The sequence below is a fragment of the Rhodamnia argentea genome, chromosome 11 (genome assembly GCF_020921035.1).
Source record: "Rhodamnia argentea isolate NSW1041297 chromosome 11, ASM2092103v1, whole genome shotgun sequence".
Taxonomy (NCBI): Eukaryota; Viridiplantae; Streptophyta; class Magnoliopsida; order Myrtales; family Myrtaceae; genus Rhodamnia; species Rhodamnia argentea.
Window position 1 is genome coordinate 9080002 of NC_063160.1, and position 72089 is coordinate 9152090.

The 72089-nt window shown below is 39.4% G+C and overlaps 3 protein-coding genes, 1 long non-coding RNA gene and 1 pseudogene across 9 annotated transcripts; 3 read left to right on the forward strand and 2 right to left on the reverse strand.

Annotated features, from left to right (window-relative positions):
- Positions 1-17607: 17607 nt before the first annotated feature.
- LOC115746954 lies at positions 17608-20907 on the reverse strand (annotated as a pseudogene).
- Positions 20908-28252: 7345 nt separating this feature from the next.
- LOC115746950 (phosphoglycerate mutase-like protein 4) lies at positions 28253-37867 on the reverse strand. Of its 4 annotated transcripts, none has more exons than XM_048272178.1 (8): positions 37603-37867; positions 31063-31183; positions 30379-30429; positions 30197-30307; positions 29866-29997; positions 29353-29428; positions 28782-29005; positions 28253-28492 (listed from the first exon to the last, which is right to left on the reverse strand). In XM_048272178.1, the coding sequence occupies exons 1-7, from the start codon at positions 37818-37820 to the stop codon at positions 28785-28787; spliced, it is 930 nt and encodes a 309-aa protein (XP_048128135.1). In that variant the 5' UTR covers positions 37821-37867; the 3' UTR covers positions 28253-28492; positions 28782-28784. The 4 variants fall into 4 exon arrangements, with proteins under 4 accessions (XP_048128135.1, XP_030538798.1, XP_030538796.1 ...); XM_030682938.2 differs by lacking the exon at positions 37603-37867 and adding an exon at positions 31598-31936; XM_030682936.1 differs by lacking the exons at positions 28253-28492; positions 28782-29005; positions 29353-29428; ... (2 more) ...; positions 30379-30429; positions 31063-31183 and adding exons at positions 34530-35099; positions 35453-35528; positions 35935-36066; ... (1 more) ...; positions 36631-36681; positions 37326-37416 and having other exon boundaries at positions 37603-37838.
- LOC115746956 lies at positions 29898-36239 on the forward strand. Its single transcript, XR_007196825.1, has 3 exons — positions 29898-30059; positions 31564-31568; positions 36147-36239. It is a non-coding gene; the product is annotated as an uncharacterized LOC115746956 (long non-coding RNA).
- A 1141-nt stretch (positions 37868-39008) lies between the features above and the next one.
- Positions 39009-42005, forward strand: LOC115746951 (patatin-like protein 2). Its single transcript, XM_048272180.1, has 6 exons — positions 39009-39166; positions 39424-39593; positions 40494-40686; positions 40816-40977; positions 41254-41556; positions 41679-42005. The coding sequence occupies exons 1-6, from the start codon at positions 39044-39046 to the stop codon at positions 41925-41927; spliced, it is 1200 nt and encodes a 399-aa protein (XP_048128137.1). The 5' UTR covers positions 39009-39043; the 3' UTR covers positions 41928-42005.
- A 21231-nt stretch (positions 42006-63236) lies between these two features.
- On the forward strand, positions 63237-69255 carry LOC115746948 (patatin-like protein 2). 3 transcript variants are annotated; one of them, XM_048272177.1, is made up of 6 exons: positions 63237-63409; positions 63683-63864; positions 67561-67753; positions 67879-68040; positions 68494-68787; positions 68902-69255. In XM_048272177.1, exons 1-6 carry the CDS (start codon positions 63296-63298, stop codon positions 69121-69123), a joined length of 1167 nt encoding a protein of 388 aa, XP_048128134.1. In that variant the 5' UTR covers positions 63237-63295; the 3' UTR covers positions 69124-69255. The 3 variants fall into 3 exon arrangements, with proteins under 3 accessions (XP_048128134.1, XP_030538793.1, XP_030538792.1); XM_030682933.2 differs by lacking the exon at positions 63683-63864 and adding an exon at positions 66513-66694; XM_030682932.2 differs by lacking the exons at positions 63237-63409; positions 63683-63864 and adding exons at positions 65942-66239; positions 66513-66694.
- The last annotated feature ends 2834 nt before the right edge of the window (positions 69256-72089 follow it).

Here is a 72089-nt window from a genome sequence, read left to right on the forward strand (position 1 = left end):
TTTCAGTGAAAATTGACCTGAAAAATTATATTGAAATTTTGTGCAAACATGTAGGATTAAATTGGTGAATTTGAAAAATTTAAGACAGAATTGGCATATGTACAACGGGTTGAAGACCGATTAGGTAATTTTCATGGTGGTAATGGATAGTGACGGTAGCCAAGGAAGAATGTGTCAGAAAACTCCCCATTGTATTTTGGTGATTCCAAAACTATACTTGGTTTAATATTCCCCTTGATAAATGTAGTTGCCTATAGATGTTCGTATATGGAGAATAACGTTAATCGAAAAACCTGAATTCAAACACAAATGAGTAATCTGAATGTAGATAAATGATCCGAGCCCAAGAAATGACGTTGTGTCCTTAAATCAAATTTGTCCCCTCAATCGGTACCCAAGGTTGTTGGACAATTGCCTCCCAGGATAGAACGGATCGCCTTTCCTCTAAAGCAGTACTTCTTCGGAGGAAACCTTCAAATACACTTTGTAGATAATTGCACAATTGATGAATAATGAAGTATGAATGATGAAAATGGTAATTTTTTCTAATGCGACGGTCAATGCTCTATTTATAGATAATGATGCGAAGAGTCACGAACGAAAGGTTAAGAACGAAGAGTCACTAATCCAAATAGTTCTCTTTCAAATGAATGAAGAGTTACGAAACCGAATGGACATCTTCCAATAGAATAAAGTGTCTCGAAATCGAAAAGACATTTTCTAATAGAATGAAGAGTCACGAAGTCGAATAGACATCTTCCAATAGAATGAAGAGTCACGAAAATCGAATAGACATCTTCCAAAAGAACATGTTTGTTCAAAGAAAACAATCGGACAAACATGTTTATTCGGATTTTGCTCCATCCTGCATTTCTCATTTATCTTCTTATGGGATTTGGAGACCAAAGTCCCAACAATCCCCCACATGAATGATAAGTTCAGTTATCATGACTCTTTGTAAATGCATGAGATGCAGTGTGTGATTATTCAATGAGAGATGATTGCATCGGGATAAGTAGTCTAAGACTTTGAATTTTCCCTAATGAGACCTATCGAACTTACTCGGTCAATCAGTAGACTTGATGTCCTTGAGCCGTCGACCTTTGGTGTAAGCCTAGACAATAGAAATCACACAATTATCTCTCGAACAAAATTGGTTCTCATTGTTGTGTTCGTTTTAGCCATGAACACCGCCTGGTTTCATAAGTGCTTTAGAGAATTCGGCTTTTCAAATCTCACAAAAGCGGCCCTCACTTCACACTCACATAGATGAATTTTGAATATGTGGTATATCGCATACCCGATTCAGAATCATTAAAAGCTTACGCTTAACCTCCATATATTAGTATTGTCTTCATACGGGAATGAGTAAGAGTTAACAGTACTCTACACCACTTGCATAACTTGGTTGTCCCTTTGAACCTAGATCTTGGGATCTCCAATCAACTAGGTAGGGTTTCCGCTATGATGGCATATTTTATAGGCTTTAAACCCATTCCCCTTGATGTTTTCACTACCATATCTCTAGTTAGGCCTTTTGTTAATGGATCCACAATATTATCTTTTGACTTCACATAGTCAATTGTGATAATTCCACTAGAGAGTAGTTGTCTTACGATATCGTGTCTTTGATGTATATGTCAAGACTTACGGTTAAACATGACATTCATTGCCCCGCCTATTGCCGCTTGACTATCACAATGAATACACACACCTTTCACTGGTTTAGGCCAATTAGGAATGTCTTCTAAGAAATTTCGAAGCCACTCTGCTTCTTCACCGGTCTTATCTAAAGCAATAAATTCTGCTTCCATAGTAGACCTCGCAATACAAGTTTGTTTGGACGATTTCCAAGACACTGCTCCCCCACCAAGTGTAAACACATACCCACTTGTGGATTTTGTGTCTCTTGTGCCGGTTGTCCAATTTGCATCACAGTATCCTTCAAGTACCGCAGGATACTCTGTGTAATGTAAAGCATAATTTTCAGTATGCTTCAAATAGCCCAATATACGTTTCATAGCTCTCTAATGATTTTCATTTGGACTAATTGTAAATCGACTTAGCTTGCTCACAGCACAAGCTATGTCCAGCCTAGTACTGTTCATGATATACATTAATCTACCTAGTATACTAGCATACTCATTTTGAGTCTTACTTTCACCAGTATTCTTTGAAAGATGTAGATTAACATCTATCGGATTCTTTCTCGGTACAATATCTAGATTCTTGCACTTTTCAAGAATTTTTCTATATAATGAGACTGTGATAGTGCTAATCCTTCAAATGTTTTATGGATTTTAGTTCCCAAAATAACATATGCCACTCCCATGTCTTTCATGTCAAATTTACTTGTGAGCATATGTTTGGTTGCCTTAACGACCTTACTATTGCTCCCTATTATAAGCATATCGTCTACATACAAGCATAAAATGACAAAGCCCTTAAGAGTGTTCTTAACATATACACATTTGTCACACTCATTAATTTTAAAACCATTCGACAACATGACTTGGTCGAATTTAGCATGCCATTGTTTTGGTGCTTGTTTTAAGCCATAAAGAGACTTGACAAGTCGACATACTTTCTTTTCTTGTCCTGGAACAATGAACCCTTCAGGTTGTTCCAAATATATTTCTTCTTCTAGATCCCCATTTAAGAAAGTCGTTTTTACGTCCATTTGATGGATTTCAAGCCTATACACCGCCGCTATGGCAATTAGCATCCTTATAGATATAATTCTTGTAACAAGTGAATAGATGTCAAAATAATCAAGACCTTCTCGTTGCTTATAGCCTTTTACTAGAAGTCTAGCCTTATATTTATCAATAGTACCATCCGCTTTCATTTTCTTCTTGAAAATCCACTTACATTGTAGATGTTTATTACCAGGAGGGAGGTCAACCAATTCCCAAGTATGGATTGACAAGATGGATTCAACTTCACTATTGATAGCTTCTTTCCAAAACGGGGCTTCTAGGGATGTCACAGCCTCTTTAAAGGTCCGAGGCTCATTCTCTAACAAATATGTTAGAAAATCATGTCCAAAAGACGCAAAAGTCCTTTGTCTTTTACTACGTCTAAGTTCATCCTCCATAGAACTGTTTGTAGATGTAGTATTTTAAGGCCTCTTATCATTATCAATTAGCTCATATACTGTGTTATATGGAAATATATTCTCAAAGAACGAAGTGTCCCTTGACTCAATGATCATATTAACATGTATATCTAGGACCTCAGATTTATGAACAAGAAATCGATATGCACTACTATTAAGAGCATATCCAATAAAGACACAATCAACAGTTTTCGGTCCTATTTTAACCTTTTTAGGCTTAGGAATCGCAACCTTAGTAAGCACCCCTACACTTTGAGATATTTCAAATTAGGCATTCTGTCTTTCCATTTCTCATAAGGAGTTCGTTGTGTCTTTTTGTGGGGTACTCTATTTAAGATAAAATTCGCCATCAAAATAGCTTCCCCCTACAAATTCTGTGGTAAACCGGAACTATTCAACAATGCATTCATTATTTCCTTTAAGGACTGATTTTTCCTTTCCGCCATTCCATTTGCTTGGGGCGCATAAGGAGGGGTGATTTGGTGAATGATACTAGACTCGGGACAAGTTTCCTCAAAAGAAAATTCATATTCACCTCCTCTATCACTTCTGATCATTTTAATTTTTTTATTTAACTGAGTTTCAACTTCGGACTTATGAGTTCTAAAAGTATTCACAGCCTCATCTTTGCTACTAAGCAAATAAACAAAACAATATCTCGAATAGTCATCTATAAATGTGATAAAATATTTCTTACCACCCTTTGATGGTATTGTTTTCATATCACATATGTCAATATGTATTAAATCTAAATGTTGTGTGATTCTATTATCTACAAAATGAAAGGAAGACTTAGAAAACTTAATTCAACACACACTTGGCACTTTTCACTTGGATAGTCAAACTTTGGCAATAACCCCATATTCATTAATTTCTTTATTGACTTATAATTAACATGTCCTAATCTAGCATGACATATATTAGGAGACTCAAGCACATAAACAGAAACAACTTTATTCATATCATTGGATACAACAGTCATTACATTCATCTTGAAAAGACCATCACTAAGATAACCATTTCCTACATACATCTCATTTTTGGAGATTACAAACTTATTAGATGCAAATACCAACTTGAAACCATTTTTGCTAAGGAGAGATCCGGACACTAAATTCTTGCGTATGTCCGGCACATGTAGCACATTGTTTAGTGTCATTATTTTTCCAAATGTCATCTTCAGAGCAACCTTTCTAACACCTTCAATCTTAGAGGTCGATGAATTACCCATGTAGAGTTTTTCATCACCTCCCACAAGCGTGTATGATGAGAACATCGACTTGTTGGCGCAGATATGGCGAGTTGCTCCAATATTAATTCACCATTCATTGGGGTTTCCCACCATGTTGCATTTGGATATCATAGCAGTAAGATTGATATCATCAACGCCATTGAAAATCTGTTCCACCACATTCGCCCGAGTCTTCTGTCTTTTCTTAGCTCTACAATCTTTAGCACGATGTCTAGACTTTCTACAATTGCAGCATTTGCCAATGAACTTTTTCAGGCCTTGGGTGGATCCCTCTCCGTACTTTTTCCACTTCTTGTTGGGTTTCTAACCTTGTTGACGCCTAAATTTTGATTAATCTATTTTTTGCATAAAAATTATAAAAAAATCATCTCACATATTTATTTTTAGCGTACATTGCATTGGCATATAATCGGGCAAGCAGAACACTTAATTTAGCATGCGTCTAGACTAGGCACGGGATGGAAAAATACACCGAGAAGATTTGAAACTTCAGGGACTATATTGCAAATACTTAAAACTTCTGGGATCGTATTGCAAATACTTGAAATTTCGGGGACTGCATTGCAAATACCAAGAGAAGATGAAGAAGGGAAGATAATGAAGGGAAGATGATGAAGGGAAGGTGATGAAGAGAAGATGATGAAGGGAAGATGATGAAGGGAAGATGATGAAGGGAAGATGGTGAAGAGAAGATGAAGAAGAGAAGATGGAGAAGGGAAGATGGTGAAAAGAGGATGGTGAAATTTGGCTATAAAAGGGGGGAAGTGGAAGAGAATTGAGAGAGAGAGTAGAAGAGAATTGAGAGAGTTTTTTAGGAAGAGTGGAAGAGAATTGAGAGAGTTTTGAGAGAGTTTTTGAGAGGAATTTTTAGAGAGGAAAAAGAGAGTTCTTGAGAAAAATCAGAAGAGAAAATTCGAGAGTGAAGAAAAGAGTTTTAGTCGAGCATCATCTTCGACGAGTCCCGACACATATTTCGCCTCTCGCCACCCAAGAACGCCATTGCTTGCCATTTTCGACGACAGCCGCGTTCTTCTAGCTCCGAGATCTTGAAGGAAACCATAACGTGTACGTGAGTAAGATTTTGTGTAATAGAAGGTAATCCTTTCCATTTCGATCTACAAAAATGTAATCGTTTGGTTTGAATATTTGTTTGTCTATTTTAGACATGCTACGTGTTCCAAATTTTAGCATTATTACATGTTAATTTATTTTTATAAATACTCGTGATCGGCTGCGTTTTCTTTCTTTCTAAATCACCCATGGTGTATATTGTACAAAGTTCAATGTTTTACATCCCCATAAAAAAGAAGAAAAAACCAAAAAAATTGCATCTTTGAATTTCAAGTAAAATCCATCAAAATTGCCAAATCAAATATTTTTCATGAAAATGGTACCGAAAGGGCGTTAGAGAAATCCGACGTAACCAAATCCCCCGAATTCAAAATCTCCGGTTCGCGGAAATAAGATAGTTTTCTCCCGCTATTTTATTTAGGTTTCTAATCAACCTACCGAAAATGATTAGTGGCGACTCCAAATTCAAAACACGTTGCATGTTAATTATTTGAATCTTAAGTTGCGATTTGGTATGGACTTGGGAGAGTCCGAGTTAGGTTAGTTAATTAATTAACCCGATAATCCATTAACCCGAAAATTAACTTGTTTATTTTTTTGAAGGTCGCGACAGCTTGGCGACTCCATTGGGGACCCAAAGAGGACTTAGGCCGGATAATTTCATGAAAAAGAAATCACTTGATTTGGTAAACTTTGGTTGAATTCTCATTCTTAGGTGTTAAATGTTTTTGCAGATTGGGAGTTATAAGGGGAGGAGTGATCGGCTAACCCTTTGTTTTGCAGGCTTGGTGAATTAGAATTGTGATTTAACTTTTGAATCATTGAAGCGGTGTTTGCCTTTAATTGTTGTGCATGATTTATCGTATTTGCACTACACTGCACACAACCCGTGACCGGACCCGGGTCACACTAATAGTTTTAAGATGGTATTTAGATGGTTCTTTAACCTTGGCGGTAAGGTTTCGCTAAAGGTTATCCCATCCGGATCCCGAAAATTTTTCCAAAAATGGCTCAAGGGTCGTTCTCATACACGTGAGGCTACGATGCATGAGAATTGCCCTTGTCGACCGAACCAAGCCGAAGTGATTGGACCCGACTAGTCATGACTATTGTACGCGAGGTTGCGACTAGTCATGATGACTGTGCGCGAGGCTGCGACATGTCGTTTCGTTCATCATTTCACTTTGCAAAAGCCTTTTGGATAGATAGAATAAGATTTAAACTCACGATTCATGCGCATGTCTTTGTGATTGACATTTTCTTCGTATGAGAGGTAATTTCTTGTCTCTTGTACCCTGTTATCTCATTTTTATTTTGGGCCGGTCCATGGTTTAGGTTGATTGTTTAGAAGTTTCATTGTCTTATTTCCAATTTCGCACTTTGCTTCCGCAGCTTTTACAATTTCATCAGTTGTCCTCAATTCTGATTTGGCTTATTCCTGTTGTGCGATTTTTACTAAATTCTACGATCGAGTTTTGAGTAAGTGCCAAACATGAAAGTTGTAGACCTATGTTTCAACTAATATCTTACAAAATTTCAGAATTAAATTCATAATTTAAGATGGCCCTTCGTTTTTTCAACAACATGCGGTTATAACAGTTTTCTGAACGTGATTTTTTTGGAAAGACACATTAAACTGATTTAATCCGTGCATTTCTAGTCTGATTGGCCAACATAAAAGTTGTTCATCATCTTCTCAACTACAAGCTCGTAAAATTTGGACGTGTTTTGATCAACGTACGAATTAATACGGATTTTTTCGTAAAGGCGGACAAACTGAAAATTGCATGTTCTAATCCTTTGGTCATAATTACTTTGTTCGTTTGAGTCTAGAGGGATGCCATGGGCTGGCTCGCTATTCTTGCTCCCTGTACTCATTTTGGGTTTATTACTGCGTACAGGTAATTTATCACGGATCCTCCGCATATTACCCGATCGGGCCGCGAAGAGGATGGCCGACATTAACGCCGCCGTTAGTGCTGCCCTAGACGAGAAACTTGGCTCCTTGACTGAGCGCTTTGAAGGGATGATGTCCCGAAAGATAGAAGAAATGATGGCCGCCTTCACCGCCAAACTTCAATCATCCGCCGCCAGCCCACCGCTTCCTGCTCTAGTTCCTCCTACGGACTCACCATGCAAAGTGTCACGAATCACCTTCAAAGGGTTAGAGATAAGCCGAGGAAGCACGATGCGGGTTAGGTCCAACGCGACCGGACCATAGTTGATTGGAAGATCAATACCAGGAAAACCTACCGAGCAAAAGGTACCCGGCCACTTCCCAATCAAGAATACAGGCCATACCAACCTTCCGCCGGTGGTTCTAGCGACAGGACCGTTGATCATCCCTACAAGTTTCCGAGCAACGGCGGAAGCTCAAGCTCAAGGAGTCAGATCGCTCACAGTGAAAACAAAGTGGGAAATCCGTCGCTAGTGTTAGCAAGTAACACTACCCAATTCGAGTATCAATCAGAAGATTACTTTGATGATGAGCTCACCACCTTGATCGCCCGGTTCGGAGTGAAGGACCTCCAAAGTTGTGATCCGAATATAGTGATTATGGGTCCTCAAACAACAATCGTTGGAGTCCGATCCAAGACAAAATCAGTCAATCATTAGAGTGGCCAGTAGAAGAGGTGGAACCAATCTTGCATGAATACTCCTTTAATTCCATGTATAGTTCCCCTGCGTGGGATATTTTTTACTTTCTGGCTGTCTAGAATTTGTCTAGAGTTAAAGGGCGAATTTTCTCCTATCTTATCAAATGCGTAAGTTCCTTGTTAAGCTAGGCCCGTAGCAAATCAATTTGTGGACGACGCCCCTGAACGCCCGTAAAGAGAGATTCCGAATAGCCTTACTTGGGAGAATACGAGTAAAAGACCAAGCGGACTCAAAGATGGGTAACTCCGTATCGTCTCAATTGGCTCTCGGTCATTTCAAACTCTAAGTTATGCTTATTTTATTCTCGACGGGGGATTGCCAACTGTTTTGAGAACAATATAGCAAAAAGCGAACCAACCGTGGACACCAACCTCACCACAGCCTGGTGGTTGGGGGAATGACCGTGGTCCGAGGCATCCCGGGTTCGATCCCGGGATTTGACATCAATGTACAAAGATTAATAAAACCCTTTTTGCTTCGCAGTTCAATGCCGATTGAAGCTCAGCCCGGATGGTTACAAAAGCGGAGAGATAACATCCCGGACATACAATCCGATCCAGATGAGTTGATCTTTTCAATTCAAAGTTCACAAGAAATTCGTACAAGGGTAAATCGGTATCGTTTCAACTCGTTTAGAACATGAGAACGTACATTGACGCTTTCCCTTTTGATTTTTACAGGGGTCACCGCCTTTCCGGATAGGGAAGTATCCATTCTCCCCGAAAAATTAATGAAATAAGAAATTCCCGGAGCCTTTGACAATCTCATGTCTCGAACCAGATAATGAAGTTTTGCAACTCATTTGCATGAGCAGGGGCAACTCCCAATCCACGCCCCTAAGAAGTTTCTTATGTGCTTGCGAATTCTGTCCACCAAGATAAAAAGTTGCAGCATTTTATATGCTCAAAAACACTCATACATTGCATAGTTTGCGCATGACTATTCCTCATGTTTAATTTACCAACTCTGAATAAGGAACATGAACTACATAAGATACATCGAATGTATGGAATGGGGCGGGCGAGTGATGATGAAAGGCAATCCTTTCCCAAACACGTCCCATTTTTTCAGGAGAGTTGAACGGTGGCTAAGTTTCGCATTTCACAAGGTAAAAGGTTTTCTCGCAAAAGGTACGATAGCCGAAATGACAGAGGCATTCAGTTCTCTATCCCAAACACTACGGGTGATCCATTGATTACCCCTTTTGAGCGGTGGTTTCATTTCTTTACCCCTGTCAAGAACCACCCCACATCGGGGTCCAGACGGGTTAATTCTAGCAGCAACACGAGGTAAATGGTTAGAAATTTTCTTGCTGGGACTAACATTAATCTTCGGGTGTTTCTTTGCATTTATACTCGAATTTTAATTCAAGTGCCTTAGGATGATGAAGAGCATTCACTTCTCTATCCTATACACTTCATTCTTTGCATAGCCCACTTGAGCCTCGCAAATTCATTTCTTAAACCCTTGTTGGTGATCATTTGCTCATTCCAAAGACGAAGATAGCATTTTCCCAAGGATTAGAATTGGAGATGGTCGGGTCAACGGGACAATTCCCGAATGGACTCATTTCTTGTATGCTAGATTTTTTATGTTTACATAATTTTTCTTTGTAAATGTTTATGTTTGTTGTAATTCCTGGTTCAAAATCATGGGATTGTAAAAAAAAGGAGAGGCAAACTCAGCTTAAAGGAGAAGGGCCCGCTCTCGAAAAAAAAAAAAAAAAAAAAAAAAGTAAAATAAAGAGATGTTGAAGAGCTCTCAAAGAAAAAGGAAAAGAAATCTCTTCTCGAAAAAAAAAAGAAGAAAAAAAGAAAAATGAGAGTCGGGAGTAAGAAAAGCAAAGGCCGATCTCATACGAAAATTTCAAGCATAGGAAAAGCAAAGTGCCTACCAAAAGTAAGGCCAATGCACATTCATTTGTAAAGTACTTCTGAATTTTGAATGTACATTTTTGCCTGTTAAGTTGTAAATTCTATGTACATGTTTGCATTGTGTCTCTTGCAAATCCTTGACAGACACTTGTTGTGAAAAAAAACTCCCCAAGAAATCGGTTTGCAAAGTGCAATTTTCAGTAGAAATCTACCATCCCTCATTCAATGATGGTATTCTTTCTGAAGACATTTCCGTAAGACCAAGATCGGTGACTAGTCGATGATGATCACCAACGTCAAGCCCCTTCTCATTTAATTTCTAAGCCAAAACGAGCCTTTTTGTTCCTCGGTCCCCAATCCTAGCCTACGTTATAACCCTCCAAAGTCTCTTCGATTAGGGCACTTGAGTTAACGTAGAGTTAAATGATTTTAAGCATCACTCGAAGAGGTTCGAGCAAGATTATTTCTCTCTCATTTTTGCAGGGGTTCTTGACTTGTAAATCCGGAGCGGATGATGAAGAAATTCATTTCAGCAGCTTTGACTCAACGAGAGTCCCCTTTGTAAACCTTTGACCTAGCCCTCATTACGGTCCTAATCAAGACCTTCGAGATCGGCTCGGTCGTATCAATTGCGAGATTACTTGGATCCTTATCGAATGCGATGATGGAAAGATTGAGTGATTTCTCTTGAATCCCGCAAACAGGATAAATAGCTTTTCTCGAGAGTGAGAGAAAGCCCTTTCGGATTGAAGTCCCCCATTCAGCTCACATTCGAGGTATTCGTAATGTGAGAACCTCCCTGGACAAAATTGGTAATGCAAACTTGACAGAATGGTTATGCATGAACCATAGTATGAGTGATTGCATTATACTCATTGTTGAATATGTTTGTGTGTGTTACCTCGACATTCTATGATAGGTAATACATTCCCGATGTTCGAGTTCCCTCCCAAGGTCTCGAAATTCATCCAAGGATTATTGAATGAGCAAGTTTTCTTTGGCAAATGCCTACCAGTGTACGATACAAAGCAATCGCTTCGTTCCTTGATTAATCGTTTGGAGAACCCGGGTAAGTTTTTCTGAACCCCTTTTCAAATTAACAACTCTTCTCATGATAGTTGTTATGATTCAATTCGAGCAATATGCCCCTTTTGTACTTATCGATTCCATTCGATGGTGCTCCTATCAAATATTGTTCAATTCGGGCAATATGCCTCTTCCGTCAAGTCGTGTAGACATATGCACCGGCGATCTTGACATCTTATCAAATCATAACGACGTAGCTCTTATGGTTTCAATCTCGGGACGTGAAGACATATGCACCGGCGATCTTGACATCTTATCAAATCATAACGACGTAGCTCTTATGGTTTCAATCTCGGGACGTGAAGACATATGCACCGGCGATCTTGACATCTCTTCAAATCATAACGACGTAGCTCTTATGATTTCAGTATCGGATCACGAAGACGTATGCACCGGTGATCTTGACCTTTAGTCGGCTCATAATGACATAGCTCTTATGATTTTCGGCTCCTTTATCAAATCATGAAGACATAAGCACCCATATTTTTGATCCAAACCAAATCATAACGACGTAGCTCTTATGATTTTGGTTCCCCTTTATCGAATCGTGAAGACATATGCACTGGCGATTTTGACATTTAATCAACTCACAACGACGTAGCTCTTGTGAACTTGATCCCACTTCTTTCGACTCACAACGACATAGCTCTTGTGATCTCAAACGACACACATATCTTGCGCTGTCTTGCATTAGGGAGAAGTCTCTGATAACAGATAGGCCAAATACCTTAAAATCCTTGCATCTGCAAAAAGAAGCTTGGAAATTAAGAGAACCATTAGCTTACGAGAAATTTGGTAAAACAGGTATTCTTGTATGCGATCCATGTGCAGGTTTCTCTAACATGAAAAAGGGAAATTATGACACGTGTTATTTACAGTCTTGCATATCATGCATCACTTCATTACATAAAAAATGGGATTAAAACTCCCGCCAAAAAGTTCATCCATAATTTGCACTGTCAAAATTTAGGATTCAATTTTGTCTTTGAGCGGAACCTCTACGAGCCTCCACTCAAAGAGGGGCAGCTGTTGACGCCTAAATTTTGATTAATCTATTTTTTGCATAAAAATTATAAAAAAATCATCTCACATATTTATTTTTAGCGTACATTGCATTGGCATATAATCGGGCAAGCAGTAACACTTAATTTAGCATGCGTCTAGACTAGGCACGGGATGGAAAAATACACCGAGAAGATTTGAAACTTCAGGGACTATATTGCAAATACTTAAAACTTCGGGGACTGTATTGCAAATACTTGAAATTTCAGGGACTGCATTGCAAATACCAAGAGAAGATGAAGAAGGGAAGATAATGAAGGGAAGATGATGAAGGGAAGGTGATGAAGAGAAGATGATGAAGGGAAGATGATGAAGGGAAGATGATGAAGGGAAGATGGTGAAGAGAAGATGAAGAAGAGAAGATGGAGAAGGGAAGATGGTGAAAAGAGGATGGTGAAATTTGGCTATAAAAGGGGGAAGTGGAAGAGAATTGAGAGAGAGAGTAGAAGAGAATTGAGAGAGTTTTTTAGGAAGAGTGGAAGAGAATTGAGAGAGTTTTGAGAGAGTTTTTGAGAGGAATTTTTAGAGAGGAAAAAGAGAGTTCTTGAGAAAAATCGGAAGAGAAAATTCGAGAGTGAAGAAAAGAGTTTTAGTCGAGCATCATCTTCGACGAGTCCCGACACATATTTCGCCTCTCGCCACCCAAGAACGCCATTGCTTGCCATTTTCGACGACAGCCGCGTTCTTCTAGCTCCGAGATCTTGAAGGAAACCATAACGTGTACGTGAGTAAGATTTTGTGTAATAGAAGGTAATCCTTTCCATTTCGATCTACAAAAATGTAATCGTTTGGTTTGAATATTTGTTTGTCTATTTTAGACATGCTACGTGTTCCAAATTTTAGCATTATTACATGTTAATTTATTTTTATAAATACTCGTGACTGGCTGCGTTTTCTTTCTTTCTAAATCACCCATGGTGTATATTGTACAAAGTTCAATGTTTTACATCCCCATAAAAAAGAAGAAAAAACCAAAAAAATTGCATCTTTGAATTTCAAGTAAAATCCATCAAAATTGCCAAATCAAATATTTTTCATGAAAATGGTACCGAAAGGGCGTTAGAGAAATCTGACGTAACCAAATCCCCGAATTCAAAATCTCCGGTTCGCGGAAATAAGATAGTTTTCTCCCGCTATTTTATTTAGGTTTCTAATCAACCTACCGAAAATGATTAGTGGCGACTCCAAATTCAAAACACGTTGCATGTTAATTATTTGAATCTTAAGTTGCGATTTGGTATGGACTTGGGAGAGTCCGAGTTAGGTTAGTTAATTAATTAACCCGATAATCCATTAACCCGAAAATTAACCTGTCTATTTTTTGAAGGTCGCGACAAACCTTCTTCAACAATGTTGGCCTTTGAGACCTCCATGTTTCTGCCAACTTTCTTTTCAGAAAATCTATTGTCTTCCTTCATCCTCAATCGAACAATTAAGTCTTCAAATGATAACTCCTTTCTCTTATGTTTGAGATAATTCTTGAAATCTTTCCAAGACGGTAGTAACTTTTCAATAAAAGCAGCCACTTGGAATGATTCACTTAAAACCATACCTTCAACATAAATGTCATGCGTGATCACTTGAAGTTCCTGAACTTGACTTAAGAGGGTTTTATGATCTACCATCTTGAAGTCCAAAAATTTGCCGATGATGAATTTCTTCAACCCAGCATCTTCTGTTTTGTACTTCTTGTCAAGATTTTCCCATAATTCCTTAGCTATTTTTAGTGGACTATAAACATTGTAAAGGGAACTGTCGAGACCGTTAAGGATGTAGTTGCGACACAAGAAGTCAAAATGCTTCCACGCATTTATTGCAGCAAACATTTCCTTGTCTATCTCTCCTTCATCCAACTTAGGAGCATCCTCATTGAGGAACCTTGCCAGATTCAAAGTCGTGAGATAGAACAACATCTTCTGTTGCCATCTCTTGAAATCGGTTCCATTGAACTTTTCCGGCTTTTCTCCATGAGTCGAAACCGACGGAATAGGCATATGCATTATCGATGTTGATGCCATTTCTAATACGAAAGCAGAATTAATTCAAAAGAAAGCAACTATACAAACGAAGCAACTAATACCGAGAATAGAAACGAAAATTTGTCTTAAGATTGTAGTTGCCTATAGATGTTCGTATATGGAGAATAACGTTAATCGATAAAACTTGAATTCAAACACAAATGAGTAATCTGAATGTAGAGAAATAATCCGAGCTCAACGAAATGACGTTGTGTCCTTAAGACAAATTTGTCCCCTCAATCGATACCCAAGGTTGTTAGACAATTGCCTCCCAGTATAGAACGGATCGCCTTTCCTCTAAAGCAGTACTTCTTCGGAGGAAACCTTCGAACGCACTTTGTAGAATAATTGTACAATTGATGAATAATGAAGTATGAATGGTGAAAATGGCAGTTTTTTTTTTAATTCGACGGTCAATGCTCCATTTATAGACAATGATGCGAAGAGTCAAGAACGAAAGGTTGAGAACGAAGAGTCACTAATTCAAATAGTTCTCTTTCAAACGAATGAAGAGTTACGAAATCAAATGGACATCTTCCAACGGAATGAAAAGTCACGAAATCAAAAAGACATCTTCTAATAGAATGAAGAGTCACGAAATCGAATAAACATCTTCCAATAGAATGAAGAGTCACGAAATTGAATAGACATCTTCCAATAGAATGAAAAGTCACGAAATCGAATAGACATCTTCCAATAGAATGAAGAGTTACGAAATTGAATAGACATCTTCCAATAGAATGAAGAGTCATGAAAATCGAATAGACATCTTCCAAAAGAACATGTTTGTTCAAAGAAAAAAAATCAGACAAAAATGTTTGTTCGGATTTTGCTCTATCCTTCACTTCTCATTTATCTTCTTATGGGATTTGGAGACCAAAGTCCCAACAATAAATGCATATGTTTATTGTTATGAAGTGGTGATAATGTCAGGAAGTGTAATAATATCATGTTCCTCTTCGTAAAGTTCACTGACTGACATTTACAAGGATGAGGACCTTGGCAAGAGGAGAGCAAGTCCGATACGATGAGTGATAGATCAGGCGGTCATCTAAGTGAAACCTTTACATACTGATATGCTCAGGAGGACCATAAGTGATAGATCACAATTCGTTGTGCCAGGAATAAGGTGAACATCCCTAACAAACTGTTGACTAGAGCACATGCTACTATCAAATTATGAGGATCAACTATCGTGCAACTGTCAACTGCTAAAGGTTTTGATCATCCTTCCGTAATAAGATGACTATTGAACAGGAAGATTATAGTGCTGAAATGCTGAGAATCAGTAGCGACAGGACTAGAGATGAGTCAGAGCGGTGTAGACAGTTTTGGTCAAAAGTCAAAATGAACAATTGGCGCAACAGTGCCAGTGGACTCCATATTGGAAAACCATGCTTTTACCGTTAGGAACAGACTGTATGAGCGGCTTGAACCTCGACAAATGCTTCAATGAACTCCCAACGGGTCTTAACTCTTTAGAAGCTTTCCAACAGTTAGATTGGAGAAAGAACGTCTCTATAAAGAGGATCAAAGCAATTGGAAGGGATCGGTGGAAAACTAAAAAACCTTACACTGTTATTATCATATGTTTACTGTCCTTTACAAGCTGTGTTACTGTCTATTTGATATTCTTTATGGTGTCTAGTCCTTGTTGCTCGTACTCAGTGACAAGAGATCTGTGAAAGTGCGATAGCATTACTTGCATTTTGATGGCGTGTTTTATCGTGTTATGGAAGCACTACTTGCTCATTATAATATCTCTTGGGGATTATCAGTGGATTTTAGTCGCTGTTAAGACTGTTAGCTCGGAGAGTGGACATAAGCTTGTGGATAAAACTTAACCACTACAAATTGTGTCATTTTCTATCTGTCTTCCTATGCTAATTGATAGCAACACCAGCTTGCTTGGAACTTTCAATCTGTACCTGCAACTGTCAAACTATATTGCTATTCACCCCTACCTTATATGGTTAGCTTTAACAGAATGAAGGAGAAGAAGCAATGACTCAAAAAGAAAAAGAGAGAGAAAATTTTTTGTTGACTTTGTAGGAGGTCATGAGGTGCCAAGCCATGTAATTTTTCTCTTCAGTCATTGCTCGCATAGCAATCCCCATTGGAAAAAGTCACATGATATGAAATCACAGTAAATGAAAATTGTCATGTTGAACCCCTTTCAACAACGATCAAGGACTAAACTAAAAACAAAGTTAAGGAACCACATTAAAAAAAAACGGCTGGGGGATCTCATGAATGGCGTCATTTCCTCGGTAATAAAATAAAAGATTACATCAATAACTAGGCACACTTGCTCATATGTCAAGCAATGCCCTACAAGTTCACATTACTCTCCTGGAAAATTGAGATAAAGATTGACTCGAGGCATGCCCTATGAATATTTGCTCTCTATCAAGTTCACTTCACTGCCAAGCCAATTTCACTGCAATTTTGAAAAGGAAGTACGCAAGGAGTTGTAACAGATCCTTGCAATCGAAGTTCTTCTTTGGGCGATGACAATCCACAACAGATACTTCAGAGGAATATTGTTTGTCCGGCTGCGGCAAAATGAGCTCGATTGCGGCGAGATGAGAGTTCGCTTATAGATTAGTTGTGAGTTTTCTTCGCAAAACATGGCGTTTGCTTTTTGTACAAAATAACATGTAATGATTAGGACAACTCCGAGAGTTTTGACTTGATAGACAGGGTTGTTAGGGACGATTTCCGAGTCCCACATTGTACCATCTTTAGTGGGTTCGGTGTCGCCCGTGTCCTTGTAACGCGTGGCAAGCCGTCATTAGCCCCGGTCCCCAATAATGTGCGGCAATGTATCAGCGGTCAATTCCCTCACTCTTGAATTTCGACGCGGCTCATCCCGTCCGTTAATCTGACATATCCCTCTCCTTTTAAGGAGCTCGTAGGTTTGGAGCGCTTCTGAGCTCGATACTTGTATGATCCTTGGCACACCTAGACTTTTATGGATGCTAGCCTTTTACTAAGGCAAGGGGACCTTAGCAGCAAAACACTTGTCGACACTAATCTTCTATCATCGGGTTGGTTGGCGTCAACTCATTATTTCGTTGGTGAAGGCGAAAGCCGAGCTAGAAGCGGCAGAGTAAGTGAATTAAGGACAAAAGGACTCAATTACAGAAATCACAAAAGTTAAGAACGTGCATGGCAACACTTTTGCTCTATAAATCAACTTTTGAGGAAAAGTCGACTTTTCTACTTTTAGAGAGAATTAAAAAAAAAATTATTTCTTCAAGTGGCTCCAAAACTACTTCTAAGGAAAAAATAATGCTTTAGAAGTAGAAAAATAAAATTACATAATCAAACGGATTTCAGCTTTAGAAATTACGTTATCAAATAGATTTCTGCTTCAAAAACACTTTAAAGCAGAAATTTTACTACAATGCGTTGTCATGTGCGCCCTAAACGATCCAATAGTAATAGTGCAAATTGAGAGTTCAAGGACATTATTGGAAAGTTCGCACAACGTAAGGACCAAGAATGAAATCATCCTTTAAGATAATAACAAGTGAGTAAATCATGCTTCTCAGCAGGTCTCAGCGCGCCTCATTACAGGTAGGGCTATTGGAATGGAACAGCATCCAGTACTAACCAGAAGTTCTATCCCCACCAAACCCTGTTCTCAGATATTACATTTGTGGCTGAGATGACTAACATCACCCCAGGATTTTAAGACCCAGTTATCCCCATCAGACAAGTGGAAAATATTGACAAAGTATTCAGTACCTTTCTGCCAGACCTTTTATTTGGGCAGGCCGCCTATGAAGAGATTGGATTACACCACCATGAGTGACCACTACTACTTGCTCTCCTGCTTTAGTGAAGAAAAATGTTACTTGCAATTTCTGTTTCCAGCTTAAATTGTGTCAGTATTCTTTAGTAGTCAACAGGAAGCGCATTTAAATCATGGTCGCCTCGGTCTTCGTTTTCTTCTGCTATAACAAAGAAGGCAAATCGAATAAAGAGCATTTAAAAGCGAAGAGAACCAGCAAAGTTTTAAGAGAGAATTAACACAACAATTAAAGCTGTTCAACAATTCCTGTGATGCTTATTTTTCAAGAAATCCTGGAAAAACTCCTTTAAAGAAGCTATGGAGAATCGAACAGGCAAAATATAACTTAAAGTGCCCAGGCAAACTATGCGGGGAGTCACTTTCATGTATATCACATTCAGTTTTCACGCAACTTCGGCGAATAAGCAACATAAATAGTCTCTTTACCTTTGTGCTGCATGCTGATGTTTCGCAAACACGTAGTGGAGAGCTGATAAACCTGATCGATACATTCACCACCACCCTGCATGCAGAAGAAACGAGCGAAACGCTGATCAGACATTTCACTTATGAACCAATTTGCACCCTGCAGACTGCCAAACTCAATGTTTATCTAGTAACTATTTCTTTTTGCAATGCCTAATATATGAGATGAGAGCTTTACAATCGTTTACGGATTAAAAGAACATGTAAGATGTGAATCCATCAAAAAAGCCAAAAGAATGAGACATTTCTTCTAGCTGTGTATATGATATCACGTGAACCATTTAAACAACTCCAATGACTAAACTATGCTTTTGGCAATATCCACATTTTCCTCATAGTTTCATATTGAAAGTTAGTGGCAAAATCAAAATTGACAAAAGACAGGTGCTTTTTGTCGAGCTAAGTGCAGATTCAAACCCACCGGAATTTCCCGATCTGTCTTCTGCAATCGAAGGACTTTGTAGGCTTCGGGACAGACCCTAGCTGCAGCACCTGGCCGAAGGCCTTGAAGCTCCCCTAAATTTCTTTCCCGTAGACGTGGATCCTTGATAACCTGAATTCTTATTTGCAAACAACATGCAAGATATTCAGAGGCCCCCATCATTAATCAAACTGTAAGAATGAACACGAACTTTTCCAACATTCTGAAATTTCCACCAAACGTCCATTTCTCCTACCCGTTCTCCCCCTTACTTGGCCCTTCCTCTAGGGGGTTGTTGTGCAACACATAAAGATAACATCTAATGGAATCTTTTAGCTCTACATCTCTGCCTAATTTACGTATATGTTGGATTTTGTACCACCAAATAAATAATGCCAAAATTCATGAGTAATTCTCATAAATAGAATGCCAGATCAAAAATGGTCTCACTATATTCATACCTCCAGTCCACCACAAGCAGCTGCAATCAGAGTTGCTGTCTCCAAAGCTCGTTTTAGGTCAGATGAGTAAATTGCAGAGACTTTACCTTCTCTGGACAGCCTTTCACCCTCCTTTCGGGGAAAACATAGAAGAAGGAAATAAACCTGTTGGTCAATACCAAGAAAGGGATAACATATTACAGAAAATACTCACTGCAGTTGCTTCCCGCATCCCAATTTCATTTAATTCGATATCCAGATGTCCCTGTTAAATGTGTTGAAATTAGTGAACGAAGGTAAATACTAAAAGAGGCAGAAACAAGTTCTCAAACAAAATGCATGAGATGGCTGGTATCAGCTCAATTGGAGCTATACTTGCCTAAACTCAAAATTAGATGAGGAGAAACCACAACCTAGTCATGATTTTTCTCTAGTTCTATTAACCATGTCCTATCATGTTCTAAATATTGATCGCTTAATCACAAAAACTGTAACAGGAAGTACGAAGCTTTAGATGTAAAGTGTACATATTTCTTTGCCATTACGTCTTCTCTGCCATTTTTTTTTTTTTGGCTCGCCTAGAATGTTACCTTGCCATCACAGGTTCCAATTTTACATAGGAAAAGAGCAGTATGGAAATCAACATGTATTCTCAAGCAAAGGGTAATAATGGTGGATTCACTATGCAATTAGAGACATAAGTAGCCCAATGCAGCAACATAGCTTAACAAGTACTGATACCATTCACCTCAAGTCGATGCCTCTACTAACTTAGCATTTGCATTGTATCCTGTTGGCTTGTCATACAATGGGCAACAATCAAAAGCTGTTCTACATACGCAAAATTTTATATTATAATAGGTGGTGAGCAAGGTACGCAAAATTGGGAGGCTAAATAGAAATCCAGAAGCAAAGAAAACCTGAATTCTTCCATCAGCATTCCAATCCGTTTCACTGTGGCGCACGGCAACAATCTCGGCATAGGCTACGCCAGTTGGAGCCAATTGAGCATTGCCGTTGCAAACCAAGTCAGCAACAACCCTGACAGATAAGCGGGAAAAAAGAGTGCTGGTTAACCTCCCGCACCCGAAGACAGAAGCTAACGTTAATACCAAAAGGGTAGAAGATGAAAAAACCAACAGTAAACGCAACCTAAGACGCTCACACAGTGACATTGGTCTGGAAAATGGTCCAAAAGAATCCGCCAACGAGTGATACAACATCGAAACTCCACGTAATCGATTGGAACAATTAACAGATCATTTGGTTTTATCAGCAGCAAGTTCTCATCCTCCTCACCAACATGCCAAAAAACCGAACGCCCCCACAAAAATAAATTGATCTCAGCGATTCCAGAGGTTTTCATCATCCTCCAAATTTGGCGGAACGTCACGACACACAAAGCAATGAGTTGACTAATGTAGAGGACAAGGTCAGACCACGAGTTCGAACCCAACATGGCAGGCTCGTGACTGGCTCTGGACCTTGCGTCCTCGATCGCCGTTGAGCGATGAAAGGAGTCTTCGTCCCAATCTTCGAGTTCAGGGCCGACAATGTGCGAAAGGATGGCGAGAATGACGACGACGAAGAAGAAAAAACCGGCGGAATTTGAATGTACGGGGGCGGGCAGTCCACTCACGCTTTACGGGAAGCGTCAGATTCGACCTCACCGGCTTGCTTTTTACGCGCCAAGAAACGGATGGGCCTGGTGAAGTGGGCCCACATCGAGAAACAATCGGCCTAAGCCCATAATTGAGAAGTTGGACATGTCTTAGTGGGCTTTTGATATCTGTATATCCAGAATTTTGTACTTTTGTTTTTTTGGTTTGGGGGGTTGTTTTACAAGTGAATAAAAAATAGAGAAAATGACATAAATAGTCCATGATATTTGACTCAATATGCAATATTGTCTCTCAACTTTTAATTTGCTCAATATGATTTCTAAATTTTTTTGTACATATTTAATTTAGTCCTTAAACTATATGAATATGTTCAATAAGTTTTTACATTAATTCAAATTGAGAAACAGTATTAAGCATTCTCATATAGTCAATGGACTAATCTCTTTCAAATTGTGGTAAATATGAAATTTTTGGGAAGTAAATGTGCTACCGATGAACTAGTTTGGGATCAATGTGGTGTGAGTATATCGGTTTGGGATTTTTTGTGGCATAAAAAGTAATTTATAGGTAAATGTTGTATGGATGCACCAGCTTGGGGCAAATGTGATATGGGTGTACTAGTTTAGGAGTTTTTGTAACATAAAAATTAATTTGGCGTAAATGTGGCACGAATTTAGAAACTTGGGTTTTTTTTTTTTTTTTTTTTTTGTGGTATTAACCCTACCTATCATCGTTTTATTCAAATATCATTAATAAAAGATAGGGTCGTAATGCGTGGCTTTAAGGATAGGCTCGCATCAATGTGTGATACTACACGTATCTTAAGAAGAGGAAGCTTTGCGAAAGCTGGGTGAGGAAGCTTTGTGAAAGCTTCATAAGCTATTGCGGATTTGATGGTGATGCAATTACGAAGAGTTTGTCAAGCATCATATAAAAATAGCAATATTCCTTGTCACATTGTGGCTATTGGTAGGAAGGCTATTGGTAGGAAGGTGTATGTGTCGCACAGTCAACATGAGCATTCTTCTGACCAAAAAAAAAATCGAGCACTCTAAGTTTATATGAATATTCTTTCTTTTTTGTAATGATCATTTAGGTGGTTTATAATCCGACAGAATTTACAGGAATTAAATGGATCGAATGCAAGAATTACATTTTACTTTGACATAGTTGCAGGGACAAGCACGGTTGAATTGGTGACAGCTATGATTACAGCATCAAATGACGGCAATATCCCGATGTTTGCAGCTTGCGATACTCCAAGTTTTACTTGGAGTACTGTCCTGAAATATTTCCCAAAGAAAAGTAGTAAGTTATGTTTGCTAGATATATTGTATATACTAGGACTAGGGTTTTTCCTTTAGTATGTGTATTTACGTTTATACCCTTCTTTGTATGTATACTTATATCGACTTTGTGCCTAATTGTAAATCAAGCATTCCATTATTCACTTTTCTACATCTATCATGGTATCGGAGCCAGGATTTGCTTCTTGTGAGTACTGTACACCAATCTATATTTTTTTGCTCGTCTTCTTCATTGCGCCTTCGTTTAGTGCCAGCCGGCCGACATTGTCTTCATCGGTCCGACTTCGTGATTGTCCGAATTTGTCTTGCCCGATCTTCTTCGTCTTTTGCCTTGTTCTCGCGATTGACCTCGGGTTCATCTTCTTTACTCATATATATATTTGCTTCCACTTTGATTTATTGATCTCGGAATCAATGGCTGATAGTGATCGCATTGATCGCATTGATGCTAAGTTGGATGGCTCTAATTATGTTATTTGGAAGCCCTCGGTGATGGCTACTCTTGTTTATCGTGATTTATATGAGCATGTTGATGGTACTCACTCTTGTCCTACATCTTTGTCCGATACTGGCGATCCTAAATCTCAGATCGATCAGATTATGTGACGCGAATTTGAAATTAGTGCTTATCATGTTGCTGATCAAAAAGCATGGGCAACATTATTTGGTTCTATTGGCCCCGATCTTCGCACTCAATTTACTCGGATTGTTGGTGCGAAACAGTTGTGGGATCAAATTGCAAACAGGTTCTGTTCATGTTAATCGCCTTATGCAGGAACTTTGTCGTGCCACTCGAGGTACACAATCAATTTGTGAATTTTATAATTATATGACATCTCTTTGGCCCCAACTTGATGTATCGGTTCGTCTAGCATGTCCCACGTGTGCTGGTTGCATTGCTTGTGCTGCATTTAAACTTAAAGATCAGAACAAGAATCATCTTTATGAATTCTTGATGCAACTCTCACCAGATTTTGAGGGAGTTAAAGTCGGGTTCTCTATCGTTATCCCGCACCATCTCTTTCTGATGTAGTCAAAGAACTTCAAGCCGAGGAAACTAGACGAGGAATTCTTAGTGCTCCTCCATCTCTAGATCCCTCTGCAGTATCGGCCACCCCACGCCTTGATTTTCGGTCTGGCTCCTCTCGGTGTGGTTTCCACTTTGCCTCTTCTCAGCATGGTAGTTCTCAACATGGTTACGTGCGTGGTTCTCGGCGTGCCTCTTCTTAGCAAAGTTCACATTTTTATTGTAACTTTTGCAAACAAAATTGACATATTGAGGATTGATGTTTTCAGAAGATGTGTGATCTTCTTGATGTACCCTCGCGCTCGGTTGCACCTGTCTCTTCTCCATCCGTGGATCGTGCCACTTCATTCTCATCTTTAGATGATTGTCTTGCTAATATTGAGGCTCAACTTTCTTGTTTAGCTCAGCCTCATCTTGGTTCTTCTGGTGCATCCTCCATTGTTGCTACCGCATTTGTTGTGCAATCGTCGGGTGATTGTTCTTCTTGGATTCTTCACTTTGGGGCTGCTCATCACATGATCGCCTCTGCTCATCATCTCACTCAACAGACTACACTAAAAAATCCATAAGGGTCCTTTCCAGCTTATCGATCCTCTATTATCGCTACTATGCAAGGTCATCTTACTATCCCTAGCAGCTTTAATGTGCCTAATGTGTTGCATATACCGAATTTAGCCTTGAATCTTTTATCCGTTGGGCAACTTGCTGATATGGGTTAAATGGTGACATTCATCGTTGATTCTTGGGTTGTACGGGATGGTGCGAGTAGTTGGAAGATTAGCAGGGGTAGTAGACATGGAGGATTATATACAATGCAGCATCTCCGGCTTCCCTCACCTCAACATGTTCTCGCTATCTTTGACCTTGACTGTTGGCACCAACGTCTAGGTCATATATTTGCTTACCATTTGTTTTTTCTACGTCGGTAGGGTGTACTTGGGCCTGTTTCATCTACGGTTATGCGTCCTTATACTAGTTGTCCTCTAGCTAAACAATTTGCACCTCCTTTTCCTGTTAGTTCTTCTGTTTCCACTTCTTGTTTTGATTTAGTACATTCGGATGTTTGGGGTCCTGCCCCAAATTTTTAAAAGTGGCTTCAAGTATTATGCATCATTTATTGATGATTATTCTCGTTATACCTATGTTTATTTCATGCGCTCTCGTGATGAATTTCTCTCTATCTATAAAAACTTTACAGCCATGATCTCTACTCAATTCTCGAAAACTATTAAAGTTTTTCATTTTGATTCGAGTGGGGAGTATCTTTCTACAACTTTTCATTCTTTCTTAACTTCTTAGGAAACCTTACCTCGGTTGTCTTGTCCCGGTATTCCTGCTCAAAATGGTCTTACTAAGCGAAAACATCATCATATTCTAGATGCTACTCGTGTTCTCCTATTGTCCAATTCTATTCCAACTAAATTTTGGGCCGAAGCACTTTCTACTATTGTCATCTCATAAATCGACTTTCTTCTCTTGTACTCTCCAAAGCCACACCAATGTCTTTTCTTTGTCGGACCCAATATCACCACCTTTTCCTATTGTACCTCCTTCTTCGTCTACTTCACCTACTACTTCGACACCTCTTGACTATTCTTGCTCACCGTCCCCTTGGCAAAATCCTCCACAAGATTGCTGTCCTCCAGCTAGGTACGTGGCTACTACGAGTTATTATGATGAGTTTGGTTCCTTTATAGCTGTTCACACTTTGTTGGAACCATCACATTATCGTATGACCGTACAATATGCCGAATGACGTGATGCTATGTCTGAGGAATTGTCTTCTCTTGAGCGCACTAGTACGTGGGATCTTGTGCCTCTTCTACCGGGGAAGTCCTTGATATCTTGTCGTTGGATCTATAAAATCAAGACTCATTGTGATGGTAGTATTGAGCGCTATGAGCGCATCTCGTCATATGTGATTTTGATCGGGAGTATGGGATTGATTATGAGGAGACCTTTACTCATGTTGCCAAAATGGCTTCTATTCGTACTCTTTTTGAGTCGCCTCTATTCGTAATTAGCCTCTTTTTCAGCTTGATGTGAATAATGCTTTTCTTCATGGGGTTCTTCAAGAGGAACTCTATATGCAGCTACCTTCTAGTCCGGCTCATTCTCCTAGTCAGGTTTGTTGTCTTCGTCGGGCCCTTTATGGTCTCAAACAGGCTCCTCAAGATTGGTTTAAACGTTTTGCAGATATTGTTCGGTCGGCTAGTTTTGTTCGGAGTGAGAATGATCATACTATGTTCACTCACACTTCTCTTACTAGTTGTACTATTTTGCTACTCTATGTTGATGATATGATTATTACTGGGGATGACTTTGCTGATATTACTTATACTAAGCAATATCTTCTTTGTCGGCTTGCTATGAAGGATTTGGGTTTCTACGTTATTTTCTTGGTATTGAGGTTGCTCACGATCGATATGGTATCTTCTCTCCCAAGAGAAGTACATCGCTAACATTTTGGCTTGTGCTGAGTTATTTGATACTCGTATCGCGGCTACTCCTATTGAACTTCATTTACAGCTTTGTTCGGATGATTGTGAACCTCTGTCTGATGTCACTCTCTATCGGGATCTTGTTGGTAGTCTTGTCTATCTTAGTACTACTCATCATGATATTGCCTATGCTGTTCATCTTGTTAGTCGGTTTGTAGTGGCTCATCGTACAGTTCATTATGCCGATGTACTCCAGATTCTGCGATATCTTCGTGGTACTCTGACATGCTCAATTTTTCTCCCGTCAACTTCCTTACTTGCTCTTCGTGCTTACTCCGATGCTGATTGGGCTTCGGATGTTATTGATCGTAAGTCTATTACGGGATTTTGTGTCTTTTTGGGTGATTCTCTGATTTCTTGGTGTGCCAAGAATCAGCCTATCGTGTTTCGCTCTTCTATTGAGTCCGAGTATCATGCTATGATTGACACTATAATTGATATTATTTGGCTTCGTCGTCTCCTTGCTGATCTTGGTGTTGCCTCCTCTGCTTCAATTCCTCTTCATTGTGACAACAAGAGGGCTATTCACATTGCTACAAATCCGGTCTTTCATGAGCGTACTAAACACATCGACATTGATTATCATATCCCACTTCATCAGCTCCAAACATGTACCATTTCTCTTCCCTTTATAGCCTCTGCAGCCCAACTTTTCAACTTATTCACCAAATCTCTTACATCACAACAATTTGCTGCTCTTCTTTCCAAACTCTCGTTGGTTGACTCACATTGAGTTTGAGGGGGGGTTAGATATATTGTATATATTAGGGTTAGGATTTTTTCTTTAGTGTGTGTATTTATGTTTATACCCTTCTTTGTATGTATAGTTATATCTGCCTTGTGCCTAATTATAAATCAAGCATTCCATCACTTTTCTAAAGCTATCAATGTTAACCCCTTTTCTTATTTTTTAGATACAATTGTTCGAGTCACTTGAACGTCCAAGAAATAATCTAAAGGGAAAAGTATGATGGATAAGACACTTCAAATGTCTGTAATTAGGGAAAAAAAAAATAGTACATGTGTGTTGCGTGAGCCTTAATTTTTTATTTGAGTAAATTTGGAACATGTACTTTGTATAAGTAATTTGTTATATTGAATACAATTTCACTTTGAATTTTCTTCTTTTAAATAAAAGAGTTAATACTACGAAAAATTTCAAATTGGTACACTTATGATAAATTTACTCTAAACTAATTTTTGTGATTCACCAAAAATCCCAAACTGATACACACTTGCCAATTTTACTGTTCGTTAGCTTCCGTTAAATTTTATCGTTAAGTTGCTAAGTTAGACTACACGTGGCGATTGATGTGGCAAGATTATGTGAAACTTTATGGGTTAAAACTAGAAAAAAAAATCAAAATTGGTATACTTGCAATAAATTTACTCCAGACTGGTACACTTGCGATAATTTTACACCAAACTAATTTTTGGTCATCAAAAACCCTAAAATAATACACGTATGACGTATTTACCCTTTGTTAGCTTGCGTAAAATTTTGCCGTTAAATTTGGCGAGAACTCTAGATCGTCTTGGACTTCATGGAGTCCTTCATCTTCGTCTTTGTCCGAAGCTTTGGAAATTGCGGACAACACTTAGTGAGATCTCTTTAATGACACTTTTAATAACTCTAGTAGTACTCTTGAAAAATGGCTTAACCAAATACGATTATATGGCCTAATCACTACCTAATGTGGCATCTCATGTAAGAATATCAACTATGGATCAAGTCCTTGCAAGTTTTACTTTACCTTTTGCAAATACTTCCTCTTCAAGATGAACATAAACAGTGTCTTTTCACAGGTGGTACACAGTAATTGTTAGAGTCCCAAACACAATTTAAAACAGGGTACTGAGCATTTGAGGTGTCAATTTTTCTTGATAAATCTATGATGAGCAAAGACGGAGAGAGTTCCTTCTGGTATACGAGTTGTATGCAATCGACCAGATTCATCCAAACCATCATCTATACAAAATGGAGAGAAGGAAACTAAAGCCACGAATCGATAATTGCTACACTTAGCCAACTGAAAGAGCATATGCATATTTTAAGATGGCAATGATGAATCACTGAACATGACATTTTAATATTAAATTTAATTTTGATTTAAGGTAAATTTATTACAAGTGTATCAATTTAAGGTAAATTTATCACGGCTGTACTAGTTTGGATTTTTTGATGGCTCAAAAATTAATTTAACGTAAGTTTATCATAAATGTTACCAGTTTTGGATAAATTTGTCATAGATGTACCAAATTGTGGTAAATTTGTCACAAGTGTACCAGATTGGATAAATTTATCACAAGTTTATCAGATTAGGATAAATTTGTCACAAGTGTACTAATTTGAGACTTTTCGTGATATTTATTTTTTTCACGTGGACTTGCCACGTTAACCTTCACATATTGTCCAATTTAGCAATTTAACGGCAAAATTTGACGAAAGGTAAAGGATAGTAAATTCATCTCGCATGTACCAGTATAGGATTTCGTGGTACTAAACCTATATAAAGCAACACAAACTTCTTTATAATATAGAATAAATGAAATAGAGAAATTTAAAACAATAAGAATCTTCAAGGACATCCTTGATGGGGAGAGTTACAAAAAATGGTAGAAATTTTAATTTGAAAAATTAAAGCTCATTAAAACTATTCATTATTAAGCAAAAACTTTTCTTCATCCTCTAGCTTTTATGTTTTGCTCTTTCTCTATCTTTTATTAAGCATATTTTCCAAACATATGCTCTGTTTTTTTTTTCCCTTCCCCTTTTCCAAATTTTTAAAATTGCCCTGTAGCAGCAGCCATGTTAGAACGGTTAAGTTAATTAAGCACAAAATGACTCGATCAGAGAAATTACAAAATCCGACAGCCTAAAAATTGAGAATTCAAGGACTTAATTGGACAAATCACATATAGCAAGGACCAAGCATGAAATTGACCTTTAAGACAATAACAAGTAGTGAATCATGCTTCTCAGCAGGCCTTATCTACCTCGTTACTGGTAGGGCTACTGGAACAGCATCTAGAATAGTTGATCTAACCAGAAGTTCTATCCCCACCAAACCCTGTTCTCAGATGTTCTATCTGGCTAAGATGACTAACGTCACCCGCGGATTTTAAGACCCAGTTGTCCCCATCAGACAAGTGGAAAATGTTGAGAGAAGTATTCAGGAACTTCACAGGATGTTTATTCGGGCAAGCCCGCGCATGAAGTGTTCGGAGTACACCACCATGAGTGACCGCAACTACTCGCTCTCCTGCACAGTGAAGAAAAGTTTTATTTGCAATTTCTGTCCCCAGCTTAAAGTGTATAAAATTTATTTAGTAGTGAACAGAAGGCGCATTTAAATGATGGTTGACATCGCCGATGTCTTTCTTCTGCTATAACAAAGCAAGCAAACTGAAGAAAGGGCATTGAAAAAGCAAGGAGCATCAGTGAAGTCTTACAAAGCATTAAAATGACAACTAAAGCTGTTCACCAAGAAATGTGATGCTTAGTTTTCAATACTGAAAAAGGTAATCCCGGAAAACTACTAACGGCGCATTTAGGTTGGTAGAACACTTGACAATTCCAGTGAATAAGCAACATAAATAATCCCTTTACCTTTGTGCTTCATGCTGATGTTCCGCAAAGATGTAGTGCAGCGCTGATAAACCTGATCAATACTTTCACCACCACCCTGCGTGCAGAAGAAACAACAGAAACACTCATCAGACATTCCACCTGTGAAGCAATTTTTTTTTTTTTTCATCGAAACTTATGAAGCAATTTAAACCCTCAAGACTGCCAAAATCTTTCTCAATAAATGTTTATCTTGCAATCCTTTGTTTCCATAATGCCCAACATAAGACATGCGAGCTGCTATGTTTTGCAGATTAAAAGAACGTGTAAGATATGAGTCCATTAAACAGCCAAAAGAATGGAACTGGAATTCTTATGGCTGTGCATCCAACATATAGTAAATAACACATTATCTGTACCATTGAACAACTCCAATGACAAAAACTATGAATCTTGCCACATTATGCATAGTTTCCATATTGAAAGTTAGTGGCAAAATGAAACTTGACCAAAGGCAAGTTCATTTTGTCGAGCTCAGTGCAAATTAAAACCCACCGGAATTTCTTGATCTGTCTTCTGCGATCGAAGGGCTTTATAGGCTTCAGGATAGGCACTAGCTGCAGCATGTGGCTGAAGGCCTTGAAGCTCCCCAAAATTTCTTTCCCGTAAACCCGGATCCTTGATAACCTAGATTCTCATTTGAAAACAACATGCAAGATATTTCAGAGGACCCAATCATTAAACGAACTGTTTGAATGATCCCGAAAAATTCTAACCCAAGAATGATTTTGAAGTCATCCATCACTACAAATGGATAATGCCAAAATTCATGAGTAATTCTCATAAGCAGTATGCCAGATCAAGAACGGTCTCACTACATTCATACCTCCAGTCCACCACAAGCTGTTGCAATCAGTTTTGCCGTCTCAAAAGCTCGTTTTAGGTCAGATGAGTAGATTGCAGAGATTTTACATTCTTTGGACAGCCTTTCACCCACCTTTCAGGAAGATGTTAGTAAACCAGTTGGCAGTCCAAAGAAAGGGATGACATAGCACAGAAAATACTCACTGCAATTGATTGCCGCCTCCCGATTTCATTCAATTCGACATCCAGAGTTCCCTGTTAAAGGTCGTGCAATAAAGCAATTTTAAGGTCAATAGAAAAAGAAGCAGAAACCAGTTCTTAAACAACATGCATGAGATGGCAAATATCGGCACAATTAGAGATACATGTGCTTAAACCTGCGCATAAATGCGAAGAAACCAACACCTAGTAATGCTTTCTCTCTAATTCTATTAGGCATGTCCTATCATGCAGTGAATATCGATCACTCAATCACAAAAGCTGTAACAGAGGATAGGAGATCGTAGCGGTACAGTGTACATATTCTTTGCCATTAAATCTTCTCCGTCATCTTTTGGGATCACCCTGAATGTTACCTTTCTGTCACAGGTTCCAATTTTATATAGGAAAAGAGAAGTAGGAAAATCAACATAGTATTCTCAAGCAAAGGCTTGTACTGGTAAATTCACAATGCAATTACAGATACATGGTAGCCGAACTCAGCTACATAACTTGACAAGAACTGATATCAATCGCCAAAATGACTCCTCTATCAACTAAACATTCGCATCGTATCCTGTTGGTTTGTCATATAATGGGCAAAAAAAAAAAACCAGTGTACTACATGCGCCTTTTACTTAATGATAGGCAACCAGCAATTTCTACAAAACTAGTAGGCTAATAGAAAACCTGAAATCTTCCATCAGCATTCCAGTCCGTTTCACCGTGACGCACGACAACGATTTCAGCATAGTCGACACCACTTGGAACAGATGGAGCATCGCCACCGCAATCCATATCAGCAGCAACCCTGACAGATAACCCGGGAAAAGAGGCTACTGGTTAACCTCACAGACATGAAGACATAAGCTACCACAAAATCAGAAAGGTAAAACATCAAAAGACGAACATTAAACCAAACTTAAGACGCCCAGACAGTGATACTGGTGTGGAAAATGGTCCGAAGATATCCCCAAACAAGGGAAACGAAAGAAACAACCCCGAAAGTCAACTCAATCGATTGGAACAATCAATAGATCGTTTGCTTTACTAAAAGCGACTTCTCAACATCACCCACATGACAAAAAAATAAAAAAAAGAAAGCACACCCACAAATCAAAACCGCGCTCACAGTTCCAGAGCTTTTCGTTATCCTCCATATTTCGCGGAACCTCACCACGTACAAAGAAGAAAAGGTCGACGAGAATAAAGGACAGGGTCAGACCTCGAGTTCGAATCCGACATGGCAGGCTCGCGTTTTGGCACTAGACCTTGCGTCCTCGATCGCCGTTGAGCGAGTGACAACGTGCGAAGTGTTCTGGCAAACAATCGACGTCGACCCATTAATCTCAATGGGGTTTCCGAATATTTTATAGCCCAATACGCCTTCGCCTCAGTCTTCCCGCCGTGTGGTCTTCGTCTTCATGATCTTTCGCAGACAAGTTCATAGATGACCGATAACGGAAGAAGCACAAACAAGGCACCTCTTTCTCCATGGCCTCAAGGTCTTCGCCTACCCCTACCCGGTGCCCACCCAACCAGACCAAATGCTTCTGGAACAAGGAAAAATATTTCCAAGTAGCGTAAACTTGGAGCACGACTGAACTCGACACTATTAAATTTCTGAAGTTTTGGCACTTCTGGACTTTTGCAGTTCTAGACCGTTTGACCATTGATATCTCTCCATAAATGCCTGTTTTCTCTTGCTTCGCACGACTTCTGACGACTCCGAATTTCTGAAGTGTCGATCTAATATTCGAGTTTACAATAATCGCCCGCTCCTCTAGCTTTTTACGATTATATCGATAATAATCCAGCAAAAGGATATTTTATGAGTGAATATATAAAAATCTAAATTTATCGAATCACTCATGTTATGAGAAGAGGTTATAATTAGAGTTGCCATTATTTCTAATCCTTTTACTACGTCGTTCCCGTGATGTCACTTTTAGGTTGTGCTAACCTTTTCGTAAGGAACGGGGCCTTGACAGCAAACATCATCAACACCAATTTCACATTGTCGGGTTGGTGGCGGCACCGACTGATATTTTCGTTGATATTAGGGGCGAAAGCTAAGGTAGAAGGATGGGTAACGTTCTTTTTTCCACTGTTAATTTCTCTTTGTTAAGCGGAATTTACATTTTTCTCCTTTTTGAATAATTAAAATTACCTTTTAAGCAGCCATGTCAGAATAGACAAGTTAATCATGGTCAAAATGGCTTGATTACATATCACATAAACCGAGGATTCAATAGCACCAATTGAAAAATCAAGGACTTAATTGGACAAATCACATAAATAAAAGAACCAAGAATGAAAATATCTTTAAGACGAAAACAAGGGAATAACTCATGCTTCTATGCAGGTTTTGACACCTAGTATATGTTAACGCGTTATATGACCCAAAAAGAGATAATAACACAATTGGTCCTTTCACTTTTGCTCGATATTCAATTTGATTTTTGAACTTATACTTTTATTCAGTTTGGTCTCTGTACTGTTTTGCCAATTCCATGTAAATAAGCATGCGACATTAGCAACCCAAGGTATGCAAGGAGATAACATCAGGTGCATATTATATGTTATTCTAATTCAAGTCAATTTCACTTAGAGAATGACGTAAATAGGTATTCCAATCTTGGAGAGGTTAAATACCTCATTACAAAGGGTAGGAAGGAAGAAACAAGATAATTCATTTCTTCAGTCGAATTAGCACCTTAGTAGGCTAGGATTAGAGGTGTCAAACGGGGTGGGTCAGATTAGATTTGGGTTGGGTCGAATATGGTTCGATCCATATTGATCTATTTAACTCGTTTTGACCCATTTTTATACAATACAAATTTAATGACCCGACCCATACCTAACCCATACCCGATCCATACCCAATCCATATTTAGTTGTTCTAATAATTTGATAAAAAAGATGATATTACTAAAACATTTTTATGTAATACAAATTTGGTAAATTTTTTTAATTTTTTAAAAGATATTTTTAAATTTTATTTTATTTTTTTCTTTGTTCCTCCTTCCTCCTCCCTCCGATGTCCGCAAGTCCTCCTCCCTCCTCCATTCGCAACTCTCCTTTGTCCGCCGATTGTAGGGCTTCGACGACGGCCGCCAACCGACTACGTTCTGGTGACCTATAGCTTGGCTGATCCAAGCGAGCATGAGCTCGCTTGAGGCGTGCGAGCTCGCGATTCTCCAAATCTCGACGACCTCGAGGGAAATTCCAGGCAAGCCCCAAGCTCACCCGAGGCAGGCTTGCTCGAGGCCAAATCTCGGCGAGCTTGGGGCTAGATCCTGGCAAGCCCCGAGCTCACTCCGCTGAAGTGCGGCGAGCTCGATTTTGTCCGGTGGCCATCACGGTGAAAGTAGGCGAAGGTAGTTCTTTTCTCTGTGTTCGTTTCTCTCAATCTCGGTGAAGAAGTGAAGAAGGAAGGAAAGCTGAAAGGATTGTGGACCTACGGGTTTTCCTGCTCAGAAAATATGGGTTAAAATATGGGTAACAGAACTGTGTTTTGGGCCTTAAATTTTTTCAACTCATTTTAAGCCATTTTAAGAGAACGAGTTACGCAGATAAAGTTGGACATCTTAAAACTGAGTCAGAAAATGGGTACATGACCCATTTTGCCAGCTCCGGGTTGCAGCTCTCTCTTTATCCATAACAAAACCTAGCAAGCCAAGCAACAGAAAGAGAAATAGAGAGAAAAACAACTAGGAGCAATTTGCCAGAAACTTCGTGCAATTGCTGAACGGCCTTTCTCAAGAACAGTTCCCAAGGGCATGAACATCGAGGTTGCTGGTGAGTTGTCTGACTTGTTTTGGGTGGGTGGGGGAGACGTAAAGGGCGAGGGCATCGGCAGCATCATGCACGTCGTGGTCGTGAGAGGCAACGGCTTTGGTGGTGTCAGTGGTAAAGAAAGGTGGTGGCAGGCGGGTGGTGTACGAGTACGACTTTTAGGGCCTTTACTTTTTTTTGGTCATATTTGGGCCTTTACTTTAAAGGAAGGTGTTTGGGTCACTTCAGTTTTGCTAAATAGGCTTGAAGATGCGAACTTGTGTATAGAGGATGCAATGTAATGTGATGAAACTTATGAAAACTCGACGCATCAAATGCATTCCTGCTTGTCAAACACATAATACTCAAGAACAAACCTATAAAGAAAACTGCAAATAATAAACCAGTATGGTATTAATCAGATATAATCACCAGTACCTCAACTTACTAATGCATCAGTCAGACTTAACAAACAGAATTAAGTGGCTGGACACAGTTGTCTATGTCAAGCAATTAGTAATTATCTGGGTACTTCTAACAATGGGGGCAACCCAAACACTTTGGTCGAGAGACCATAGGATAGGAATCTTCTAAGCTCATCGAGATAGATAACACATGTCGCTTGAACAATCAACATATGCTATCTCTCAATTCTTCCCACTGATTTTGGTTCTTCCCGTTCCTCATTATTTGTAAGCTACTGGAACAGCAACGAGCATAGGCAATCTAGCCAGAAGTTCTATCCCCACCAAACCCTGTGCTCAGATGTTCTGTTTGGCTGAGATGACTAACATCACCCCAGGATTTTAAGACCCAGTTGTCCCCATCAGACAAGTGGAAAATGTTGACAGAAGTATTCAGTACCTTCCTGCCAGACCGTTTATTTGGGCAAGCCCGCCTATTAAGTGATCGGATTACACCACCATGAGTAACCACTACTATTCGTTCTCCTGTGCAGTGAAGAAAAGTTTTATTTGCATTGTATCAGTATTCTTCAGTAGTGAAGAGGAAGCGCATTTAAATCATGGTTGAGCATCAGTAAAGTTTTAGGAAGCATTAAAACAACAATTAAAGCTGTTCACCAAATCCAGTGATTCTGAGTTTTCAAGACTGAAAAAGGTAATCCAGGAAAAATTCCTTTAGAGAAGCAATGGAGATTCAAACTGGCAAAATACTACTATTAAATTGCCTGGTCAACACTATGCGAGGAGTCACTTTCATGTATAAAACTACTGACATTGTAAATGGATTAGTGGAACACTGGCACAATCAGGTGAATAAGCAACATAAATAATCTCATTACCTTTGTGCTTCACACTGATGTTCTGCAAACAAGCAGTGCAGCGCCGATAAAGCTGATCAATACTTTCACCACCACCCTGTGTGCAGAAGAAACAAGAGAAATACTGATCAGACAACCCAGCTATGAGCCAATTTGAACCCTGCAGGACAGACAAACTCTTTCTCCATGAATGTTTATCTAGTAATTTTTCTGTAATGCCTAACATATGAGATGCGATCTTTACTATCTTTTACTGATTAAAGAACACGTATGATGTGAATTTATCAAAAAAGCCAAAAGAATGGGACTTAAATTTATCTTGCTGTTTATACAACATATAAAAAATGACACATCATGTGAACCATTTAACAACTGGAATGACAAAAACTATGAATTTTGCAAAAATCCACAACACGGATAGTTCCATCTCAAAGGATAGAGGCAAAATGAAAATTGACCAAAGTCACGTGCTTTTTGTTGAGCTAAGGTAAATCAAAACCCACTGGAATTTCTTGATCTGTCTTGTGTGAAAGAAAGGCTTTGTAGGCTTCTGGACTGACACTAGCTGCAGCACGTAGCTGAAGGCCCTGAAGGTCCCCTAGATTTCTTTCCCGTAGATCTGAATCCTTGATAACCTAGATTCTCGATTGGAGAAAAAAAAAAAAAAAGGAATGCAAGATATTTCAGAAGACCCAATCATAAATCGAATTGTCAGAATAAACACAAACTTTTACAACATTCTGAACTTTCCAACAAATGAAGATAACATCTAATGGAATCTTTCATCTCTACATCACTGTCTAAGATTATAGTATTACATCAGGTTTTGCATTCTGAACTTTCCAACAAATGAAGATAACATCTAATGGAATCTTTCAGCTCTACATCACTGTCTGAGATTAAAGTATATATCAGGTTTTGTATTATCAGATGAATAAGGCCAAAATTCATGTGTAATTCTCATGATAGAATGCCAGATCAAGAATGTTCTCACTACATTCATACCTCCAGTCCACCACAAGCAGTTGCAATCAGATTTGCTGTCTCGAAAGCTCGTTTTAGATCGGATGAGTAAATTGCAGAGATTTTACCTTCTCTGGACAGCCTTTCACCCACCTTTCAGCGAAAACAATAGAAGAAGGAGATAAACATGTTGGTCAGTCGAAACAAAGGGATGACATATCACGGAAAATACTCACTGCAGTTGCTTGCTGCCTCCCAATTTCATTTAATTCGACATCCAGATGTCCCTGTTAAATATAATGAAATAAAGCAAACGAAGATAGCTAGAAAAAGAGGCAGAAACAGGTTCTCGAACCAAATGCATGAGAAGGCATATATCAACACAACTGGAGATATATTTGCTTAAACTCATAAATAAATGCCAAGCAACCACAACAGAGTAACACTTTTTCTCTAATTCTATTGGGCATGTCCTATAATGCTACAAATATTGATCACTTAATCACGAAAACTGTAACATAAATTATGAAACCTTAGACGTAAAGTGTATATATTCTTTGTCAATATGTCTTCTCTATCACCTTTTTGACTCACCATGAATTTTATGTTGCCATCATAGGTTCCATTTTCACATAGGAAAAGAGCAGAATGGAAATAAACATAGTATTGTCAACCAACAGCCATGAATGGCAGATTCACTATGCAATTACAGATACATGTAGCCCATTACAACTACATAGCTTGGGAAGAACTGATATCATTCACCAAAATGATGCCTCTACTGACTTAGCATTGGTACTGTATCTTTTCGTTCGTCACAGAATGGGAAATAATCATAAACTGTACTACATGGGCCTTCTATATCGTAATAGTTAATCAGCAAAATCTACACAATTAGAAAGCTAAAGAGAATTCCAGAAGCACAGAAAACCTGAATTCTTCCATCAGCATTCCACTCCGTTTCACCGTGACGCACGACGACGATTTCAGCATAGTCCACTCCAATTGGAACCGATTGAGCACTGCCGTTGCAATCCAAATCAGCAGCAACACTGACAGATAACCGGAAATAGAATTACTGGCTTAACCTCACGCACAAAAATCAATTGAGCTCACCGATTCCAGAGGTTTTAATTATCCTCCAAAACTCGCGGAACCTCACGACACGTGAAGAAAAAAGAGGACGAAAACAGAGGACAGGGCCAGACCTCGAGTTCGAATCCGACATGGCAGGCTCGCTATTTGGCCCCGCGCCTTGCGTCCGCGATCGCCGTGGAGCGATGAACCAAGTTGCGAGCCCCAATCTCAAGCTCAGGAGCGACAATGTGCGTGGCGAACGCGACGACGAGAACGACGACGAGGAGGAAGAAGGAGGAGGAGGAGGAACCGGTGGAACTAGGATGGACCGGGTGCGCAGTGCGCTCATGGTTTGCGCGAAGCATCGGATTCGTTCTCACCAGCTTGCTTTCTACGCGCCACGAAGCAGATGGGCCCGGTAAACTGGGCCCAATGCTTGTCGTTTCGGTTCTTGTAGTTAACAACGCCCGTTAACTCGTTTTGCGGTTTGTCTGGACTCTCTCTCTCTCTCTCTCTCTCTCTCTCAACTAAAAACTAAAATAGCGTTTGTTTATGGCCCAATAACTAATATTTGTTTAGTCAATAGTATGACGAGACGACGTAATGCATGATTCTAGCCCCGAGCCAAAATGGGTGCGGACAGTGCCCGATCGAGATCGACTCTGCCCCGTCACCACCTCCAACTCCATAGCGTGATGTGGATCACGATTTCGACCGACTGCCTACCTCGATAAATGGCTTCTTCGGCTCATTTTTTTTTCCTTCAGGCGAGTTGCTTGCCTCTCGTTGCGGCGGTCTTGATTATATCTAATTGAAATCTCTGAAAGTACATCTTGTCAATGTGATGCGATCATACCCACTGTTTACAACTACAATTAACGGTTAATTAAAATAGTTTAACATAGCTTGAAAATCAATTTATCGTCTATTTTTATGAGGTGTCGACTGTCGAATATAAAAAATAGGATCTCAATGTATAATTTTAAATTACGTATCGGATGATGCTGGGCACGTATCATCATAGGAATCTCCCCCACTACGGGGTACACGCGCGAGAGGAAAAAACTGAACAAAATGTGTCTTTTTCCAAGAAAACGGGAATGTAGACCTCCCTGTCACATTCATCGCCATCTCCAATTCAAGTCAACATAAGACTTTCCGTTTTCCTTTCATATTTTTTGAATCCCATCTCCTCTATAGTCATAGGGTTACAGAAGCTTAGAGCTTGGTGCCGGCGAACCTTCCCCTCCTCCAATGTTGCCGCTTAGCAGTCCCAACAGTTGGCCCCATCAGCAAAAGGAGAAGCTTTTACTCTGCTCTCGCATATTCTTATTCTCATAGAATTATGTACTTTTCCAAGAAGTAGCTCGACAGAATCAAAGAATAAGACAAACTACCACCATACGAGACTCCGTCCGAAACATCCGCAGCATCCTTCCATGCAATTGCTAGAAGGATATATACGTGTACGTGCGATACATACTATACGTCTCTTAACTGTAATTTATTTCAGATCAGTTGGAGAACTGCGTGTCGTGTTCTCATTCTTCTTAAGCTGAGCTTTTCTCAGTAATGCCCATGGCAATGAGTGGATCTCCAAGCGGGAAGATGGCGATGGTCCTGAGCATCGACGGAGGCGGCATGAGAGGGATTTTTCCCGGCACGATCCTTGCCTTTCTCGAATCCAAGCTTCAAGTAAGAGCATCCACTTGCGCTTGGCGAAAGCTGCAAAAGCTAGTGCGGATTTGATGGTGTGCTGCAACTGTGAAGAGTTTGTCAAGCATCTCATAAAAATTGCGACAACCCTTTTTACGTTCTAGCAGCTGTTAGGAGTCAACATGAGCACGTTTACATATATATATATATATATATATATATATATATATGAATAGTCTTTTTTTTTTTTTTTATGGTGATCATGGCCCGTTGTCTAAAGTTGACAAAATGTACAGGAACTAGACGGATCGGATTCGAGAATTGCAGATTATTTCGACGTAATTGCAGGGACAAGCACGGGCGGATTGGTGACAGCCATGATTTCAGCACCAAATAAGGGCAAATTCTTCATGTCACCTGAACATGCAAAGAATAATCTAAAAGAGGAAAGTGCAATGAAGAAGTGGCTTCAAATGTCTGTGGTCAGATAAGCCAGTAGTATGTCCATGCATTACACGAACGTGAATTCTTTCATTTGAACAAAATTGGAATGTGTACTTTGGGGCTAATTATTTGTTATATTGTATGCCATTTCATTGGAATCTTGGTCTTTTAAATAAAATAAGGGTTGAATTGGTAGTTCATATTATAAATCGAAATTGTAAATGTCGGAACTTGATAATAATTATAAATAGTAATTATTGTTCTTATGTGGTAAAGGAGAATTTTATATGTAATCAACAATATTATTCAAATTTTGAGAGAAGATAATAAAAATCTTCTATAGAAATACTTAATAGGAATAGTTACCAAAAAAAAAAAAAATGCAGAACTTTCGGTAATTGGTAAATTGAAACATTAAAGCTCATTAAACTATTATTCTGGAAAAATAAAACTCATATTACTTAACAAGACAAGCACAAAATCCTAGTTGGAAGCAAAATATATGAGGAGTGCAACAAAAGAACTCATTGCAAGCTGAATTATCAATCCCTTACCTGTCACTGTCCTATGGGCCACTTTTAGAGGCAATCCTCAAGGAAAAACTTGTCATCACATAAAAAAGGTTATGAAGTCATTAGTCTGATAGTCTGACAGATCTGTCCGTTATTTCTGACCACACGATCTCTCAATCAATGAGTGCTTTATGCAAAACATTTATGGTTGATATTATATAGTCTCTGACTGTCTTGTCAGGAAGTATTTCCCAAAAGGTTACTATCAATATAATTACTATGAAAGGAAATGTAAATGATAGAGATATGTAAACTAAGAGAATTTTTGTATCAATTGTCAAGTGATGTTTGATAATTAATCAAACGTATCAAATGAAATCTCTAATGTGTGTTATTCAACTTTCAAACAGTCGCAATGACTTGATCAGTTCAATAAAAAGCTCGGTAGGTGCAATCATGGGGCCAAAGTATGATGGAGAGAAGTTGCGATCCGTAGTCCATGGCTTGCTCGGAGACACCACTCTCAGTCAAACCTTGACCAACGTCGTCGTCCCGACTTTCGACATCAAGTGTCTCCAGCCGGTCATCTTCTCTACTAACGACGTAAGGACCTGAACTCGTTCCTATAGCCCTGATTTCGCCAACTCTAGACAGATATGGATCCTTGTACCGTCAGTTTAGTTGGAATTCCTTATGACTCTTTTTGAGTTTCTTACGATTAATGGGAGACAGGCAAGAGCAAATCCTCTGAAGAACGCGCGGTTGGTGGATGTTTGCATCGGCACCTCCGCAGCTCCCACATACCTCCCGGCGCACTGCTTTGAGACTAGAGATGAAAACGGGAAGACCCGTAGCTTCGACCTCATTGACGGTGGGGTCGCCGCAAATAATCCTGTAAGTGCAAGAATGAGAATGAAGGTCCGAGTATAATGCCATGATACATGAATGCACAATGGGATTACACTTCTATTATTTGCTAAACTTTTCTCAGATGCCCTAATTTGGTGTCTGACTATATGACAGGATAGAACAAGCAAAGCCTTTTTCTTAATTATATAGGAACATTATCAAGTTTCGTTTGTTATAAAGCTTATCACAACCTGTTAATATCTCAGGCCAAAATAAACAAGAAAAGAGAAGACAAACATTATGCAATCTTGTGTTTTGCAGACCCTAGTTGCTCTGAGCCACATTAGGAGAGAGAGCCTCTTGCAAAACGAAGAGTTCAAGTACATAAATCTAAGAGAGACCGATCGAATACTAGTGCTATCACTTGGCACTGGTGTGGCCAAGCATGAAGAGAAGTATAGTGCAGCCGAGGCCTCTAGATGGGGACTCATCAATTGGATCTTTCACAATGGTTTCACTCCATTAATCGATATCTTCAGTGACGCGAGCTCCGATATGGTCGATTTACACCTGTCTACTCTCTTCCAATGCTTAAATTGCAAGCACAATTACCTCCGAATTCAGGTGTGAGATGGATTCCTAACATTGCTTTTCGCTTCATGAAACATTGTCATTGTAGCGCCTTAGACCGGCACATGACCACTGCCTTATTTCGAAATCATTTCACGCGGGTTGCTTCGAAACAGGCTGACACCTTGACCGGAGAAGAATCATCCGTTGATGTTGCGACCCCGAAAAATCTACAGAAGCTCGTGGAAATAGGACAGACGCTATTGCAGAAACCGGTGTCGAGGGTAAACTTGGAGACCGGCAGGTTTGAAGAGATTGAAGGAGAAGGCACCAATGGAGATGCGCTCAGCCGCTTTGCAATTCAGCTCTCTGAAGAAAGGAAGAGGCGAAGACACGCTCAGTCGCTTTGCAATTCGGCTCTTTGAAGAAAGGAAGAGGCGAAACAAGTGGGACGTCATACATCCGGAGTTGGTCTATCGTGATTCATGAATATGAATACACAAATTGCAAACTTATTAACATAATTTCGAATAAAATAATATCTAATTTTTATTTGCTTAAATAGATTGTTCTTGCCAATATATTGTAGAGACCGATTATTTCTCTACGCAACTCCAATTTGCTGGGGGTGCTGGGATCGTGAAAGTTGTGTTCAAAACTCATTTTCATCGCAAAGTTTTGAAAGACTCATAAATCGTGATCAGTTTCTATAGAATAAGTGTTATATCCGTTTTTCATTTGGAACTCTTTATGCATATTCACGAAATAGTAAAATTGCTTCATGCTTATGTGTAAGGAATATAACCCAAGTAAAATTGATATGGTCATCTACTATTACCAGGCAATACTTCCCAACACCAAGCCTCTTGCTCCTTATTGGTCCAAAAGAGTCCACATGTAGAAGCCGGGACACACAGTCAGTTGAAATTGAGTGTTTCAATTTGAATGAACTTTTGATTGGCTTGCCTTGAGTGCAAGAGCATTGCACTATTTAGTCTTAATAAACTTTATTTTTGGTAAGCTAAGCACCGAATCTTTCATTGAAAGCTTCATGATCTGTTTGAGGCTTGTATGCTTAAGCTTTGTTAGGATTCGGTGCACAATCAAATTGAAGTAAAACATAAAGCGAGAAAAAGAAATTGAGACACGAGATTTTATCCTAGCTCCTCTTTAAATTAGGGCTAAGTCCAGTAGATGATTCCACTATAATTAGCACCTCGCACCTCTCGTTACATCACTCAATTACAAATGAAAAAGAGTATGGAGTATGTATAATAGTAGCTATTCATGAGTCCAAACCCAAACTACAAATGAAAAAATATAAGCTTAAATTATAAAAACCCTCTAGTGTCTTAGGGGTGTTGCTCCCTCGAGACCTCCGCAGGGGCGATTTCATTGGACCACCGCCTACTCAGCGTGGAGCGGGACTCATGTGCTTTCCTATCGTTAGAGAATATGAACCACACTCCAACAAGCTTCTTGTGCCGTATAGCACTCTCACCTTTTACCTAAACAAGGCATTGATTCTGCATAAGATTAGATCTTTCAATACCTGATAAATACATATTACTTTGCCTCTTTTCTACGAACTTTGAATTATAGCCTTTGTCCAAGTCGGACACATATTCCTTCTACGAAGCTAATCCTGTAGCCTTAGTCACAAAGTTGGTTAATGCTCAACAAGTTGTGATTTAGGCCTTGACCAAGCATATTAGTCTTCAATGATTAGAGCTTTGGCGTTTCCTTTGCCGATTATCCTGCCTTTGCCTTTTTCCTTTGGAGATCACGGATCCACTGTTAATTTGCGTTAAGAGTCTCAAATATTGAGGAGTCTTTGGTCATGTGTCGCGAGCACGCACTATCAAGGTATCATTTGGACATTTTCTTCCTCGATTTGTTGCATGCATATAAGAAAATGTCAATTTATTCATCTTTGGTGCTCAAACTTATTTCGGTCCTCTCTTGGTAGAAGAGATAATGATGTTGCATTGGATGCCCGAAAAAATTTCTTCCCTATTTATGTTATTACAATATTGTCTAAAATGGTCGGAAACATTCTCTCTCTCTCTAAGGAAGGCAACGCTAGCATTTAGGAGAGGGTGAAAGCTAGCTAGCCGGCTGGCTTCCATTATAATTGCTGCATGAGAAAATTTACACTCCTTTTGGTTTAATTAAGGCTTCATTTTGCGGCAAATGAATTATTTGAAAAAATATTTTTCAAAAAAAGATCGCTTCTATCGCTCAAAATAATTGATTATAAATGTTGAGGCTAACAACGCAACTTACGGGGGGTGAATAGGTTTTTTCAAAAAAAATTTAGATTTTGAGGAAAACAAAAGGTGATATGATATAAACTTTACCAAAAAAAAAAAAAGGGTAACATGAAAAAATTTCGGTGAGCAAATATTTCACTAAACTGTATCCGGGTGTGTGCAATCACAATTATGAGATGGAAAAGATTGGCACAACGGATATATAATGGTTCAACTTATATACCAAGTCTAGGTCCACTCCACACAACTAATAGCCACAACATGAGCTGGAATGCGCTAGTAAACTGTCTCACAAGTTACAAATAATACGTGAGCTGATATTTCACATGATATATCACACTATCTTTGTGACGCCCTAGAAAATCCGACATCCGGAAAGTGCCCGAATTCAATAAAAAAGATTAATATTGAATTCCGGTCGGTATCAAATTTCAGATTGTAAGGACGTTAGTGACGAATTTTGGATGATTCCCGAAATATCGACCGGTTTAGATTAGATCTTGAAAATCTTAATCGCCGCATTTTAGGATTTATTTCCTCGCGCCCGAGCCTAATTCCGACGGAGTCCGATTTGTGAAAAGACCAAAATTATTTTCTATCGGTTGAGCCAAATGTTAAACCGGCCCTATATTACCCGATATTCAAAATTTCCTTCAGGCATTTATGCAAATAAGATGAAAATGTTTAATGAGTGATGGGACACCACTTGTCCCATCACCACCACCCACTCACTCTCTCTCCCTCCTCCTCCTCTCTCTCTCTCCCGGCCTCCCTCCCCACATGCTCTCTCTCTCTCTATCTCTCTCTCTCTCTCTCCTTCTGTGCCTGTCCCCCCTCGGTGATGTGACTTCTCTCTCTCTCCTCATCTTCTTCTTCTTCTTCTACTGTTGCTGCTTTTGTGTGACGGCCCCCACCGCCACTCGTACGCTCAGGCCAGCCTAGCCGCGAGATCTCGCGGCCCCCTCTCTGCTTGCCGCCACCTGCCCGACGGTCTTGATGCCCCGCTACCTCCGTCGTTCGTCACTCCCCGAGCCAGCCATGTCATCTTCCTCTCGGCTTCCCGCTCCGTCCATAACCACTATAGCCGACCGCCACCTTTGTCCAGCCTATAGCTACGCCGCTCGACAGCCAACCGAGCATCCTCGCCACCGGCTCGTCCAATTGCCGCCGATTCACCGCCGTCACGCCTCATAGCCCCCACGACCCGCGACCTCCAGCTAAGCTCGTTGACCCCTCCACTTCACCCAGCCGGATCCCGTCGTTGTCCCGAGCCTCCACGAGCCACCACCCATCAACCCCGACCCCGAATTAGCGGTCGTCCAACCACGCGCCACCAACCTCAGCCCCCTACGACCCCGATCGGAAACACCCCTAAACCCCGGTCTCCTCTACCCGCGTGTCCCGAGGGCCACCAAGCCGCCGTGAGCCGTCGCACCGCCACCGTGAGCCGCCAAGACCCCATTGTCATCCCGAACACGTGCCGCTGAAATTACTGTTTTGTGAAAAGTACCGGTCATGAATAGTACCGATCGTGAACAGTATCGTGAATAGTGCCATGAACAATACACGACTCGTGAACATGATCGGGCTCGATCCGAAAGTCTAGTGCCCGACCCGTCTTCGATCGCCGGTTTTTGGTGAGTTAAACCCCTAAATCCCAATTAGGGCGCTAATTGCATTCGGTAATAGTTAATTAACGTAGTTAGCAATTTAGGGTGTTTAGGTAGTTTAATTGTAGTCGAATTATATAGAAATTAGGTTTAAGATAAATGGCCACAATTATTAAAGGTAGTCGAACCGGTTAGATCGTCTGTGGCTAATTGATGATTAGATTGGACCGATTGTTTGGGCGGTGATTGCCGATGTTCGATCGCGAGCGAGCGATAGGCCAGAGCGGAGCGTACTACTATTAATTGTATGAAATTAGATTAATAATTATCGTTGGGATTATTAATTATTTTTAATTAATCCACGATGATTGAATGTTTGACGGGATTCTTGGTGTTGATTGCTGGTTGTTATGTGAGCGATTAAGGGTGTCAAACACCCCGTATTAGATACAAAGTCTTGTGGGTAATATTGTGCATTCATATGACCACGTACGGAATTAAATTGTATATCTTAGTATGAAAATGGCCTCGGGCCGAGTCTTTGAGCATGTCTGCATAAGCATCTGTCTCAAAGAAAAAAATAAAAATTGGTTAGTTGTCGGATGTGCTTGAGTGGTCATATGATGAGGATAAATCGTGCCGGTCGTACGAGAACCCGACAAGTTCGTATCGTGCCGGCAGTGCGGAACCACACGACTTGTTAGAAGCACGTCAATTCGCATCCATGCCGGTTGTACGGATCACGCATATTGTCGGATGGCGGTTGTAGCTTGTGATGGACCGATGCTCCTTTTTGGAATGCCTGTCTGCTATGTCGTGCTAGTCACACTGGATACATAGCTTTCGGTCTCCGTCGTCGGAAGTAAGGGGCGATGCCTGGTCCCGCATGTAGACACTACCAATCGTAGTATTGGGGCCACACCATTCGTGTACGCCGACCATGCCGGTCGCGTGGGCCACCGGTTAATAAATGGACTTCGTTTGGTGTCCTACGCATGCAAATTGATATGATGCCTTGCCCGTTGATTGTTTGATGTGATTGTTAAGTTGAGTCGAGCATTGCATTGTGCATGACTGAAGACCGGTAAGTTTGCATGTGGTTGACCGTTATATGTATGATGCTTTTATGGTTGCCTGGTAGGATTTTCTCGGTAAATCAACGTCCTAGCCGGGCTTAGACGTTGACTCATTGAGATTATTCTCACCCCGTCGTTGTTAACCATTTTTCAAGCCCAAGTGATGGAGCCCGTGGACGTTAAGGCGAGGGTCGTTATAGGATTTTGGAAGTAGATAAGAGTTTAACCTTACCCGACCGTGTATTATTTTGAGATCCTAGAGAGCCGCTCCGAAGTATGGAGTTGTGTATGACTATGTGTAGCTTTGTAGGGTTGAAACTCATCTGCTTTTGGTCAATGAAATGAAATTGTTTTTTGTTTGAATGATTGAGTTGATTTCCTGCTTTTCTATCTCTATTGTTAATTGTCCGAGAGAATTTAAGTTTCCGCATGTGCCATAAATACGAAGGTCGATAGTGTACCCGGGATGCTATCCTCTGTGACCTGTGGTGAATTGGTAGGGATGTCACGAGCTTGAGAGTCGGGGCATGACAATCTTGATACTGCCTCACTACTCGGGAATGTACACTTGTTTTTGCATGATTACAAGGCTATCAGATGATCACAAGATTTTTTACACTTATACTTTTCAACTAGAATAATTTCTAGAGCAACACTTGAAAAAGCAATATGTTTTTCATGCCTTGGTTGGATTACTCCTTAGCCTTCATGACCTCCTTCTTTAATAAGCCTCAGCAAAATAGCCATTTGAGCATCACTGCAGAAGTAAAAGAGCCATTGGAGTTCGATGGGACAGCTTGTCATCTCGCTAGAGCAGCTTTCTCAACGTCGGACAAGACTTTCCTGAAATAGTTACTGACTTGTTGTTCCACGTTGATAGTTTTAGTTTTTCTACGATACAGCAGCGTGCTGTTCTCGATAAGATAGAAATCCTCCCGTTGGCCTTTCCATCAACCGTAGCCAACTTCAGGTGATCTTTTTGAAATATTTACCCGTATGGACTTTATACTCCTCTTTTGACTTGATCTTTCAAGCTTCAATATCAAATATGCGATGACTAGATCTTTGAGGTCCTCAATAAATGTTTTCACCAAAGTGCTTAGTTTTCATGTGATTTTTATTCGATGGCCATCTCGTGATCCTCTGCCATAAATATTTACACACCAGAGGTAAATAAAATACCAAATGATAGTTTGGAAATCATTAAAATATTTTATGAGATGTTTCTCCAACAATCTCCCCCTTTTTAATGATGATAAAACTATCTCGCAGATGCAAAGTGAGATAGACTTTATAGAGTGCAATAAAGTAAAGATATGTACAATCGATGTTTATTTTAAGGCGCAATTACAAATATATGAATTCTCTGAAAAAGATTTGAAAAGAACCTGGAGAATGACTGACTAAGCTAACCTTTTGATTTTGAAAACTATTGATCGACCTAAGTAGTCGTAGTTCAAGATGTTGAAAAATAAGCGGTTTAAGGTAAACATGTTGAGAGAGAATTTTTTTATACTCAAGCTCTTAGGTTTTCGTCTTAAGGCTCCCCCTATTTCTCAGGCTACCCCTTCTTTTAGAGATTGCACATCCTGTGTAAACATACTATCCACATATCCATCCATATTTGCATATAAAAACTCTCATCCTTTTTATCATCAACAAAAAGAAGAACAGTCCCAGAGATACCACACAAGATATGAATAACATCATTTTATTCATCAAGACATGTGGTGGAATAGTAGGGAACGAGTAAAACATCCTAAATACGTCATTTAAAACAATATCCACAGGACAACAAAAACATGTAGTAAAAGCGCAAAACAGTAGGTTTGATAATTTATAACTTGTGCGCTTGTGTTTCTGGGAGGGTAGAGATTGGGTAAGCTCAAGAAGGGTGTTTAAGGGTTGTAACAATCTAAGTTGATGATGGTCCTCCCAAGCTTGACGAGATATATTGACATGTTGGCCATGGATACTTTCGTAAACCTCATATCCGCTTGAACAGTTTGCAAGATGATTGAAGACACAAAAGCAAATGGTCCCGCTATAGGTGAAACTCGTTCGGGTCGAGGGGGACACGATGCTTTCTTGACTACGACAGCCTTGCCCTTATGCTTGGTCCTTGCAATCGGATGTTCAGTATACCTTTCCTACATCAGCTCTTTTGCTCGCTCATCATCTCCATGTCCTATGTAAACGGTCTCATCTCTTGAATTTAGCCATCCTTCTAGAGAAACCCTCAACATCATCTTCTTGAATGTATTTTTCCTAATGACAATCTGAGTGAGAACCTCTTTAGAGACTCGGGAGACGTTGATGCCTTTCTTCTTGAAGATTCGACTAATCAATGCTCCATAGAGTAGTCCTCCTGTTTTTCTCTTGGCAGTTCGGTATATGTACTAGATGATGAGATGCGAGATTGAGATAGGAAATTCGGTAGGCGGAGCCCATAGCACCTTAGCTTCAAATCTTGATGCATCATTTGAGGATGAGGACTTAGGACTTAGGATGAAAGTTAGAATCTTTTGGAGAAAATTTGCTTTAAGGGGAAAAACATTTATATGCACAATTTCTCATTAATTACAAATGAAATTAGGTGTTTCCAAGATAAAACCGTACACTTCATCGGAAGGGATTTTTAGCTTTTCATAGAGACAAAAATTTGTTTGGATAATCTCAACCAACTCCTCACCCGTAACAGTATAATTTTTCTTTCAAACGTGAAGACGAAAGAGTGGGGATCGGGAAAATGTAAGTTTGAATAAAACAATGTGATCATGTTTAGGCAAGATGGATCCTTCATTGTGCATAGTTCCATAAGTTGATGTTTTTTCAAAATTTCAGTCGGAAAAATACCATGTGAGTCAAGAAAGTTAAAATCAACCACACGAGGAAAAGCCAAAGTTCTTAGTTTGATGGATGACCAAGTTTTGTGATGATCTTTGCTTAAATACGGGGGTTTTGAAAAAGACGAGTCGACTTCGAAACCTTTTGTGGGTTCGAAATTCTGAAAGACTCGATCATTATCATCCTCTCATCTCTAATCGCTCATTCCATCATCAGCATCAGGGAGATCTTCACTAACCTTAATGTTCTTCTCAATCGGGTCCCGAGACTTAGGAAGATCGGGAGTAGACAAACCGACCTTTGGTATAGGAGTTCCACCAAATGTCTCTTTTGATGGACTTGTTTCCTCTTCTTTTTCTCGTGGATCCGCAACTTCCTCTATTATTGACTTGCGAGACGATCTTTCCACGAGAGCTTGAGGTGCATCAGCAAATGATCCAACAGCAGCAAATTCAAGACCAGTTAGAGCACGTGGAGCATATGTCTGACCCTCTAATACTTCGCTTGCCTTTGGTTTCAGCTTTTCCATTATAGTTTGAAACCAAGCACCAAACTCCTTTTGTGACTTAATCAACGCGGGAGGAATTGTGACTCTTTCGGTTGGTAGAATGAACTCGGGAGGACGATTCATTGAAGCTTCTATTTGATCTTTATGGCCAGGAACTGTGGTGTGCTAGCAGCGGGAGACGCCGTAGCCATCTATGAAGCCGTGCTTATAGATATCGAGCTAGCCGGTTCTCCTCCTATCCGGGCACTAGGAGCCGATACCTCGGGGGCATCCGTGAGATCTATGTCGGAAGGACTAGCGGCTTTAGCCTTGGCTCTGCTTGCTCTAGTAGATTTACGAGGGGTCATGGAGACGATTCGAGAGAAGGTAGGAATGAGGATGAAGCGAGAAAGAGAGAAGAGTGTCTGTCTTAAGAAGAGAGTAAGAGAGGCCGTTGAAAAGGTAGTGGAGGCAGAGTGGTGAACGTGATCCGCTTAAATAGGCACACATGCACATACAATCTTTCAAGAAAGATAAGGGTAATAATTCAATGATAATTAATAAAAATCAATTAAAGATATGTAACAGCTGAAAAATCACGTCAACAGACAGTACAACAAATATATCATCAAAACAGTCGTATCGCATGCTTATCGATAATTTGTAAAGGTAACTTTTTCTAAGAGATTAGGAGTACTTGATCTTTTGAACATTGTAGAGATTTGGTTACTTGATCTTTTTCAATACTTGAGGATCTTTTGTCTTTCGGAATTGTCACTTAGGAGGATTAGAAATTTCCAATTCTCCTTTGAAGAATTCAAAAGCTTGTTTGTCTAGAGGTTTTGTGAATATATCATCTAGCCGATGTTTTCAGTTGACAAAGTGTACGCACACATCACTACTATTCACATGATCTCTAATAAAATGATGCTTTACCTCAATGTGCTTTGCTCTTGAATGCAATATTAGATTCCTAGTCAAGTTTATAGCATTTCTATTGTAACAACAGATAGGAATATTCAAGTTCTTTTCCTCAAAGTTGCTAAATTATTGTTTCATCCAAAGAAGTTGGGCACAGCAGCTCCCTAGCGCAATGTACTCGGCTTCAGTGGTTGAAAGAGCAACTGAATTTTGTTTATTTGAAAACTACGATATCAACATATTTCCCTTAATTTGATAAGTACTTGAGGTACTCTTTCGATCGATTCTACAACCCGCATAGTTAGCATCCGAATATCCCAATAAATTAAAGCTTGAAGCTTTTGGATACCAAAACCCTATCTTGAGTGAAGAACCAACATACTATGAACTTTTTCATAGCCGTAATATGTGATTCCTTTGGATTAGAATGGAATCATGCATATAAACATACAATGAACAAAATATCTGATCGAAAAGCAGTTAAGTATAGTAGTGATCCTATCATGCTTCTATAGAGTTTGGAATCAACATACATACCTTTTTCATCTTTGTCCAGCTTAATAGATGGGACTATAGGTGTTTTAGTGAATTTGCATCCTTCCAAACTAAATCTTTTCACTAGATATTGTTGACGCTTGATTTTTAATCAATTTTCCTTTAATTTTATTTTGCAAAATTCACTAAAAATTCACAAAAAAATTAAAAAAAAATTAAAAAATCAACATTGGAAGCCTTGGCCAAGCATAAAGAACCAATTTGGAACAAAAAAATAAATTTTCATATTTTTCACATTTTTTAATATTTTCGAAAAATAGGAAAACATTAGAAGATTCATGAAAAATACCTTTCGAGGTCACAAAAATATAGAAAAATGTCCAATATTTTTATTTTAATTCCCTTTTCATGTTGGCCTCAAGAAAAATCAAAAATTGAGTTCAATTTTAGGAGTTCCTTCACAACGCCTAGGGTTGAATTTCCATAAAAAATACCAATTGAGTCTTTTTATTTGCAATTTTTGCACATTTTAGGTCTAGACATTCAATTGCAGTCCCTTTGAACTTCAATTTGATCAATTGCACCCAAAATTGCACGAATTGCACGAATTGCATAAAAACCCCCAACGGTTTTGCAATTTAGTCCCTCAATTTTTCAATTTCTGAAATTACTTTTAATTGGGGGACTTTCTATGCAAAATTGGACCACCCCTAGGGTTTTGACACATTCTGAATCGATTGGTATAGGTCTCATAGTCCAATTTGGTCAAATTGACGTCCAATTGAACATTTCCCAAATTTGGGAACTTTGAAAAATTTGGGGCTTTTGTGCAAATTGATAGAAATTTTTGGGCAAAAACACTTTTTTAGATAGTATTCAGGCCCCTAAGTGCAATTTTGAGGTGTAATTGCAAAAATTCCCACTCAATTTTGATTAATTTTGAAAAATCTATGAATTTTGCTGTCCGAACAGGTTCAGACCGATCTGACCTCCGGTCGGACCGGCTGAACCGGTCCCGAATGATGTCGTCGTCTTCCCCATAACGACCGTGCAAATGAATAGTACTTGGGCGAATTTTAACGAGCAAATTGATGGAGCAATCGGCGATAATTAGATCAATTGACTTGGGCGTTTTATTCCTCGGGTAATTGTCCGTCGATTGAGCCCAACCTCGGAGCCAATGGTCGCCGGAGGAGCTCCGGCGGGCCAGTCAAAGCTTCATCGGCGTAAAAGTCAACATTTCGCAAAAATGCACAAATTCGAGCTCAATTCGCGACTAACGGAGAACCAAACGGAGTGTATGTTGATGTCCATCGCCGTCCGACCTCGGGCGACCAAAAATCACGTGGGCAGCACGCGTGAATCATCACCGACTCAAACTCGCCCGACGCGCCAAATTTCAAAATGCAAGTATAAAAGGCTCGGGGGAATATTCGCGAGGAGGAGGGCTCATTTTGGCTCGCTCACGAACGGAATAGAGAGAGAGAGAGAGAGAGAGAGAGAGAGAGAGAGAGAGAGAGAGAGAGAGAGAGAAGAAGAGAGAGAGACGCCCGTGTGAAGCTTTCGCCGGAGCTCTGAGAGTGAATTGTAAATCGTCCGGCCGGTCACCTCGGGCCTAATCGAGGCACCGGACCACCGCCGGAAGCTTCCTTGGACTTCCAGAGAGCGAACGCCACCAACCTCGCCACCCGAGACCGCTTGAATCGGTGAGTTAACTTCTCACGCCTCGCACTGTTCGATCATGGCACCTCATTATCCCGAGCATGATTATTGAAATTGATGTGTGCCTTTTGCCTTGAGAACCTTATCGACCACGATCGCATTCCATTTCTGCATCGATTCCGCCCGAGTCACTTGAATCGAACCTCCAATACCTCGCGATCCGGTCGAACTTCGGTCGGACGAATCCGGCAACTGCGGGTTCGATCCGAACCCGAGGTAAGCATTTTGAACTCACCTTGAATGATCCTGAAGCTTGAATTAGATAGTTATGCTCTGTATGATGAGATTAGGTTCTGAGAAATCGAAGTTGTGCGAGCTTGATTAAGGTTGATTTTATGGATGAAATGCTTCGATTCCGAGATATGTTGATCCGGAGGACATATCGAGTCGATCGCCGTTGGTTTGAGACCTTTCCGGCGAGATCTCACCGTTGGATCTCGCCAGAGAGCTCTCGGCCGTCCGTTTTGTGTCGTCGCGATGGGGAAGACGAAGGCGATGTGGCATGGTCAACGAGTCGGACGTCTACATGTCGAGCTCTGGTTGGGCCAGCTCATGTCCGAGTCGGCTCGGCCGTTGGCGCGAGCGAGCCGACTCGGACTCGATCCAACGGCCGGGATTATTAGATGAGTTTGATCTGTGGCCGTCGGATCTGATTTTTGTATTTTTAGTTATTAGTATATTAGTTAGAAAATACGAAAATTCAAAAACGGAGCCGTTTTAGTCAAAATGCACGACGTCGTTTAGGTTATAATAAGGATGAACGGCCGGGATTGAATCTAGGAGTAATCGCGACCATCCAAAGTTTTAAATGATGCGACACCGTTTTGTGTAAAAAGGCCAGAAGCGGTGTCGTTTTGTGGTTTAGGGATTTCAACGGCCTAGATTAGTTCTAGCTTGAATCGCAGCCGTCCATTAGATGTTTAAAGTGTTGCCGTTTTTGTATAGAAGAAGCGAACGGCTGAGATCTAGCTTTGGGTTTAATTGTGGCCGTTCGGGATATTAAGAGAGGCGACGTCGTTTTAGTCGAGGAAAGGTGAACGGCTCAGATTAGATTAGATTTTAGATCGTGGCCGTTCAAGGTTTTAAACGACACGGCGTCGTTTCATGTAGAGAGGATAAAGCGTCGTCGTTTTTGGCTTTAGATAGAATAGACGGCCCGGATCAAGTTTAGTTTTAATCATGGCCGTTGATACACTTAAATGATGCGGCGTCGTTTAGTATAGTAAGAGTCGACGGTTGAGATGAAGTCTCAAGATCTAATCTTGACCGTCCGTTCGATTGGCAAATGCGGTGTCGTTTTTGTGTAGAGGGCCGAGACGTCGTCGTTCTTGCTAGGGCGCGAGTCGACGGTTGAGATCAAATCTGGGATTGATCTCGGCCGTCCATTATTTTCTTTTAGATTTTCGGATATTAGAAATTTTGCTTAGAAAATCAAAAATAAATCTAATAAAAGGACACGGTGCCGTTTTGAGGTTGAATGGTTCAGCGAGCGGGTCGGACCGGGTCGACCGGTCGTTGACCGGTTTGACCCGGTCCAAAAAATATTAATAAAAAATAATAAAAAATAGACAAAAATTTCCAAAAATTCAAAAAAATTGCAAAAATACTTAGAAAATTCATAAAAATTCCCAGATTTTCCCAAAAATTTTTTTAAAATTTTCTAGATCGATTCGGGACTCATAAAGTCTGGATCAAGTATTTTGAGACTTCAAGGGTCGATTTACATCGATCCGGAAAATTTCCACATTTTTTAGAAAATAAATAAAAAATTCAAAAAAATTAGAAAAATTAGAAAAATTCCATAAAATCACAAAAAATGGGAAATGGCCACATTCAACTGGCCCGACCCCAATTTTGTGATTTTCAGGTCCTGAACCCCAAAAATGACCATTCTACCCTTCCGGGCCTTTCGCCCCAAATTTTCCCGAACCAACCCCGGAACTCAAAATTAGACATTTTTGTGGGTCGATAGGACCGTATTAGATTCCTTCATTGGATTGATTGTCCGAATTGATTTTGATTGTTTTGATTGCGCATTAAATTTTCTGATTGTGATTGTTAGGAATAGAAAATTCCCATCCGCATGTACACTTAGAATCGTTAGAACCTACCTCACCTGCTATTATATCCGCATGAACTCGTAGGTTAGAAAATCACTCAACATCGGTAACCGAAAGGGCGTCAATGTGAATTTTGGCGTAACCAAGTCCCTGGACCTAAAAATCTCTGGTTTTCGTGGAACCGATCGGTTTCTCCCGACCACTCGGTAGGGTTTTCCGATCATACCCTCCAATAAATTGATCGGTGGCGACTCCAAAATTGCATGTACACATCGCACATGCCACCCGACCACACTAAGGTCGATCTTGACATTTCAATAAAATTTTCTTCGACATCGCGATTCGAGTAATGGGTCTTGGGAGAGACCCGCGATCCTAAAAATATCCCGCCGACAACCGGGGTTATATAAAAATTAAAAATTAAAAGGATCGGCTCGTTAGCCCTATTCAACCCGGAAAGACTTTCGGAGAAAATTTTCTGGAGGGTCGCGACAGATATTTGTCGTACTTTTCTTCGTGAATAAAAGTGCCAGTTCTTGTTTGCTTTATTTGAAGTCCAAGGAAGAAATTCATCGCCCACATCATGCCCATCTTGAACTCACTTGTCATTATTTTGGCAAACTCATTGCAAAGACTTTTATTAGTAAAGCCAAAGATTATGTCATCAACATAAATCTTAACTATTGAGATATTTTTATCTTTCTTCTTGATAAACTAGGTAGAATCAACTTTACCTTTTTCGAAGTTGTGTTCAAGAATGAAAGAACTTAATCTTTCGTACCAAGCTCTAGGGGCTTGCTTGAGACCATAGAGAGCCTTCTTCAATTGATAGACATCATTCGATCATGAAAGATCTTCAAAACTTGGTGGTTGCTCAGCAAACACCCTTACTTTGATATAGCTATTAAGAAAGACACTTTTAACATCCATTTGGTACAAAGTAAAATCATAAAGACAATCATAAGCAAGTAAAAGCCGGATAGCTTCTAATCTAGTAACAGGAGCATACGTTTCATCGTAATTTATGCCTTCTTCTTGGAAGTAACCTTTAGCTATTAACTTGGCTTTGTTTCTTACCGCTTTGCCTTTATCATCCATTTTGTTGCGAAACACCCATTTGGTGCCGATGATCCGCTTATCTTTTGGCCGAGGGACTAAATCCTGGACATCATTGATTGTGAATTGTCATAGCTCATCTTGCATGGCTTCGATCTAGTTCTCGTCAACGATAACTCCATCAATCATTTTTGGCTCAATTTGAGAGATCAAGGCTAGGGAGTTAATCATGTCTTTGATTGAGAACCTCGTCTTGATTCCTTCGTCAATCTCCCTAATAACGGCTTAAGTACACCCCAAGTGCCATTAGTTGTGTACGGCGCTCACTTTAGTGCCAAAACTTTCACATCGATCACTTTAGTGCTAAGTTTTTGTAACTTCGATCACTTAAGTGTCAACTTCTTTTAAAAACGATTACTTTAGTGCCGGAGCTAACGTGGCTTGCCGAAAATTCGACACGTGGTATTTTTATTAATATTTGAGATGACGTGGCTCGGTGAATATTACACTAAAGTGATCGTTTTTAAAAGAAGTTGGCACTTAAGTGATCGAAGTTACAAAAACTTAGCACTAAAGTGATCGTTTTGAAAGTTTTGGCACTCAAGTGATCGAAGTTATAAAAACTTAGCACTAAAGTGATCGATTTGAAAGTTTTGGCACTAAAGTGAGCGCCGTACACAACTTATGGCACTTGGGGTGTACTTAAGCCCCCTAATAACTTGATCTTTAGGATGATCACTCTTGAACTTCCAATCTTTAGGCATTTGATTTGAACTTGGAGGATTGGCAGCTGGTTGTTGCTGTGGCTACTGGTCATTATCTTGAGTGGATATTTGGAAATCCACCTTTTGTTTATCTCTTTGAGTACCTTTAAGCTCATCTTTGATTTTGACATTGATGGCTTCTTCAATAGCTTATGAATTTTTATTGAACACACGATAAGCTTTACTTACTTGTACAATAGCAAAGAAAGATACTTTCACTTGATTTAGCATCAAACTTTCCAAAGTCGTCATTTGCGTTCTTGAGAATGTAGCATTTGCACACGAAGACGTGAAAGTATGATAGGATAGGCTTTCTTCCTTTAAAGATCTTGTAGGACATCTTTTTCATCATTGGTCTAAGAAGACCTCTATTCATGATGTAAGATGCGGTCGCAACAGCTTCAACCCAAAAGTAAGCAAGAACCCCACTTTCAATCAACACAGTTTCGGCCATCTCTTGAAGAGATCAATTCCTTCTTTCTGCAACTTCATTTTGTTGAGGAATCTAAGGAGTGGAGAAGTTATGCTCAATTCCATTCTCATCAAAAAGATCTGCAAAGCTTTGGTTTTGGAATTCTCCACCATAACCAGTTTTGAGTGCTATGATCCGGTAACCATTTTCATTCTGCACTTTTCTAGCAAGTTTCTTAAAATAATGAAAAAATTCATGGTTATGAGTTAGAAAAATAACCTGAGAGAAACGTGAGAAATCATCAACAATCACTAGGCAATATTTACTTCCTCATAAACTTGCAATACGAGTAGGACCAAATAAGTCCATATGCAATAGTTGCAGAGGTCTATTAGTAGCAATATTATTGATAGATTTGAAAGATGATCCGACATGTTTTCCCAAAGAACATGCATTGCAAGAGTGTTGACACCTAAATTTTGATTAACCTTTTTTCAGTCATTTTTGCATAAGAAAAAATTAGAACTAATTTTAGTTCTAAACAAAAATAATCAAATCAGTTTTCATATTTATTTTAGCATACATTGCATGCACATTTTCATCGGACTGGTGGTGGATGGATTTAATTCAAGGTTTTAAACTCAATTGAATTATCTGAATTGATCTTGTGCCGAAATTTTTAAGGAATATGGGCGATTAAGTCCTTCGGGGCTTAATTAAAAAAGCTCTTGCGATTCGGGGTCTATTTCATAAATAGTCATAGATTAGAGCCCCCAAATTGACCTAATTTTCCCTATAAAAGCATGATTATGCTTCACAAGCAAAGAGAGGCCACAATATTGCAATACACGGCAGATCCTTCATATTAAAAGCAGCGTGAGAAGGGTGGAGAGAAAAAGGGTCGTCTTCTTCCTCTAGTGTGCGTCTCCAGGGCCATAATGAGGCGACCATAAACCTTCTTCAAGAAAAGAAAGTGGAGGTGGCGGAGATTGAGGAGGAAAAAGGGAGTGGATCTTTCATCAACCTTAGATAACTGCATCTTTCTTGCTCTTGATTTTTATTGGCTTTTTCAGGTTCTACTTGTGGGTTCCGTTTGCAGGAAAATACGAAGAGAATAGAATACGAGGCCGATTCACTAATATACATAGCAAAAAAAATCGTAGGAAAAGAAGAGGAGAAACAAGAAAAAAAAGAGCGAAGCATTGTCTTATTCCCTGGGAGATTTCACCAAAGCTTGCACGTCCACTAAGCAACAGTCAAGCCGTCTTTTTTTATCATCTAGCCTGTGATCTATAGCTGTCCTCCGTTTAAGCTTGGAGAAATCACCCGTGCAGAACAACTCAATTGACCAGTGAGAGATCATTCATCTATGAAGAAAAGGAAAGAATAGAGATGGGCTTTTGAGTCTTCATAAAAGTTTCATCTGAACATCCCATCATCATCTTTTCTTGTTTATTTCTTTTCTTCTTCTCATGCACAAATGTTACGTTACCCCACACGAGCACTTGCAGCTTATTGTGATGTTTAATCTTTCATGCGCATGTGAATTAGATAGTCCAAGCGGTGGTCAACGAAGGACATCCACGAAGATTTATTCTTTCAGTTTCCGGGATAAGTATACCATGAGTGCCATGACTTATTTACGGCGTTCACTTGAGTGCTATAACTTTCAAAATGTTCACTTAAGTGTCATAACTTTAAAAAATTGTTCACTTGAGTGCTACGTCGGAGCAAAATCGTTCACTTGAGTGCTACAACAACTTTTCCGTCGTGCCACGTCAGCTTTTCGGCTGCCACGTCAGCTTTTCCGGAGTCCACATCAATATGGCACTCAAGTGAACGATTTTTGAAAGTTATGGCACTTAAATGAACATTTTGAAAGTTATGGCACTCAAGTGAACGCCGTACAAAAGTTATGGCACTTCTAGTATACTTTTGCCCTCGGTTTCCATTCCTCCACCGAGCCAACTTGCATATGTATTTTTGGTCTACCATTACGCTATGACGGATTCGTCGTCTTGATCATCACTGTCGGCCCAAGCCAGTTTCATCCACAAATTGGTACGGATTCAAATTAGGAAAGCTTATCCTTGGAGATTAGGTACAATTTCTTATCTCGAAATAAGATGTTCAATAGCTTTGTTTGAAAATTTTTAAGTATATTGTGTATCTTGTAGTATCCTTTACACATTTCATCAAAGTGGATATCTTTTAAAAATACAGGTTGATTAGGAAGATTTTTTTTCCTAATCCGCAACTTGGCCATATGATCGAGAAAGTTCATCTTTAAGATTATTGATGGAATACTCGATTAGGCAAGGATTTGGGTTCAATCGTTAATTGTGGGATTATAAATTAAATATTGACTCAAATATTCGCGAAATAGTCCAAAACTTGATTGATATATCCACTTTCTTGATTGATATTGATTGGCATATTCACTTTTCTAATTTGATTTGAGTTGTTTGATTGTCATATTTTTTAGAATATATCCGTCGCGTGATCTAATCTAAAAAATTCTAAAAGATTTGCATTCATTCACTTTCCATATTTGAAAATTGCATATCTTTTCAAAAATAGCACCGTGTAGACAATTGCATATCTAATCCTTTTTGTAAATAATCAGATTAGATTGCATTTTAGGATAGAAATTGCATGTTTAAATAGAATTTTATGCCTAAAATAATCTATCTTAATGTATTAGGGTTTATGTCAATTTAAACTCTAAAATGTGCAAGATAAATATTGTTTTGGCATAGTTCTATTTTAGGAAATTAATTCATCCGAAAATATAAAAAAATCATTCACCCTTGCCCATCTTCCGTGCCACGTCATCCATGCCATGTCATATTAGGTTGCATTTTAGCTTATATTGCGTATTAGAATTGCATGTCTAGGTGTTAATTAATTTACATGTCACGTAGTTAATTTAATTAAACTATGATCTCACTTGTATATTAATTTAATTTAATTTGCATGTCATCTTGTTTAGTCTTGCATTTGCATCGCGACATTGCATCATATATAGTATAGTCTTTCATGCATTCATAAAAAAATCGAAAATAAAAAAATAATTTTGTGTGGCACATGCTCCCTTGATTATATTGACTTCTGGATATTCATTAATTGATTGTACACCCGCATGATAACCTTTGTTAGTGACTTAGGTTAAAATTAATGTAGCCTTCTTAGATTTTTCATGAAATAAATGGTACCGAAAGGGCGTTAAAGTAATATAGCGTAATCAAATCCTCGAACTCTTAATCTCTGGTTCGTAGGAATAAAATATTTCTCCCACTATTTTATTTAGGTTTCTAATTGACCTACCATAAATAATTAGTGGCCACTCCAAAATTAAAATATATTGCATGTTAATCAATTGAACCTTAAGTTGCGATTTGGTATGGACTTGGGAGAGTCCAAGTTAGGTTAGTTAAATAATTAACCCGATAATCCATTAGCCTGGAATTTCCTGAATTTTTAGGTCGCGGCAAAGAGTCGCATTTATTGTAGTTGATCTTTGATTGACCACGCACCAGATCTTTTGATGCAATCTTAGAAATGTGCTTCATGTTGATATGGCCTAGTTTCTTATGCCGTAGATCACATTCCTCCTTGATAGACATCGGGCAATGCATTTCATCAAATTCAACATTCAGCAAATGTTGCCATGCCTTTTACCTATGAAAGATTAGGTTAGGTCCTGGCTAGTACCGATGCACATATTTCTTTGAAGTTGAGCTTGTAGCCTTTGTCGCACAATTTTCGAAAATTTTATCATATTAAAATTGATTTTGATTACATATTTGGGTTTGTCCCATCGAGACGGTCGTTTCAAGTGTTAGCGAGCTTATAGAAGAAGCCGCACATGGCCACATGTGCATTACACACCTCTAGGACTTCGGAGGACACGCGCGGTGTGGGCAATACTGCATCGGGTGCATGTGCCGCTTGCCCGAGCCGTGGCGATGACTGCCCAGCATGCGCCTTATGTGCGTGACATGTGTCTTAGACACATGTCAACACCGCGGGAGGCGGCATGTACTTCGTTGCTGCTGACGTCATCATGATGTCGGCGGGCCACCGCCTATGGCATCCGAGTCTAACTCGACCCGATTTGACCGGGTTCGAGCCATTGACCAAACCGACCCAGTTTGACTAGGTCAATCCAACCCGAGTATTTGACCCGGGTTTGACTTAGCCGTTGACCATTGACTAGTTGGGTTGATCAACGATTGGATAGCTATGATTGGTTGAGCCGATCGTTGAGATGTATTTGAGATAGTTTATCGATTCTTGCATGCGATATAAAAGTCTCAGGAGTAAGGCTCCTCGCTAAAGTGGTAAAATTTCTCTTCTCCTCCAATTATGAGACTTTGCAATTCAGTCACGATGCAATTTAATTGACTTCTAGTACTTTAAGTTTATGAATAACTAGTTAACCGTTCTTTTCAGAAATTTTTACTAAAGTTGTAATATATACATAATATGCAAATCCAAAATAATGGATGTTCAATGTCTGAGAGGCATAGAGTAAGAGTTCACTTGGAAATGTGGGTGTCTCCCTTTTTTCTTTTTGGTTGGAAAGAAATTTCCATTTCACTTTGAAAGAGTGGTACATAACTTCAAACAAATCAAACAAAGCAAGTAAATCTGAATGATAAATCAACTTGGTACAGCTTGTAGAGACATGTTCATCCTATAAAGATGGATTTATCGTAACATTAAAGCACAACCGATGGCTGATCAACGAATCTCGCATCAACATTAGTGATGAACACATGCCAAGATTTCCCTCTCTAATAGCTATGGCTTTGCCAATAGGCGTTGCATGCTTAAGTTCACCATCCCCAGTACCATCACCATATTGAGACAATAACAACACCAACAAGTTGAAAAAGCACAAAAAAAGCCTTGTAAAAGCCGGATCTATTTCCAAATCGAAATAGAAGAGCATCCAAATCTAAATTTGACTCTAGATCGGGAGCGAAGACTTGCAAAAGAGATACCAATTGATCACAAAATTACTTTCAAATGGACCGTTTCAATGGAAAAAAGCCTTTTGCTCCCCCTAAGCCTTTGATGTTACTACGGTTGGATCAGTCATAACATCAAAGCGCAACTGGCGGTCGATCATCGGCTCACGCATTAACATCAATTATGAGCACACGCCAACATTTTCCTCTCCAGTAGCTACAATTTCTCCAAGAGGATATGTGTGTGTGTGTGTGGAGGATAAATGATAGGGTACAAATTCATAGCTTTAAACCATGTGTCGAGTGGTACTGAGCTGTGAGCACCAATAGTCATTGGAATCTGAACATATACGTGATCCACGTGCATGAGAGCCCTTTATTTTATGCCATAACTTTTCAATTGGCTCCCCCTTTTTTCCCCCCTAAAGTGAGTGGAAAGACTGGAATAATCAACAAAGGCATAACAGAAACAGTAAGTCATCAAATCAATAATTGATTAGGCACACGTGAGAGCTCATTATTCCGACTTCCAATCAAATTCCAGTCTCATCCAGGCTCTAAAATACTACAACCCATCAATATATATTCGTCTCTTAATTGCTATTAATTTGCGGGAAAAGTACACTAGAAGTGCCATAACTTTTGTACGGCGTTCACTTGAGTGCCATAACTTTCAAAACGTTCACTTAAGTACCATAACTTTTAAAAATCGTTCACTTGAGTGCCATGTTGACGTGGCAGCCGGAAAAGCTGACGTGGCAGTCGGGAAAGTTACTGTAGATGCCGGAAAAATTACTGTAGCATGCCGGAAAAGTTACTGTATACGCCGGAAAGATGACGTAGCATGCTGAAAAGCTGATGTGGCATGCCGGAAAAGTTACTGTAGCACTCAAGTGAACGATTTTGCTCCGACGCAGCACTCAAGTGAACGATTTTTGAAAGTTATGGCACTTAAGTGAACGTTTTGAAAGTTATGGCACTCAAGTGAACGCCGTACACAAGTTATGGCACTTCTAGTGTACTTTTCCCTTAATTTGCAAAGCAACACGCCGTGTTCTGATTCTTCTTAAGCCGAGCTCTTTGCAGTTGTGTCCATGGCGAGTGGATCTCCAAGAGGGAAGATGGTGACGGTGTTGAGCATCGACGGAGGCGGCGTGAGAGGGATCATTCCCGGCACGATCCTCGCCTTTCTTGAAAGCAAGCTTCAAGTAATTACACCCGCTTATTTTGTTTGTCAATGTTTTGTTCGTTGATATTGTTGGGCGACAATCGACAATCGACTATTACACTATCGAGTGTGGCAACTGGGCGAAAGCTGGGTGAGGTAGGTTCGCAAATGAGCTATCGCAGAGCTCTATGTTTTTTTCGGTTCAAAAGCGGAGCTGTATCAAACAGCGATAGAATCAACATGAGCACTTTTACTTGTAGATGGATATCATGTGGTAATCGTGGAGATAATTTAAGGTTGATGGAATCTACAGGAACTGGACGGACCGGATCAGAGAATTGCAGATTACTTTGACATAATTGCCGGGACAAGCACGGTTGGATTGATGACGGCCATGATTGCAGCACCAAATAAGGACCTTCGTCCATTGTTTGCAGGCTGTGACATTAACAAATTCTACTTAGACCTTTGTCCTGAAATATTTCCCCAGAAAAGGCAAGTTACGTTAACCCCTTTTCTTCTTTTGCTAAACATAATTTTTCGGCTCACTTGAACATTCAAGGAATAATATAAAGAGGAAATTATGTTGGAGGAGTCGCTTCAAATGTCCGTTAGATAAACTGACGCACGGACATGAATTTTTTCATTTAATTTAAATTGAAATATCTGTTTTGATGTAAAGTATTTGTTATATTGTATAATATTTTAGGAGTACTTTAATAATTGCTAATTTGAACATTAAAGCTCATTAAAGCTAATGGTTTTTTTTTATAACAAAACTCCTGGTACTTTACGAGACAAGCACGAAATCTTAGTTGGAAGCAAAATGTGTCGGTGCTGCATGAAGAGTGGTCATTGCAAGGAGAATTACCAATCCGTTATAGATTAGAGCTCTATGTGCAACTTTTAGAGGCAATTCTGAAACAGGAGCTTGTTGTTATATATTTATATAGACCTTATTGCTATCAATATTATTCCTGTAAAAGGAAAATATAGAGATAGCTACAATTTCGCCAAGAGGCACTGTACGATTTGGTTCGGCGTCCCCAACACCATCACCATATACAGACAACAACAACGCCAACTGTTCAAAAAGCATAGAAAACACCTCTAAAAATACGGATATATTTCTAGATCGAAATAGAAGAGTACTCAAGTTTAAATTTAACTTTAGAGCGGGAGAGAAGACCTGCAAAAGAAATACCAATTGATCACAAAATTACTTTCAAATGGGCCTCTTCAAAGGAAAAAAGCATTTTACCCTCTCCCCAAGCATTTGATGTTATGACAGTTGGATTTGTCATAATGTCAAAGTACAATTGGCGGCCGATCATTGAATCTCGCATCAACATTAGTGATAAGCACACGCCAAGATTTTTCTCACCAATAGCTATAGCTTCATCAAGAGGTGGTGCGCTTAGGTTCAGCATCTCCAGCACCATCATCTTATACAGACAATAACATTAACGGGTTGAAAAGACACAAAAAATGCCTTGTAAAGCCCATATTTATTTCTAAATCGAAATAGAAGAGCATCGAAAACTAAATTTAACTCTAGATCGGGAAAAAAGATCTGCAAAAGAGATACCAATTGAATGGAAAATTACTTTCAAATGGAAGTTTTCAAAGGGAAAGAGCCTTTTCCCTCCCCCCCCCCCAAGCCTTTGATGTTATGATAATTGGATCTGTCATAACATCAAAGCATAACTAGTAGTCGATCATCGAATCTCGCATCAACACTAGTAGCTACGGCTTCTCTAAGAGGTAGTGCACGACAAGGTTTAGTGTCCCTTGCACCATCATCGTATATAGATAACAACAACAACAAAGGGTTAAAAAACCATAGAAAACGCCTTGTAAAACCCACATATATTTCCAGATCGAAATAGAAGAGTACCTAAATCTAGATTTAACTCTATATCGGGATAGAAGACCCGCAAAAGTGTGATCACAAAATTGCTTTCAAATGGACCTCTTTAAAAGAAGAAAGCCTTTTACCTCCTCCCCGCAATCAACCCCCATCGTTGTTTTTTCTACGGCAGCTAATTTCTCGAAGGAAATTTGAAAAAATAAGGGAAAAATGATATCACAAGTACTACAATTTTCATATGACGCTCCCTTGAATGCTATAATTTTTTTTCGATCACTTGAGTGTCAATTTTTTTTTTCTAATCACTTGAGTTGCATATAAATTTTTAATCGATCACTTGAGTGTCGCAACTTTTATAAAACGTTCACTGTCAATGCTATGCCAAGCCAGATTTTCAGCACTTAAGTGAACATTAAGTGATCAATTGAAAGACACTCAAGAGAATGGTTTTTTTTTATATATATAATGTGTGGAGGATAAATGATAGGGTACAAATTCATAGCTTTAAACTATGTGTCGAGTGGTACTGAGCAGTGAGCACCTACACTCATTGGAATCTGCACGTATACGTGATCCACGTGCATGAGAGCACTTTATTTTATGCCATAACTTTCCTATTGGCTCTCCCTTTTTTTTTCCCCTAAAGTGAGTGGAAAGACTGGAATAATCAACAAAGGCACAACAGAAACAGTAAGTCATCAAATCAATAATTGATTAGGCACAAGAGAGAGCTCATTATTCCGACTTCCAATCAAATTCCAGTCCCATCCAGGCTATAAAATACTACAACCCATCAACATATATTCGTCTCTCAATTGCTATTAATTTGCAAAACAAGACGCCGTGTTCTGATTCTTCTTAGGCCGAACTCTTCTCAGTTGTGTCCATGGCGAGTGGATCTCCGAGAGGGAAGATGGTGACAGTGTTGAGCATCGACGGAGGCGGTGTGAGAGGGATCATTCCTGGCACGATCCTCGCCTTTCTTGAAAGCAAGCTTCAAGTAATTACACCCGCTTATTTTGTTTGTCAATGTTTTGTTCGTTGATATTGTTGGGCGACAATCGACAATCGACTATTACACTATCGAGTGTGGCAACTGGGCAAAAGCTGGGTGAGGTAGGTTCGCAAATGAGCTATCGCAGAGCTCTATGTTTTTTTTGGTTCAAAAGGGGAGCTGTATCAAACAGCGATAGAATCAACACGAGCACTTTTACTTGTAGATGGATATCATGTGGTAATCATGGAGATAATTTAAGGTTGATGGAATCTACAGGAACTGGACGGACCGGATCAGAGAATTGCAGATTATTTCGACATAATTGCCGGGACAAGCACGGGTGGATTGATGACGGCCATGATTGCAGCACCAAATAAGGACCTTCGTCCATTGTTTGCAGCCAGTGACATTAACAAATTCTACTTAGACCATTGTCCTGAAATATTTCCCCAGAAAAGGCAAGTTATGTTAACCCCTTTTCTTCTTTTGCTAAACATAATTTTTCGGGTCACTTGAACATTCAAGGAATAATGTAAAGAGGAAATTATGTTAGAGGAGTCGCTTCAAATGTCCGTTAGATATACCGACGCACGGACATGAATTTTTTTTTTTTGGTAAGGTCGGACATGAATTTTTTCATTTAATTTAAATTGGAAAATCTGTTTTGGTGTAAAGTATTTGTTATATTGTATACTATTTTAAGAGTCCTTCAATAATTGCTAATTTGAACATTAAAGCTCATTAAAGCTAATGGTTTTTTTTTTTTGTGTGACAAAACTCCTGGTACTTTACGAGACAAGCACGAAATCTTAGTTGGAAGCAAAATGTGTCGGTGCTGCATGAAAAGTGGTCATTGCAAGGAGAATTACCAATCCCTTATAGATTAGCGCTCTATGTGCAACTTTTAGAGGCAATTCTGAAACAGGAGCTTGTTGTTATATATTTATATAGACCTTATTGCTATCAATATTATTCCTGTAAAAGGCAAATATAGAGATAGCTAAGCACTAAGACTCCGTTTGTTTCGCGGCAAATGAATAATTTGAAAAATATTCCTCGCTTGCTTTTAAAAAATGATTGAACGGAAAATACTTCCACCGTTCATGAAGATGTTTACACATAAATTGTTATCGATCATGCAAATATTTTTCATTCTCTAATTATTTCAAATAATGCAAGCAATCATTTTTCAGATTATTTATATTTCACGAAGCATACAAAGTCTATAAGAAAATTGATCTATCAACTACCAAGTTGATATGATTTCTTTCTATTTCCCGGTCTCAACCAAGTTTCTGACGTGTTGTATCCAATTTGTCAACAGTTGCTGTGGCATGATGAGATCAATAAGAAGCTTTCTAAGGGCAATCATGGGGCCAAAGTATGACGGGAAGAAGTTGCGATCCATAGTCAATGACAAGCTCGGAAACACCGCTCTCAGTCAAACCTTGACCAACATCGTCATTCCGACTTTCGACATCAAGAATCTTCAACCGGTCATCTTTTCTACCAGAGACGTAAGAACCCGAACCTGACCATAATCCGCGATTTCACCAACTCTAGATAGATACGTATGCTCGTACGGTCGGTTTAATTTGAACTCCCTGACGTCTCTCTGAGTTTCTTAGAATTGATGGGACAGGCAAGAGCAAATCCTCTGGAGAATGCACGGTTGGCAGATGTTTGCATCGGCACCTCCGCCGCTCCAACGTACCTCCCGGCGCACCACTTCGAGACAAGAGACGAGAGCGGGAGGACCAATAAGTTCGATCTCATTGATGGTGGGGTCGCTGCAAATAATCCCGTAAGTGCAAAAATGAGAACGAAGGTCCGGGTATAATACCACGATACAATGAATGCATAATAGAATGGAAGCAGCAAGCCTGACAATCTGATAACACTTCAATTATTTCTAACTCCACAATTTTTCAATTAATGAGTAATTTATGAAAACATGCGGTGATGGTGTGTGGATCTATGGTCGATCGGTCAGAAATAATTAACAGTACTTTCGGATTGTTAGGGGAGCATTTCCCTAATGAAATTATCCTATTATTATTTCGTAAACTTTTCTAAGATGACCAAATTTGGTGTTTGACGATTAGACAGGAAAGTACAAGCAAAGTATTTTTCTCAATTATACGGCATAGTATTATCAAGTTTCATTTTTTACAAAGCTTATCACAACCAGTTAATATCTCAGGCCAAAAGAAACAAGAAAAGAGAGAACTAGCAATAAGCAATCTTGTGTATGCAGACCCTGGTTGCTCTGAGCCACATTAAGAGTGAGGGTCTCTTGCAAAACGATGAGTTCAATCGGAGAGAGACCGATCCAATGCTAGTGCTATCACTCGGTACTGGGGCCGCCAAGCATGAAGAGAAGTATGATGCAGCAAAGGCATCTAAATGGGGACTCATCCATTGGATCTTTCACAATGGTTTCACTCCTTTACTCGATATCTTCAACGACGCGAGCTCGGATATGGTTGATATTCACTTGTCTACTCTCTTCCAATCCTTAAGTTGCAAGCAAAATTACCTTCGGATTCAGGTATGAGATGGATTATTAACATCTTGTTTGGCTTCATGAAATGTTGCACCTTAGACTGACTCATGACTATGCGACTTATCTTAAAATGATTTCGTGCGGGTTACTTCGAAACAGGATGACAGCCTGACTGGCGAAGAATCATCGATTGATGTTGCGACCCCAGAGAATCTGAAAAGGCTCATGGACATAGGGCATAAACTATTGCAGAAACCACTGTCGAGGGTACACTTGAAGACTGGTAAGTTCGAAGAGATTGAAGGGGAAGGCACCAACGGGGATGCGCTCAACTGCTTCGCAATTAAGCTCTCTGAAGAAAGGAAGAGGCGAAACAAGTAGGAATATATACATCCGAAAATGGTCTGCTGTGATTCTCGAAGATGATCCTTACAAGAACCTGAGATGGCTTATAAAATCTTCCATACAAAATAATAATCTCATGGAGTAAAGCTCTTCACAGTATTGGTAGAATTTCTTCTGTCTCCTTCAGTTATGAAATCTTTTGTCATTTCAACCACGACGCAATTTGATTAAGTTCCAGTACTTTGGGTTTATCCCTGTCTATTTTATTTTATTCGGAAATATTATACGAGTTCTAATAGAGAAATAATATGCAAATCGAAGCCGTCCTATATAGTACTGCCAGCATTGGTGTGGATAATTTTTAATACTATTTTAATATATTTTTCGAATTTTTTTAATGATTTTTTTGAAATTTTAAAATGTGAAATTATACTTTTTATAAAATTTTAGACACCTAAAATTACTAAAAAATACATGTTATGGCATTTAAGGTCATTCCAAATCTTTTCATAATTTCTTAGAAGTTAAAGTAAGGTCAAAATATTTTCGTGTTCTTAGGGAAATTTTAATGCGGTTTATGTGGTTGGCTTTAAAACCCAATGGAAGAACTATCGCTTAAAGTAAAGGTAGTTATCTTCTTGATTTAACATTTGTTTCTCATTTAATAAATAGAATTTCAAGTTTCTCTGCTGAAGGCAGCTTTCGTTATTTGATTTCGCAATTTCAAGAGAGTAATGTGGGATGACTTGAACTTTTGCCCGCTTAAAATAGGAGCAGGTTAGTGCTTGACGGTTTAAAATCATTTGGCATGAAATTTTAAATTCGAACAATGTAAGCACGACAAAGTAGTCAAGCACGACAAATCGTCCAACACGACATGTCGCAAGTCGCTTGACACGTATCGCGTTCTGGCGCGATTGCAAGCGATTGAAGCTATTGACTCGTCGTAAGGCGACTCCACCGTAAGCTGGCGACAAGCTAACCGGTCTAAGCCTATTGGACTTTAGTTGTTTCTCCTATGTAAAACTTTGAGTCGGTTTATTCATCGTAACGATCGTTAGAATGTCGCTACTCCACTAGTTTGAATCGCCGACCACCCTAGGCCGACCGCCATTCGCGAGCCACACCGCCATTCGGTGCTATCGCCACGCCGATCGCCTTTGGCCGGTCGGTACCCTAGCCTGGCCGTTCGTCATTCGTACGTCTGTTCGTCCATTTGATCGTTCATTATTCATCTCAATTTATCGAGACAAGTTGATTTCTAGTCCTTCTTGCTATATATTTTATGGTTTTGCTATTGTGGGCATTGTTTGCCAATCTAGTTTGGCTATGATAGCTTCGATTTGGATATTCTGAAATTTCGAGATCCTATCCTTGAGTAATCTTGGATTCGGGTCCGATAAACCTCGATTTGGGGTGATTATGACTCTGGTTTGATTCTATCCTTGGATTCTGATTGAGTCCGGAATTCTATCCTTTGGATTACCTTAGATTTCGATGAGGGGACTTTGATTACAATTCTACGATTCTATGGCTAGTTTAGTCGTTTGGCCTAGGAATCATACTTGTTGGAGGAGCTTTAGCTTACTCCCATTGATTAATCATTTTTCGGATGAGGTAGCCCAAGATGGTTGGAGTGATGGAGGCCGTGGATGATGACTCTGGAAATCGAGAGTAGACTACCTTCCTTTGTAAATCCTCCCACTTGAATATGTATAAATAAAGAGGTGTTGTATTAGATTAGAATATGAAATATATAAGTCAAGTTGTTGAATGATCTCGTTGTTCGAGATATGCGTGATTTGCTTATTGAACCCCTTGAAAGGACACATCCATTTGATAGTCGTGCCTGCCATTAAATGTTTTGTATTCCATACATTTGTGCCTATATGGCCCGCTTGCTTTATTTTCTAATTTTTAAAGCTTCCACATGCCTCGATTACTCTCATTAAGGAAAGATTAAAGCGGAGAATGTAAGCCTTTTGTCGCGGGTGGTTTGGTATGGGACGTTCCGCCACCCTTGGGTGGATTGAGAACGTGACAGTGGCCAACCGCCCGGGTCTCTACAAGCTTATTTGGTATCGGAGCGGTTCATGGAGTGATAAGGTGTGATAGTGGGTGAAGTATTTGGTAGGTACGTATGCGTTTAAAATTACAAGTCCAAGTGATTGTGATTGTCGGGGATTAGTAATAGTTTGTGCTACTTATAAGATGTTGTTGATCACTGCTTAAGTTTGATGATTTTTATGGCTATTTGTGGATATAGTAGAGTGATCAACCAGTGAAAATTGGACGGCAAGTTCTGATGGCAATAGTTTGCCTATAAGTTTGAATTGCTGAAGTTGAGGATTAGTTATGGGTATGTGATTAAGGAGAATTTGGAATAAGGCGATTGATTTTGTGAATTATAGGCTTGAATCTATGCTGGATATCTAATAGAATTTAGATATTGATCTTGAGTGATATGAAACATGGTCGATATGAAAGTGATCAAGTGATATAGATGAATCTAAGCAGTTGATTTTTGATATGAGATGATCGCTCAATTGTTATAGACAAGTCTAAGTTGTGGATTTATAGTGTAATCGGTCTAAAAACTGAATAACATGTGTTGCACATATTTATTGCATCAAAACTATTGAGTTCTGAAAGCGTGCATGCATGAACATATCATTGCTTTTATACCGGACTTGAATAACCGTAAGCTTGGTATGGGATGAGCTGCACGGGATACTTAAAAACCGTGGAAACATGGTATGTGACATGTGGAAATGGGATTCTCTCCATAGGTGTATGATTTGGGGATAAACCGTAGCAACCCAACCCGTGTCCGACTCGGGGAGAGTACGCTAGGGTAGAGACAAGACATGTGCAAAGGGCGGCTCCCGGCTATCATCTCGGAACAGAGTAGCGGGGGGCGGGAATGAACCGATTTATGCATTGAAAGAGTGAGTCTAAGTATTGTGCTAAGTCCGATGTCATTCTCAATTATGTATTGAAAC

Excerpts from the sequence above, each read along its gene's own strand:
- LOC115746948 (XM_048272177.1), top strand. The coding sequence starts at position 63,296 with ATGGCGAGTGGATCTCCAAGAGGGAAGATGGTGACGGTGTTGAGCATC. Across the intron at positions 68,041-68,493 it reads GGGTCGCTGCAAATAATCCC|ACCCTGGTTGCTCTGAGCCA; the intron begins GTAAGTGCAAAA and ends TTGTGTATGCAG. Across the intron at positions 68,788-68,901 it reads AAAATTACCTTCGGATTCAG|GATGACAGCCTGACTGGCGA; the intron begins GTATGAGATGGA and ends ACTTCGAAACAG.
- LOC115746950 (XM_030682934.2), bottom strand. The coding sequence starts at position 37,820 with ATGAGCGCACTGCGCACCCGGTCCATCCTAGTTCCACCGGTTCCTCCT. Across the intron at positions 36,548-36,630 it reads GGAGGCAGCAAGCAACTGCA|GTGGGTGAAAGGCTGTCCAG; the intron begins GTGAGTATTTTC and ends TTTCGCTGAAAG. Across the intron at positions 35,529-35,934 it reads AGACAGATCAAGAAATTCCA|GGTGGTGGTGAAAGTATTGA; the intron begins GTGGGTTTTGAT and ends TTCTGCACACAG.
- LOC115746951 (XM_048272180.1), top strand. The coding sequence starts at position 39,044 with ATGCCCATGGCAATGAGTGGATCTCCAAGCGGGAAGATGGCGATGGTC. Across the intron at positions 39,167-39,423 it reads TTCTCGAATCCAAGCTTCAA|GAACTAGACGGATCGGATTC; the intron begins GTAAGAGCATCC and ends CAAAATGTACAG. Across the intron at positions 41,557-41,678 it reads ACAATTACCTCCGAATTCAG|GCTGACACCTTGACCGGAGA; the intron begins GTGTGAGATGGA and ends GCTTCGAAACAG.